General features: G+C 32.4%; 2 protein-coding genes across 2 annotated transcripts; one reads left to right on the forward strand and one right to left on the reverse strand.

Moving 5' to 3' along the window:
* Positions 1-10081: 10081 nt before the first annotated feature.
* On the reverse strand, positions 10082-15596 carry LOC107841542. The gene is made up of 3 exons (XM_016685430.1): positions 15410-15596; positions 14283-14845; positions 10082-10156 (listed from the first exon to the last, which is right to left on the reverse strand). Exons 1-3 carry the CDS (start codon positions 15594-15596, stop codon positions 10082-10084), a joined length of 825 nt encoding a protein of 274 aa, XP_016540916.1.
* Positions 15597-62833: 47237 nt separating this feature from the next.
* On the forward strand, positions 62834-63878 carry LOC107842109 (steroid 5-alpha-reductase DET2). Its single transcript, XM_016685888.2, has one exon. The coding sequence runs from the start codon at positions 62987-62989 to the stop codon at positions 63773-63775; it is 789 nt and encodes a 262-aa protein (XP_016541374.1). The 5' UTR covers positions 62834-62986; the 3' UTR covers positions 63776-63878.
* The last annotated feature ends 8211 nt before the right edge of the window (positions 63879-72089 follow it).

Genomic DNA, 72089 nt, shown 5'->3' on the forward strand with positions numbered 1-72089 from the left:
CTTTCATTTATTATTTGTATTTTCTGCATTGAAATATGTTTATAAAATTAGTATTACTTATTATTTTTTCACTTGTAAAATAAATATTATAGTCTTAAAAGCAGTCTTGGGATAGACTTGATGCTGTATGACTTAAAAGCCTCTTCCACTGGGAAAACCGTTTCTTGTGACCAAGACTTTTGCACTGCTATGTTTAATGCTCCCTACTCAGAGTTCAGGGTGGGCTTAGCCTGTGAATATCAGGTTACTTACGGCTATGGAAGCTCAACTTCTGGATACTTTGTAAAGGATTACATTCATTTTGATCAAGTCTCTAGGGATCTTCAAACCACATCCATCAATGGGTCCATAGCATTTGGGTAATTTTATCCTCATGATTTAAATCTATTTATGCTAATTGTTGCCAAATGAATTGATACTGGACTTAGATGACGACTACCATAAGGGAGTATATGTATTGAAATAACTTTTCTTTGGTTATCACTTTTTTACTTCAGCAAGTTCTAGTACCTTGTCTGAATGTCTTTGTTTTCCAAACAATGTTTTGAATCTGCTTGTGGTTAAAATAGTCTCTGTTGCAATTCATTGGGGCCATGTTGTATGGGGTGGAGTGTTGGCCAGTCAAGCACATTCACATCTAAAAATTGAAGGTGGCAGAAATGAGAATGTTGTGTTGGATGTGTGGGCTTACTAAAGGGGACAGAGTTAGGAATGAGATTATTCGGGATAAGGTGGGAGTGAATTCGGTGGAGGACAAAATGCGGGAAGGAAGGCTGAGATGGTTTGGGCATGTGATGAGGAGGGGCGCGGATGCCCCGGTTCGAAGGTGTGAGAGGCTAGCGTTGGATGGCTTCAGGAGGAAAAGAGGTAGGCCAAAGAAATACTGGAAGGAGGTGATTAGACATGACATGGAGCGGCTTCAGCTTACTGAGGACATGACCCTTGATAGGAAGGCGTGCAGGTCGAGGATTAGGGTAGAAGGCTAGTGTTACTGTGTGGGTTGTAGCTAGCAGTCAGGAGAGTTCTTGTGTAACCGGATTTAGTAATAATAGGACAATATACATAAGTGTCTTTGGTAAGTGAGTGTATGTCACTACTAGGTGGGTGTCCTATTTTCTATTGCTTAGTTCCTATTTTATTATTCCGTGTTGCTCTTATTTTGCGTATTTCATATTTCTATGATTTTATTCTATTATTTCCTATTATTTATTTCGGTTATGTCATCCATCCCCTTGTTTATTATCCTTTATCTTGAGCCGGGGTTCTATCGGAAACAACCTCTCTACTTCTTCGGAGATAGCGGTATGGACTGCGTATATCTTACCCTCCCCAAATCCCACGATGTGAGAATACACTGGGTTTATTGTTGTTGTTGTTGGTTGTTATTAATAAAACTAATTTTCTTATCATGCTAGTTTACTTCATAAAGATCATCATAGCTTATATACTTAATTAATATTTCTTACTTTTTTTTCTTAGAAGATAATGTTTGTGTTTTTATGAAATTTTTTTATATGATTTTTTTTAAAAATGAAAATATGATGATTTTAAAGAAGTTAAACAAAAAGAATAAAAAAATTGATGATAAAGGATAAAATAGAAATTTTAAAAAGTCAATTAGGATAAAAGAGGAATATGATTATTGTTCAAAGTTAAGGGGGGAGTTTGATTTTTAAGATAAAGTTGAGGAGGAAAAATGATTTTGACCCATGATAAAATAGATATCCACTGTATATGTTAATACATTCATAACAGGATTTCTTTTCTTCTCTACCTAAGATTTTAAGACCTAATAAAATAATGACACAATAAAGACTAAAAAATAAATTAATGAGGCTCTCTATTATAAAACAAATTTAAAATTTTGATTTAAAGTAATGTTATCACAATAAATTACAAAGCATTCTAATACATTTAAATTCTCATTTGTCAAAGAAAATGGGTTCATTAAGTACCATTAAAGATCCAGTGCTTTGCCAGTTTCTTGCATTTATTTGACGTTGCAAAAAGTATTAGGAAAGTTTCTTAGGGCATGATTGAAAAGGCACCCTAGTATTTTACGTTGCAAAAAGTATTAGGAAAGTTTCTTAGGGCATGATTGAAAAGGCACCCTAGTAGTTGAATTTGATGTAATTATATAATTTGGCATGTTTGGTTCGTTAGATAATTACTTGGTTAACAGGTAATTTGGTTTAATTGACAGTGGTTAATTATAATCACCAATTATCAGAGAGGAGTTGTGAATTGTTGATAATTGCATGATGTAATTACAAACTGATTATTTTTTTATTTATTTATTTTAATTTTTTTTATTATTATCCTAATATTTTGAAAAAATATATTTTTTATTTAAATTTCATTTCTTTACTTATCTATTTCCAACATTTACTTCTTGTGATTCCATGCAATTGTTTATGTTATTTATTGTTTATTTTTCATTAAGCATAATTGTGTTAGTATTTTAATTTTTAAGTTAAAATAAAATTCATTGTTGAATAAGATTGTAGACTTACATTTTTCTTTTCTTTTGAATTATATTTATATAGGTTATGTTGAAATTTGACATAAGAGTATCATGTTTTTTTGTTGATTTTGAACTTACGTTATATTTTCAGTTCCAATTTATTTGTTAATTCTCATTGTTTTAGTAGTTAGAATTGATAGATTAACTTTTTGTTAAATGTTTTAATAATTATATGACATTAATTATTGATATTACATGACATTAATAATTAATATTAATCTTTTTGTTAAATATGCATTTCATGATGTTCTTAAAAATAATGTATTTTAAGAATTCTATGATTAATTTAATTTAAATATACTAATTTAAAAATATATATTAATTATTTTTCATAATACATACATAGGCTAAATACATATATAAGCCCCTTAACTATTCGACTTTTTCTGCATAGATACCTCAATTAAACCATATACATATTGAACCTTTTACTTCTTCACAAAACGTGTCAATTGAGCTCAATCACTGACATGGCGCTGACATGTGTAATACACTCTCCTTTTAGGAGAGTGAGAAACCATAATTAATTAAAAAAATTAAACATAAAAAATTTCAACCAATAAAAAAAAACATTAAAGAAATTAAAAAAAATAATAAAAATAATCATCATCTTCTTTTCCATATCTTCTCTCCATTAATGGCTTCTTTAAAAATCATTCATACATAAGTTGAGTGAGAAACCATAATTAATTAACAAATTGAACATAAAAAAACCCAATCAATAAAAAAACACATTATAAAGAAATTAAAAAAAGAAAAGAAATAGTCATCATCTTCTTCTTCATATATTCTTCTCCATTAATGACTTCTTTAAAAATCATTCATATATAAATTAAGTGAGAAACCATAATTAATGGCTTCTCCATATCTTCTTCTGCATTAATAGCTTCTTTAAAAAAGACATTGAAGAAATTTAAAAAATAAAAAATAAACATCACCTTCTTCTCCATATCTTCTTCTCCATTAATAGGGGAGTTTTCCTTCTAGTAGGAGTACATATGTAACATTTAGAGATATGAAGAAAAAGAATAAGATACAATTTTTTTTTTACTTTCTATGTTCAATCGACGAAAGGAGGCGGGCTGTTTGGAAGAGAAGGGCTGCTGGGGGTGGGGTGTATTCGTTTATTTTTTTAATTTAAATTTAATTATATTAAAAAATTATTTTTAAAATTATTTTAAGTTAAAATAACACATGTCATTATTTGATTTGCCACTTTACCACGTCACTGGCGTGTGTATTACACACATTTTATAATTTTTACCACGTCAGCAAATTGGGCTCAATTGATACCTTTTGTGAATGAGTAAAGGGTTCAATAAGTACATGTCCTAATTGAGGTGCCTATACGGAAAAAGTCGAATAGTTGAGGGGCATGTATATGTATTCCATCTTTATTTAGAAATAAATTTTTTGGGAAACTTATTATTTCGAAGTACTATGCTTAAGTTTAGGTAATATATGTTGTTCAGAGTTTGCATTTTGGATTACTCAGTTGTGATTGAAATGTTCTTTTTGTGTAGATGATTAACAAAGATACTTGGTAGTCTGATATGATTGAGACGTTTTTAAAGTTTTAAAGTTATAGTTTTTTTTTATATGAATATATGTAAATCGAAATCAAATAAAGTATGGTTACCGAATTACCATACCATAAAATACCGAAATTGAATTTAAAAATACCGAATCATGCTGAACTAATTTGATATGGTAATGGTATTATTCTTTTAGATACCAAAAATTGAAGTTACCGTACCAAAGTTTAAAATATCGTACCATATCATACCCAGTGATGGAGTTAGACTTTTGGTTAAGCGTGTTCATATTTTTCCTTGGGCAAAGAACTGTTGCACCTGCCAAGGTTCGAACCCGGGTTGTTGATGCGGAAATGGACACTCTTGACCACTGGACTATGCTTCTCTAGCTTGTCAAGGGTGTGCAACAACATGTATATAATCATAAATATCTATATTTAACCTATATACTCGAAAAATTTTTCCGACGAAGGGTGTTCATCTGACCACCCTTCGTCGGCTGTGGCTCTGCCACTGACCATACCATGCCCACCCCTAGTGAATCCCGAAATAGCCCTTTACCCTAAGAGGTAGGGTTAAGGTGGACGTACACTTCATTCTTTTCGAGTTCCAGTTTTGTGTTATTGTTTGTCCTAAATAGACCAGGTAATTTTTTCTGTTACTTGATGCATGTGTGTTCTTTGGAATCAATGTTCAGTCAGTGTTTAAGTCAATTTAGTAAATTGATCTCTCTAGTGTTGGTTGCTGGTTTCTCTAAGATGTGGATCAGTGGATATACCCAGTGGTGTAGCAATGATGTCGGACTCTTCAAAAATAATGTCACACTCATGTTCGATACTCCAAATATAGACTATTTTTAAGGATCCGAGACGCATCCTTTGACATTTTCGAAGAGTCCGCTCCATCCTAGATGGAGCCATCTCATGCTAACGAATGAGGGGTGTCAATTTGCTGAAAATTACACTATTTAGTACAACAACAACAATATACCCAGTATATTACCACCAAGTGGGGTTTGAGGAGGGTAAGTGTATGTAGTGCATATCACTACCTCAAATGTGAGATAGAAAGGTTATTTCCAATAGACCCCGACTCAGAAAATTACACTATTTAGCTTGGTCAAAATTTTAGTTATATAGATAGAGAGTATATATCGACTCCCCTTATTTTTTTCGTGTTTAATTATTTATAATTTACACCCCTTAGTAAAATTTCGGTCTCTTCTACGGGATAAACCTGGTTGTTGGTTTAGTAGAAACAGATAAAACAATACTTAGGTTTTCACAGAGGTAATAGATATTATTATTTATTCATGTGCAAATCATTATAGCTCATGGCTGAAATTGAAGCTGTGGAAGAAGATAGCTACACTGAACTTCTGTAAATTGTTAGCATTGTAGCTTTTCTCTCCCTTAATTCTCCACTCATATAATTTTATTACAAGGAAGTATCAAATTCATCCTTAATTTGTCCGAAAAGCCGATATCTTGATTGCGTTTTAATTGTTCAAATCATGAACTTAGTTTTCTGACCCCTTGTTTGTCTTCCTTTTCTGCAGTAAATGCATTGGTGTACGCGCTGCAAGAATGGCGCATGAAATTGATGACATTGAATTCTCACTACAGATGCTGAACTTACAATAAAACAAGTATGAAGAAGATAAAAGCAGAGGAATGAAAAAAGTGGAGAAGAGTCGCAACATCACTCTTTCTAATTTTCAATAACGCATCATACTTGACATCCTAGTGAAGATCCCACCGCGATACATTCATAAGAATGCCATGCCGGTGTGCAAAGCATGGAAAGAAAATTTCTCTAGAACTTCTTTTATTGAGCAAAATTTCAAGGAATTGAAATCAGAGTTAGTGATACAGTCAGCAGGATCATGGCATATGAAAACGAAGTTGATAGATATTGGAGAAGACCTTGAATGTGAATCGCGTGAACTTGGACTAAGTAAAATACACAAGATTCATTCTAGCTGTGATGGATTTATATTGATGAATGAACCAGGGGACTACTACTATGGGAAGCTACGAGTGATAAATCCTGCAACAAAATTCTGCATCACTATCCCGGGATGCCCTTCACGTTGCTATCATAGAAATTATTGTAGTGCCGCACTTGCATTTGACTCTTCGACAAACCAGCATAAAGTAGTGCATATTTTTAAATACTATTATGGTTTCGAAATATTCAATCTGAGCAATGGTGATGAAAACTGGGAACGAGTTTCTGGTCCGTGGGAACATATACATGATCAGCCATTTGATGTTAATTTTCTCTGGAAGAATCTTGTGTCAATAAACGGAAGGATTCTGCATTGGTATGTTAATTCAGGTGAATATTTCATTTTGATGGATGTAAAAGAGGGCAAATTCAGTAGAACCTATCTTCCAGAACGCACTGAAGTGATTAATAAAACTAACAACCGCATTGGTGCGATTGGATGAATTTCTCTCTTTTATCACCTGTGATTCTGAGACAACAATGGATATTTGGATTTTGGAAGATTTTCACGGACAAGTTTGGTCCAAGAAACATACGATAGTGGCAGAATTGACAAATTATATATGTCCATCGAAATCAGCAAGACCGACCGAGAAAACAATGCCAGAACTTGGGAAACTTGTTGCTGTTGCTAGCGCGAGGAATGGTGAAGTATTGATTCTTAAGCATCAGAAGAACAGGAACTCTAAAGAATACATATATGACACAAAGAGTAGGGTAATGAAGATGTTCGGCATTAGCATAAAGCACTTAGAATCTTTTGTACCGCACAAGGACAGCCTCTTTTCTATGAAGAGGATCTCCTAGTGTCATGTATAGCCGATTCTGTTTGTCTTAGGTTTAAGGGGTAGTTGTTACTCCTCTTTTTTTAAGTGCTAGAGTTGGTACCTCGTCGACAGTTATGCATATTACATTTGAGTTACTTCTTTGATTTGCTGTTTTAAATTTTCTCCTTATGACAGTCAGTTTTTCATTATCTACCTTTAGTGGATCATTATTTGTTCTTGCTGTTAGATTTTCTCTTTGCTTCAACGTGACAACTGACAAATAAAGGGAAATGGATATAAAAATAAATGTTACAGGCATTGGTTTGGAAACAGAATTTGAAGAGAAGGGATGAAACTAGAAAGCTTTTACCAGTGTAAAAGCGTAGTTTTTTTTTTTTAAACCACTTGCTCAACCTTTTGATTCTCTCGGTGACCGAGTGTGGAAGTTATAACCTTATGAATGGAGGATGGAGGTGCCTTCATCTAAGCAGCCCCTCTTCTTTTCGTACCAGTTAAATGAAACTTTAAAAGGGAGGTGTATTTCAAATTTTCTAGTGAAAATTTGCCCTTGCTGGAAGAAGTTGTTTTTTTTAATCCGAATTTCTTATAAAAATAAACTGACCAAGTTCGGTTGTTTTTCAATTTGCGCCAATTTTTTTATTTTTTTTTTAAAAAACGTCCGAGCTCGGGCCTTTCTTCAATTGGTTTATGTAAAAAGATTGACTGAAGTTTTCAACCCCACACAAAAATAAACTGATCGAGCTTGGTTAATTACTCAGATTTTTTTTTCTTCTTTTGAAAAACTAAGATTAACCCATTGTGATAAGTTATACTAGAAAATATCTATATATTATTAATAGGAGAAAATAAAGCTTTCACATTAAGCCACTTGGCATCCTATGAATAAGCTATTTGGCAACTTAATAAAATAAGTATAGTTATGTTTGTTATTAGTTATTACAATTATATTTATTTAAAAATTAAATGTCAAAAAAATATTAAAACAAAGGTTGTAAATGTTTTAAAACAGAGGGAAAAACCTCTTCGTAATCCATATGGCATTTGTGCAATTTGCCGATTAGTCATTCTTCAGAACCCCGACCAAAAAGAAAAACATCCTTAATAAATTTGTAGGTTTTAAATTATCCCACAATTACAATAATTATCCACTATCGTCAGTTTTTTTTTAACTACATATTCCAAAAGTTAATACAGATTAAATCTCATATTAATTGCAGGAGAAAAACTGTTCATCTCAATCATTTCCACTCTGATAAATAACTTTGTTCCTTATCTCATACTTCTTCCGTCCCATTTTACCCGTTCCAAATTGGGATGACACAGCTATTAAGAAACAGCGATTAGTGATGTAACTTTACCGTTTTGCCCCTCTTAATTGTGTCTTGTTATTAGTTTCAATATTGATGGATGACTAATACCAAAACACCATTTATATTCTTAATGGTGTACTCTCAATGGTAATCCTCTTAAATAACATTTTTTAAGAATGCTAATAACAAGGACTAATCAATTACACTAAGGATATAATGGAAAAATTTTTTTTGTCTTGTCTTGATAAGTAAAAAAGGACAAGTAAAATGGAATATCAAATTAGGAAATTTGGGACGGATAAAATAGTACGAGGGAGTATCTAATAGAATGAAAGTTTCTCATCTTTGTTGCCTTCTTTCACATGAAAACACCAACCGTCAGACATTGTCAAACTCACTGCCAAAGATGGCATCATAGAAATTTCACTACAATTTTTACTATTGAAGGTTGGAGTTTACTACCTTGATCTAATTCTTCTACATATAAATTTCTATATTGTTGAAACTACCAAGGAAAATAGGCGAAAACATTATGTTTGCGGTCAACTATTACACAACTGAAGAACTTTAGTTTCTTAAGGAAGTAGGGAAACGAAAAAAATGCAGGTCAAGCTTATTGTTAGAGATGGGTTGTGAGATTCGAAACTGAATATTTCAGATATTATTTATTAGTTGTTTCATCATTAGTACTGCTATGTATTGTTTATTCTATGTTCTGTTTCTTTTAAGGTTGTCTTTGATGATTGTACTTTTAAAATGACTGACCGTGTTTGATTTTGTTCTAATGTACCATAAAGTCGAAAAGAAGTTCGCTGACTCTTCCATTGATTTGGAAGAATTTTTGGATACTAATCTATATAAGATTATCTGTCTGCTGCATTTATGTTTTATTTGGTATTCAATAGTGTTGATGTTTTAGTGTAATTGGCATAGGAAATGATTTGAATAATAGACGAAATCAAGTATCTGATGGACTATTGCATTACACACTACGGGGAGGTAGGTCAAGAAACAAATGTCTCAATTCATCAACATTAACTTTTTCCGTTTGGATTTACTTAAAGCTAATGGATTCTCATTTCCATTTTAAAAATATTCAAAAATAACCTACAAACATGTCTAACCTTTCACCTTATAGTTCCACCAAATAAAGATGAGGTTTACAAAAACTCATAAATGACACAAAAATATTGTTTAACAACGATCGGAGATTGACAATATGTTACCCTTTTTACTTGTGATTTCCCTTTTCATCTATTGATGTCTTTCTGCTAACAAAAATTGTGATCCATAAAACTTGAAGTGGATTGAAGTCTATCTATTGATGTATACCCGAAATAATCAAACATGAAAATTTTCTGTTTAACTACAATTGTATGCTAAAAATCTCTACTTATACATTATGAAAGTTTGCGGCCAAATGCTGATCTAATGGTAAAGAAGGGGATTTTTTTAATCCCTTTCGTCCAGAAATTAGTAGTCAATCGTTTAGAGTTGTATTATAATCTAAACAAATGGGTTTTTCGGAACAATCTTTTGACATGTAGATCAGTTTGTCGAGTTACAACAGTTAGCTTTGGATCCTCTGTTATTTTTCTTTTGTTTGAAAGTTTGTTGTACAACATTCCGAAGACTATTGAAATAAACCATAACCTATTGTTAACATATTTCATATTTAGCATTAGTTTGGAAGGACATAAAATCTCATAATGATAGCTTATCATTTCTACTCTCCTTTATAGGTTCATCGAGCATCTCGACTCAAGTCAGTTTACTCAAGAAGGAGTGTGACTTTTCAGTTTCTTTTGTCCATCTTTTCCTTTTTTTTCTAATATTTTCTTATGTGTCTACTTGTGTGAGGAAGTTGAGTTAGTTGGGAAAATTTTTGGCTTAACTGTTCATCTTTTTGAAAATCTAAAGGCATATAGAGACGTATCCTGCTCTACCATTGCTTCCACCTTCAAGTATCTTCAACTTAGCATTTTTGATCTGATAAACAACAAAATTTCTTTGGCGGGAGCTTAGAATCATAATAATGTGGTAAATAAATACACTTTAAATAAATTAGAATCTCTTTAATGTTTTACAATTTGCATTCTAATTGTAAGGTGTACATATTTTTCTTATTGTTTCTGCTTACATGTTGCCACATAAGATGACTAAACAACTGAATTCTGAAAATTTATTCTGTATATAAGGAAAAGAGGTGAAAAATTGAAACGATCAGAGGAAAAAAGATAAAATTTCTAGACATGACTTGTTAACAATGTTGGAAAAGAAGTAAATACAATATTGGAAAATATAAATGTAACGAGGATATTGTACCAAATAAAGAAACTTTTTGGATATGCAAGGTAAGACTACGTAAGATACATCATTGTGGTGGGGTCCTTCCCCAGATACCACGCATAGCGATAGTTTTAATGCACCGAGCTACCCCTTCTTTTAACAAAACTTTCTGGGAAAATGCACTTTATTTTTTTAATTATTAACTAGAGTCTCTTTACAGTGTTAGCCACTTATAATGATATAACAAGATGGTATAGAGTATTCCCAAAGAGTAGATTTTGAAAATTGAGGTAATGAATGGAAAATCAATTGCTAGACTTTTCGTTTGAATTTTATCTCCAAAATCTAATAATTTAGTCATAATTATATTGGTTTTCTTCATTGTATTGATCCTGAGATGTTGTATATGGTTAAAAAGACCTTAACTTAGACAAATAAAGTAGAAACTTTTTTATTTATCCAGTTGTCAGAATGGTTATGAAATATTACAAATGAAAAGAGTGGCACATGATAAGCGTGTTAAGATTATTCCATTAAATATAACATTGTATACTAGAACCATTATTTCTTGAATGTTGTCAGTTTAAGAAAACAATTATAGAATTTCATTAGAACATATTATTCGTAAGAAAACCACTTCAAATTTTAACTAATTCTTTTGAAATTCATTGTGCACTTGATTCCTCTCCGTTTATATGTACTTTTTGACTAAAGGCCAGAGATTTTTGTTGTTCAACTTCCCAATGGCTTTTATGAGTAACAAGTCAGGTGATCCTATCAATATTTTGCCTAAAAGTGAAAACTTTTACATAACACATCAGCTATAGGATTTTTTCAATTAAATGAAATAAGGATACGTGTACATTGCAGCCTGAGATTTCAACAATTGTTGACAAGGTTTGAGTTGTAAAATAGGGAGTTATGAAGTCTTCTAACTGTAAATATGTTCTTTCTCAAAGAATTATATTGTATCGACAAAAATTTTCATGATATGCATATGTATTTAATCATATGGTTAGGTTGCTATTGTAAATAAAGGTGGAGTGGTGGCATATGTCGATGGTGTTTATGTGTTTGTCCCATTTTGTAGATATCAATGGTTAACTATCAATTTCAATTTACAACTATATATTGAGTAAAGAGACACTTTGAATGATAAACCATCTTAGAAATAAGCTTCACAAACAATATTCAAAAATGGATATCTGCTATAGTTTCTTAATGTAATTATATCTTCCTTGGAGTTCGTTCGTTAGGTTTAAGTTCAAATTATTGTAGTAATTATTTACTGTTATAGATTTCTTGGTCTGATATAAGTTCTCTAATTAAGTTTCACTGTTCAGTTGTGCACGTTGGCTCCCATTGAAAAAGTTGTTGATTGATCTACTTTCACCTCCACCATCAATGCTGGCAGCTGTTGCAATTTTTACTATGCACCAGTAGAGGTATGTGTAATGAGTGAAATAAAACCTATGAGAAATATATGAGCTATTTTATATCATCTTTTTAAGTATAGTATACTTTTGATGAATATCAATTCATTTATATTCAGCTAATTATATTTGTATATCTCAAGAGAAAAAATATGTTCACCAAATTCGTACAACAACATAAAAGTTGGCATTGATTAATTTTTTTCTATGTTTTATGAGAATCTCTACACTTCTTACCATAACTATAACATGAAAAAAGAATAGGAATCTGATTTTATCATAGAATTATCTGATTCTGTATAGCTTTTTATATTTAACAAATTTGATTGTCAAAAAATGTTGTTTTGAAATTATCTAACCACACATAAAACCTGATTTTGAAAAATGATCCTCCGATTTTTTGATATTGAAATGAAACAACCAATTTACAAGATTAATGCCTGATTTTGAAGTTATTACTCACCATCTATATAGAGATAACAAATATTATTAGTGAATGCTATTGAAAAGATAAATATTTTAAACACTGTCCACGCATCGCGCAGGTACAAATACTAGTTTATACTAAAGGGTATATGAAAATAATGGTGGGTAGTGGGATGGGGTGTCGTGGGACTCGAGATGAGACGGAATATATTGAACCAGATATAGCAAGGACTTAATATATATTATTTTTTATTTTAATTTATGTGACACAAATAAAATTTAGATAATTAATTATATTTTAGATATGATTTTAGATTTTTTTAAGCTATTAGCTATTATAATTTATAATACTTTTTTGGCGTTATAAATTACTATTTTTTAAGCTACTAGTCAATTATATTTTTAAAATAATTTAAGCTTTTAATTATTGTTAGTAATAAAAATTTTTCTTCTATTCCAATTTAAGCGACACTGATATAATTTTGAGAGTTAACCAAATATTACAATTGAAGTAGTGAAACATACATATATTAAATGACTCATAATAACTAACTAGAAGTGATATAACAAAATTAATATACAAAAATACTTATAAAAAAATTTAAGTGGGCCTTATATAAGATGTTAAATTAATTTAAAACATCAAAAGTTAATTTATCATTTTATGTCTATTTTACTTTTTTTAATCAAATAGTTTTTTAATTTTTTTAATACTGTAATGACTTATAATAATTAATTATGGGTGATATAATAAAATTACGGTTGAAGCAAACATATCATAAATATCTACTTTACTTTTTTCATTAAATATTATTAATTTTCTAATAAATAAATGATATATAATAATTAGGAATGATATAATAAAATCACACAGCAAGTAGGCATGATAACCACTAGCTCCCGCTTAAGTTGGTTGCTCACTCGTTCTTCTATGTAGTAGTAAAGTAATATGAATGGTAAAATTTAACTTATAATTTAATGTAAAGGAAACTATTATTTGTTTCTATTATTTATTAATGAGAAAATGCACAAAATCTTCATTAAAGTTGTTTTAAATTTACCATAAACACTTAAATTTTATGGGGATTCTATGACCACTAATAATTTGAACCAATCTCTGATTGCCATGTATTAAAATCTATAAGTTACAAAATAAAAGAGAGAAAAAGACCATTTTTGAATAAATCATAATAAGAACTTTCTAAATCCTTCCCTACCCTACTTATTCCCTTTCCCCAATCATCTTCACCACAAGTTGGATGAAAATAGAAAAAAGTTAGAGAGTATTGAGAAAGAAGAGGTCATTGCTTGAATAGTGCTGCAGTTGTAAAAATCAGTTGCCATTATTCTAAGTTTACCCCAACTAATACTATATGGATTGAAAAAATAATGACGCAGACCATAGAAGTGGTTCTCTGTTGCCAGAAAACGTTTATGGATAGAAAAAATAATGAAGCAGATCATAGAGAAGTGGTTCTTTATCCGAATTTTTTTTTCATCGGATAAAATGGTGACGAGCATTGACTATCCCCTCAACATTTCTTTTCACTTTTCATAATTTTTTTATCATCTCCATCGGAAAAATCAAATGCCGAAGATGAAATCTACTACTAGTACAGTGAAGAAAGCATCTTTTTGTCGCCGAAATTTTTTTTTTTTTTGATAAAATAGTGGTTGACAGTGCTTATCTCTCTCTTCATATTTTTCAAAAATAAGAAGTCAACTTGTGACTCCATAGAAACATAGCAAAATATATTTTCCACATAGTGCAAGAAAATGATTTCTCATTTTAAGCTAGAATCACAAATACATTCGACGAGCTTCATCTCTTGAAATGTCTTTATAATAAACTCACTAGATACATCTTTAAATACTTTATTTTTTTTTTCTACATAAGGCACTATGCAATCATCTAAGAATTCATGGTTCATTCGATTCCGCAAGTCATTCTTGATATACTTCATTACCGAAAAAGCTTTTTCAACTGATGCAATGGTAACAGGTGGAATCAAAGCAAACTTCACTAAAAGGAATACAAGAAAATAGTTTAAATGCTTCTTTGTCTCAACTAACTTTCTGAAAAGTTCTCCAAGTCCACCCAAATGAGAGAATCTTTTATCAATATTACGAACATCAATAATGTAATTAACAAGTTGATTCTCAATAGCTCTCATTTTGAATTCATCGAAGTCATCAGGATATAATTCAGTCATTCTAACTATTTTTTTTATATCAAAACTAGAAAACAAATCGACTGGATTCAAGCAAACAACTTCATTAAGCAAATCGCTTGTCACTTCATTGAAACGGTCATTAAGTTCTTGCCAATCAATTATTTTATAGAAGACATTCACACGATAATGATACAAAGTAGTATAATCAACTACTTTACGCCTTGATCTTCCAAAATTAGCAAATGGTTCATCATAATTGGGTAATGGAATGTTATGCTTGACACAAAATGCATCCACCTTTTCTTTAAGTGAATCACATTCAATATTTTTCTTTAAGACGGGATCCCATTTATTATCTGTTAAAGATTGCAATCTTCTCTTTGTTATCTTTAATATCCTGCTCTTTTTTTTTGGAATGACACATTAAGATCATTTGTGATTCCTAGAATATCAGTCATCAAGCATAATAAGAATCTCAAACGTTTGATAACTTCTGAGAAATCCCGATGCACTAATTTTTCATCTAAAGTACTTACATTCTCAACAAGACTATCAAGTACATCAACAATAGAGGCAAGGTTACTGACAAAGTTTCCAAATAATTTGTAGTGAGATCCTCAACAAGTATCACCGGCTTTAATAAGACCAAGTTCTTGATTTAGGCCTCTACCCATTTCTAGTTCCCCCATATCTAATGCCTCTCTGAGTTTTTTGTTTAGACTCTCTAAATTCATCAACTCTTTTAAAAGAAGCTCCTAACAGATTCAAAATGTTTGAAATCAATAGTACAAATTCTTCCATCGGAATACACTTTTTAGAAACCGCAACAAAAGCCAGTTGAAGTTGATGAGTAAAACAATGAACAGAATGAACGACTCTACTTTCTTGTCTAATCAATGTTTTAAGCACACCTAACTCACCTTGAATATTACTTGCCTCATCATAACATTGCCCATGTACATAAGATAAAGTCAAAGAGTGATAAGCAAGTACATCCGCAATTACTTTCTTTAAAGACAATGCACTAGTATCTTTAACATGAACTAGTCCAATGAATGCCTCTATCACAAATCCCTTCTTATCAACATACTGTAAACAAATAGCCATTTGCTCTTTGTGTGACACATCTCTAGATTCATCAATCAATAGTGCAAAGTAATCACCATTTAAATCCTTTATTATGGACTTAATTGTTTCTATCTTACACGCAGTTACAATATTTTTTTGAATATCATGAGAAGTCATCTTATTATATTTTGAGCTTTTTCTAACACATAAGGTTTAAGCTCATCACATCTCTCTGCATACCAAGAAAGAATTTCAAGAAAATTACCTTTTTTTAATGACGATTCACTCTCATCATGACCGCGAAGTGCCAAACCTCGACTCAAGAGAAGTCTCACCACATCGATTGAAGAAATTAAACGAATTCGATATTCATGCTTACTTTTATCATTCAACTTGTAAAATACCGTCCGAATGAATTTTTTTTCCGCATTAAATCTTCACACTTTCTTTTGCATTGATAACGAATGCTATTTGATGGACCAATATGTGTAGCAAAGCCATCCTTCCTATGCCAATTCTTATATCCTTTAGTCAAAAATACATTTTCACTAGCTTGATGAACGCTTTCCCCTTGAAATAAATAACATGACAAACAATAAGCCGCATCTGCACTTATACTATATTCCAACCAATCGGGATATTCATCAAATTATGAAGAAATAAAATGCCATAGTATTCCAAGGTTGGCAAAGACGTTTTATAATGTATACCCTCCTTATCTCATCACGAATGTTTGCAGGATATTTTAGAATTGGCATTCTTTTAGTTGGATCAGACTTTAGACTATTTGCATTGAATTTTTGTCTCTGAGAAGGGTGAGATGGTATTTCTATTTGATCGATACTTTCATCTCGACGTAGTTGATTTTGATTTGGAGATACTGAACTTGTTCTTGGTACTTTACTGAAATATTTCTCCAAACTCGTCAAATCGCAACCTGATGTAACAGTCAAGTGCATCACACATTCACACTATTAGTAGATGATTCAATACCGAAAGAATTAGAAGCTAATGAATTATTGAACAATTGATAAAGTTTCACAAATAATGTTATCTGTTAAATCACCAATTTTGTGTTTAAGTGATCATTAGTTACGTACTAAGAAAGCTATTTTGCCCAAAGCAAAATAAAATTCACAAATTTTTTTAAAGGCATAAAACAACTTTCAAGGATAAAAATATTGCTTCAAAAAAATACTTTTTTACACTTCAAGTTTAAATCTTCAATGACTATGTTGAGAAAACTACAACAATAAGCCAATAAGTGATGGGGTAGGGCTGGGGCAGAAGGATTTTTTAAGATGAAAGAATTGAAAGCTTGAAGGAGACAAAGTGGGTTTCTTTTTAGTTTCTATAGAGGAGAATAAAAAAAAGTGTTGTTTTAATTGGGTTTTGTTTAGAAAAAGTCTATTTTTTTTATTTAATTTAATAATTCTACTATATAGAAAAGCTAGTTAAGAACGACTAAGGGCAATATCGTAATTTCACATCTAAATTTAAGATAATTTTTCTCTATTAACATTGTTTAGAAGTATCTAGAGTATTCATAACATTCTCTCTTAAACCTTTGCCTCCTCAAACTTTTCCATGGTGGTCAAATTAATTTTCTTAGTGACAAACCCCCGATTTACACTGAATAGACTTTCCACTGTAATTCGCTTTCAATCAACTTTTTTGGTTCTATTTCTTTTAACACAAGGTTATAATTTCAGGTTTGTTCATCTTTCAATTTTTGCCCAAATCTTCATTTTTCGGTCAGTTTTATTAGTACTTGTCTTTTGAATTTTTTAAGATTCCTAAGTTCATGATTGTTATCATTTCGTGTTTCAATATGTTCTTCACTCCACATAGATAAAGATGAAAGATAAGATGACGACATTGATTTTATTTGCTTTGAATTTTAAATTTTGAAAAGTATCACTTCAAATTCTGTTAAAGGGGATGAATTCATGAATGATTATATGTAGAATAGTTATGTTTTCGTGTGAATGTAAACTGATTTCTTATTTGTTGTTTCTATTGACCTTTTTTCCTTAATTAAAAAGTAAAAGAAGGAGTTGGAATTATTTACAAACATAAGCCGTAGTTTTTATGTAACTCAGTAATGGTGAGCATGACATAATGCATGTTGTGTCTTTAGTACTTACTTTTTCTAATTGTATTGATCAACTAAAAGAATAATTATTTTAATTGTAGCATCATACCTGATTATATTATTAATAGCCTTAATTTCATTAATAACCCCAGTTTTAGTTTTGCTTGGTTACAGATAAGTCAACGTTTAAACTGAGGGTTGTGCTTTCGTTAAGTATATGCATACATGACATATGAAAGGTTCCTGTTACTTGATCTCTTATTTTTCTATCAATTTCTATCTAATTTCAACTTTAAAATCCTTGAATATAACTTTAGTCTGACAAAACACTGATAATATAGAGTGCTTCTTTATATTACACGTGAGAGAACTGTCCCAAGTTGGCATTCCTGCAAACCTAGAGGTGGACTTATAAATTGTCACAACGTGAGTGGAAAATTAATAAGTTAATCATTCCTGCAAATCTAGGGTTAGACTTATAAAAGGTCACAACGTGAGTGAAAAATAAATAAGTAGTCAGAGTAGAAACTCCAAATACTTTCAGAGTGTTAGTTCTAGGCATATTGTTAAAAGCGACACTAAACATATCATGACCCGAAAACGAGGCTCATAATGACACTTGTCACAGCGTACCTTGATAAGTAAGCCTATCACCCAAACTGCTATAAAAAGAGGAAAAGACAGAAATATCCCAAGGTAAGGTTTCTAGAACGAAGACGAACCATATAAGTAATCATAACAATGCAAAAAGAATTTATCCAAAATACCAATCATGCCCAACTATGTACTAATACAATCCAAACCAGGTGTCAATAGTGTAAGAACTATGTACTAATACAATCCAAGAGTCAAATACATAAGAAAAATAACCATAAGGAAATAATATTTGTCTCCAAATACTAATAAAGACATAACTACTGTAGAAAGATAGAGGTGAACTTCGGACGCATGAATGTCCAATCGCTACCTTAGAAGCTCCAACAATCGCTTAAGTCAATCAAGCTGAGACAAAGTTAAAAGTAAACTTCTTTAAAAAAAAAGTGTAATTAAAAGGAAAAAAAGTACTTTTTAAGCCAAAAAAAATAAGTTGCTGGAGATGGGGATCGAACCTAGGCAGCTGGGGTGACGTGACTCTGCACACGCTTGACCGCTGGGTTGTTGCTGCCTTTCATGTGAAGGTTGTGCAGCCTTTTATATATATTCAATAAATATTATATTCAATATATATATTCGGAAAAAAAATTCGATGAAGTTTGTTCATCTGACCACGCTTGCTACAATGTAGCTACGCCCATGCTTCACATTCTTCGTCAATGGCTGACGATAGCGCTATAAAGACCATATTCATTTCCTCATTACTTCCATACCCAAAAATCCTCTATAATAAAAGAGGAGTATTTCCTCCAATTAATTTCTCAAGCATTGCTCCATTTTCACGATCGGTGAAATTTCTAATCATAAACTGCAGTAATAGCTCGAAGAATGATAAAACAGAGAATTTGAAGGACACATAATAGGTATGGTGAACGAAAGGGTAGCAAAACTTTTGAACATAAAAGAGAGCAAGATTTTGTTCGATGGAGATGACAAGAGAAAGAAAAGAACTTAATAAAAAATAAAAATTGAAAAAAAAGTTAAAAAATAGAAAGAAAAGGGGAAAAAGTAGAAAATAATTGGGATAAGAGACAAGTACCACGGTAAACTCTACTCGTAGTTGCTATGACATATCTAAATTTTATGATGGTCTCATTTTTTCTGTATTCTAGTGCTCCTTTTTGCTGACGTGGATGCTAAGTGGTAGAATATTTTTGTGCTTCTTTTGTGCTGATCTGATAGCCATGTCAAAACAAAGGAAACATAAAAATACAGAAAGGATAATTTTAGGGTGGTAACAGAATTTTCATAAAATTTAAGTGTGTCATAAAAATTTCGGAGAAAGTATGGGGGTATTTGTACCTTAATTTTAATAAATATGAAATATTATATTTTTTATTCATCTCTCTCACTCTCCTTGAGAGGGTGAACAACATTCACTATGCCAGATGACTATAAATGACATATTAATATCAATGTGAAATTGTTAAGGGGGAGGGGTCATAAGACCCCTGAAAAATTTAAGTTATTTTCTAAATTTGAGACAATTTTAATGGGTGGTTTATAATTTTTTTTTTCTTTATTAATTCTTGTCACCTTTATTGATATGAATCAGGTAGGGCCAAAGTCCCTGCTCAATATACGAAGACCTTTACATCTTGTTTGGTAGATACGTAAATGTGTATTACTTCACTTCCTTTGCTAAGATGGAATAAAACATCTCTTTGTTTTTCAACTTTGGAATCTAGAAAAATACCATCTCCATTTTTTTCAGCATAAAAAGGCCTGTGACCTCTCATAATAGTCTAGCAAGGGTTGTGAAGATTAGTTTTCTTTTGTGGATGTGGTAGTGACAGTGTTTAAACTTAGATTTCTTTTTCCTCCAACCTCTTCGTTACACCTTCCACTATGTGGACATTATGCATTGTCAGAGGTTGTGAGTCTGTTTTTACTATCTTTGCATCGACCCCATATTCCACCCCCAGCTCAAGCCCGATTAAGAGAGCCTGGCTTTCTACCATGTTGGAGTACATTTCATTATCCTAGTATGAAAATAAATTTGAAAATCTTCTAGAATAATTAAGTTGAGATGTGTATCCTCTATTTCTCAAGCATGTTTGATAATCGAAACCAAGATTGGAGTTGTATAAGTAAAATGTCAAAGAAAAAAATATAAAATATTCTTCTTACCACTCTTTTCTCAAATCATACAAAACCAAAAATGATGAAAAATCCAAACTTTTATATCATTAAACTGATATAAAATTCAATCTTAAAATAGATGGTCCTTCATACTTCTCCAATTCATTCAAATCGTAGATCTGTGTAATGACTCTCTAGGTCATTTTTCTTATTTCTATACTTTTTTTTGAGTTTAGAGCTTTACTATAGCTATCCTTGTTGGGTTCTATGCAATTTTGAAGATTGACAAAGTGACATAAAACATATAAGTCAAGCTAGTTCACAGATACACTATCTCAAAGAGCTAAATTTGTAGCTCACTAATGAATAAAGACAAGTGTGCAATAATCAAGAAACGGATGATGGCTACTTTTGAAAATAAAAAAAAAATAAACATGTGCTAAATTGAAGAGTTAGAGTTCGACTACAACACTAAAGAGGCAAGGAGTTTGATTTGAAGAAGGAGTTTCACTTGAAGTAGAACTCTAAACAAAGAGAGTTCTAGTTGATAAGACATTGTAATTGAAGAACAACTCTATGAAGAGTAGTGCTTAAATAGAAGATCAGTCGCTTAAAGTTACTTACACACTCATATAGCAAAAAGGCAATTGGCAGATCGACTTTGTAAGTGCTACTTGAATACCGAAGAAACACATTGAAGAACCTGGTCCTAGTGTAGTGTTTAGTTAAGAGTTTGAGCATTCATGTATTAGGATTTGTTCGTTGAGTTGTAATGTTGATCTAGTCTTAGTTTAAGTTGTGCTATAAAATGAATTACAAGTTGGGATAACTCGAAGAGTGGAACACATCAATTGGGAGGTTTGTGAGTTGTTAGGAATTAGAGTTTATAACTCCTTAGGTTATATATGTTTGTAATTTTTTGTTGAAAGGCTCATTGTGGTTTAGTGAAGTCGGGCTTAAATCCTATAGAGGTACAGGTCGTAGCTTTTTACACCTTTTGTGAATCGGGGATTTTCTACATAAAACAATTGCATTCTTTATTTACTACTCTTACCGCAAAACACATTAGGCAACAGATAAGTAACAATTAAGTTAAATATCTAAAATCTAGGTTGTGTAGAATATCAATTGACATCAACATGGGTTATCTTCCAAAGTCTAACCCTTAATATAAGATCATGATGAATTTTGCACCACCAATTGAGCACAATAAATGACAATCAACAACCCAACCTCCTCTTTTTTGTGGATCTTATTTCATATAGTAGAAGGCTCGAATGAAAAAATTCATTAATAGACGAGCATTATGAGTTGTGTGATGGAATCATTATAGGACCAACAATCTTTATGAAAATGTTAAAGAAGAGTAGGTTAAGAAAGTAATGAGTGACTTTACTCCAAATGATCTCATAACACTCAAGAAAAATGTGAAGGTCAAAAACATTTTTATTTGTGGTCTAGGTCCTAATGAGTACATTAGGATTTCAGATTTTACCATTGCAAGTAAATATGTGATGCACTATTTAATACTCATAAAGGGACCAGTCATGTAAGAAAGTTTAGGATAGCAATGCTATTAACTGAGTATGAAACATTCAAGATGAAGAAGAGTAAGTCAATGTAAGAATGAACACTAGACTCACATCTCTGGTCAATGAGTTATCATCATTAGGAAAGGTTCTCATCACCAAGGAGCAAGTTGATAAAGTCTTAAGAGTCCTTCCAAAAGCTAAATGAGATATGAAAGTCATTGCGATAAGAGAAGCCAAGTCTACCACCACTATGATACTTGATGAGTTGGTTAGTAATTTGAAAACTTATGAAATGAACATGTATGATCTTGAAAAGGAGAAAGTAAGTAAGGAAAAGTCACTTGCACTAAAAGCCTATGATAGTGAAGAATCTGACCTTAATGAAGAACAAGTGGCATTTCTAGCAAAAATTTTAAAATATTTTTCAAGAAAAGAAAGAGATATAACAAAAAAGAAAAAAGTAGTAAGAAATTATCCAATGATATATCCAAAGTTGGCTGCTATAAGTGTGATAAGACTAATTACATGATCAAGGAATATCTACTATGGTAAACTATGTAGAATGAAAAGGGACTAAAAAGAACTGAGAGAGAAGGAAAACTTAAAGAAAAAGGATATGTAAGAATTTCCATGAGGGTTGTGCTATATCTTGTTTCGGCAATGATCAATTGACAACAAGGAACCAAGTCCCTGGGTCTTCATGAATTCAGTCCAACTATCACTATTCTGCGTAGTTTGTCTATTGGTGTAATAAATTACGCAGGTGAGCTTGTGCCTATCAGGACACCTAGTTCAATCGTATTTCTACGCTGATCATTATTCAGTTATAAATAGAAAAGAATGCTCCTCAACTCACCAAATTTTGCAATTAGATTATTCAAAAAGAGAAATTGGCAAAAACTCAAATATTGCTCAAGTCTCAATCTTTTATGTGCTTAGAGAGTGTGTGTTCTTGAGTCAAGTCTTGGTCTATAATTAAATTACTTGTATTATAAGATTAATGCTTTTAGTGTGTTCTTAACAGTGCTTAGGTAGAGTTACCTGAGTTGATATTGGTTAGAGTTAATCAATATCGAGGTAATTTCTTGGCAGAATTGTCAAGGTAGGTTTGTCATAGAGTTGTTGCAAACCATTTGAGCCTAGAGTTAGGTTCCAATCACGCTTGTAATCAAGAGTTTGATTATAGTGGATTGTTGAGTGCTTGTGAGGGCAAGCCGTGGTTTTTTCTCCCTTAAGCAAAGAGTTTTTCACGTTAAATCTTTGTGTTCTTTAATTTTTTGTAAAGTGTTGTTTCTTTACTGCTTTACTGTTTGATTACCTGTGTCTGACCTTAAGAGACCTGGTCCTTCATAGTATGGTACAACCCCCCCCCCCATGTTTCAATAATTGGTATCAGAGAAAAAAATACTCTAAAAGGTTCATACCTAGAGTGATTTATTGATCATGGTTTCTCCACCTAATCTGGAAGAAGGGCAATCTACCACTAGACCACCCCACATTAATGGGCAGTACTATGGGTGGTGGAAAATCAAGATTTATGACTTCATTACGACTGAGGATAGTAAGCCGATGGACATAATACTTGATGGTCCTCATGTGCCTGTTAGAGAGCTCAAAGAAGGAGACATAACAAAGATGGTTGTCAAAAACATGAGAGAGTTTGATGATGAAGATCGAAAGAAAGTTGAGAAGAATTATAAGGCAAAGAAATTGTTCTGCTTATGAAAATGCTACAAAAATCTGAGATTGCCTGAAGACAGCTCATGAAGGAACAACTGATGTGAAGGATTCAAAAGTTTACATGCTAACTACACAGTATGAAACTTTTCTATGAAGGAGGGAGAGACAATTCAAGAAATACATATAAGATTCACTTCTATCACAAATGAGTTGCACTGCTTAGGAGAAGTGATTCCTTTGTATATGTAAGTGAGAAAAAATTTAGGTGTTATTCCTAAGTCCTGGAAAATCAAAGTGGATGCTATTACTAAGGTAAGAAACCTGAAGGCTCTCACTATGGATGAACTCATTAGTAATCTAAAGACTCATGAGCTCAAGAAGCAGCAAGGATAAGAGAAGAAGAAAGCCAAAAGGGAAAAATCTTTGGCATTGAAGGCTTCAAATCTGATTCAATTGAAGAAAACACTGATGTTGCCTATTTGACAAAAAGAATTGTTAGAGCTATGAAAAAAAGTAGCCAGTTTCAAAGTAGAGGAAGTAGCAGCAAGAAGGGAGGCAACATTAAAGTTAGTCACAAATGTAGAAGTCCCGAGCATTTCATTAAGAACTGTCCAATGCACAAAATAGATTACTAAGAATATCTCAAGACTGGAGGTGACAAAGGAAAGTACAGGAACTAGGTCTCTGTAAAATTAAGAAGAAAGGTTGTAGCCGATTTTGCAGTGAAGCAGGCCCTAGCAGTGTGGAGAAATTCCTTCAGTGAATCTGATGAAGCTGAAAAGGCTGAAGATGTGTCTATGCTAGCTGTGGATATTTAGAGGATTGTCTGTCTTTTGCAAGCACTAGTATTCTTCTAAAGTTTCTTTTGTTTATATTGGATTTGTGTTTTGCGAGTGTGGGTTTTCAGTAAATGAAAGTCAAGTTGATTTGCACATATAGTACTATATCAAAATATTGTTTACCTTTTGTTCTCGTTTAAGGAATTTTTATGCATATAACCCTTTTAAAGATTAATGAAATATTTTGGGACTATAACACCCTCCAACCTAAAAAAGTTGACCAGAAAATTCAGAATTTAGATAGAACACGTCTGATATTTTGCATTCAAATTCAGAAACTACAATACAATAATTTACCTAATTTAGTAGCACATTTTGTTTCACGATTTCAACAAAAATTCTACTAAATTCATGCAAACAATAACTTCTCACAATCCAAAATATGATGAATTGAATAATCATTTGTTCATGCATAATGAATTGAATAATCAATTGTCCATGCATACTTTCAAGAAGGACAATATTTACAGAAATTGTTCCTTAGGAAGGAAACTTAACTAATAAAGCCACCAACTTTCCGTACTTATGTATAGATATATGCTCTTAGGTTGACTTTTTCAAATCATTAAAGAAAGAAAAAGTTTTTTTTTCCAAATTTGCTTAATTAATACTCCCTCCATTTCGTTTTAATTGATCCTTATTGATTTGACACACACCTTAAGAAATGATTTAATAGAGACTTATTTTACTAAAATAACCCTATTAATTATGCATTAAAATATGAATTTGAGTAAATATACTTTGTTTAGTCATTTAATGTTGAGAGCAATATTGAAAGAACATAATAAAATTATCTTGATTTCATCAAAGGAACAACTAAATTGAAACAAATATTTTTAGTAAGAGGACCAACTAAAATGAAACGGAGGGAGTAGGATGAACATAGTTTTCTAGTATCACACTCCACTAAATTTGCCTAAAATTTAAGGACATTTATTGGAGTAGAAGATTTACTTACACAAACGTGAAAAAAATTTGAAATATTTTGGATAAGTGAGTACTAACTCTATCATATTACATGCTTATAACTATTCACATGCATGTGTTTACCGATAATTACGTAGTTACAAACATAGTCATTTATACGCATTCACAAAACATACACATTTTTGAAAGGGGACGTTTCAAAAGTAGCAAGAGTTTGGCTCAAAACCCATTGTCCGTAGCCACTCTTTACAATATTATCATTTATAACTGATGTATTCGATTCACATCCGCTGAATTTGCTTTTACTTAATCGTTTGTATTCTTATAAAACATAAATACATTAATTACATTTTATATTTTTTTTTTATTTTAAAAAAATATGACTACATCGAATACAATCCATGAATAATGACGAAAACATCATAACCGTGCATTGTATTTATATTTATCATCATTTTTTTTAATTTTATTCTTTTCTCTTTTATGATTTTTTTGCTTTTTGCTTTTTTTTCTTTTTTCTTTTTCGATTCTTTCTTTCATTTTTTGTATTTTTTTCCTTTTTTGTTTTTTTCTTCTTTTCTTTTATATTTTTTTCCTTTTTTGTTTCTTTCTTTTCATTCTTTTTCTTTTTTTTTTTTTCTTATCTTTTTTTTTTTTTTTTTTTTTTTTTTTTTTTTTTTTTTTTTTTTTTTTTTACCTTTTTTTCTCTCTTATATTTTTTGTATTTTAAAAAAATATGGCTATTCGAGTACGAGTCATGAATAATAATAAAAATATCATAATTGTTTATCGTACTGGTATTCACATCATTATTTATATTTTTATATTCGTTGATACAATTATATTTGTATTTGCATTTTATAGTTCACGCTTATTTTTGTATATATATATATTATAGTTTGCATTTATATTTGTATTTTATAGTTGGCACTTGTATTTGTATGTTATAGTTCACATTTGTATTTGTATTTTATACTTCGCACTTGTATTTGTGTTTCCTAGTTCGCACCATAATTTATATTTTATAACATTCACACTTGTATTTTAAAGAATTATTTTGTATTTTTATTTTATAATTGACTGAACATTGTATTTATATTTTGTGGTTTCATTTTATTTGTATTTATGTGTTATTTTTATCGATGCACTTGTATTTTTAAAGAACTATTTTGTATTTATATTTGTAAGTTGACCGCATATTTTATTTTTATTCACACCATCATTTATATTCTTGTATCCATTGATACAATTTTATTTATATTTCTATTTTAAAGTTTACACTTGTATTGGTATTTTTTAGTTCACATTTGTATTTGTATTTTACAGTTTGCACTTGTATTTGTATTTGTTAGTTCGCACCACCATTTATATTTTATACAATTCACACTTGTATTTTAAAGAATTATTTTGTATTTGTATTTTATAATTGACTGCATATTGTATTTGTATTTTGTGATTTTATTATTTTTGTATTTATATTTGTATTTGTATTTGTATTCTATTTTCATCGACGTATTTGTATTTTTAAAGAATTATTTTATATTTATATTTGTACGTTGATCGCATATTATATTGATTTGTAATTTCATTTGTTTGTATTTGAATTTGTAGTTGACAACATCATTTGTATCTTTAAACAATAGAAAAATTATTTTTCTTTCTATGAAGACTTATATTTACATTTATTGATACAATTTGCATTTTATTGATGCAAATTGAATAATAAAAATAATAAATTATACATATACAAATGTTACATTTGTATCAATGACACATGTTTATACAACTTGAACCATACACATACAAAAAGATGTTTCTTTATATATAAATATAAATGATAAATTTGAAATACGAAACTCAGTGATATATTTGCATTGAAAGACAAATTGCATATTTATATATTTTAGTCTCAACCAAATACAATTAATCAATATACTTATTTAAATACAAATACGAATGATAAATTATACATATTCATAGCTAAACTATTCAACCACAAATAATAAATATATTTAAAATATATAGTATGATACAAATAAATAAAATAAAAATTACAGAAACAAACGAACAAAATAAAAAATAAAAAAATTGAGACAAAATGACAAAAAAATAAAAAAAGAATGAAAAAAGAGTCAAAGAAAATACAAAAAAAGGACTGAAAAAAATAAAGGCAAAGATGAAAAAATAGAAACAAAATATATAAAAGGAGAAAAAATAAAAAGAAAATACAATTTAGGTTACAAATATGATTGTACTAGCATGTCAGGCTACAAACCATAATTAATGTAAACTATAGCAAGTGTTTAGGCTACAATACGTAATTATGGTAAAGTATAGTTGTAAGTGGTAATTACAGCCCGCTAGGGTCTATTACGGGTGGTTTTTCCTTTTTGAAAACTAAGATAATAAATTCTGCAATTATATCGCATCCTAACTGAAACATGCTGGGTTTTGGCCCTTAGAAAATTTCCTCAAATTTCCGTTTTTCAGACCCAATACGACTCATGGATACGAGTCGTATGTTGAGTACGAGTGGTATGATCCTGCCGTATGTTGACCAATGTTAGTTGGTGGAATGATTCTGGTCACTGGAATGGGTACGACTTAGGGGTATAAGTCGTAGGGCTTGGTAAGAGTCGTATCAAAGACTTGTATGGTGAGCAGTATTTGATCCTCCTGGTATTTCATTCTTCCAGGGATATGGGTCATGGGTATGGATAGTATGTTGCGGTTACGACTTGGTTGAATGAGTCGTATACTGTATAGTGTATGATCTAAGGGTGAGGCTTAGATACGAGTAGTGGGTACAACTCGTATTGGGTGGGTACAACTCGTATGGGTCAGTCGTATCATTGTGACGAGATTTTGTACAACTTAAGTAAGGATATTCTGGACATTTTTCTACTTACCCTAATTAGGACCTGTGACTTCTAATACACTTAGAAGGTTATTTACCCTATTATTCTATTGATTAACACTTACAAACTATTCCAAAATACTCCATAATTCTCTTAAGAGCTTTTGGGGAAAGAGAGCTAAGGTTTCAACTAAAGAATTGCTTTAGGGTTGTCTTGGTGATTTCCTTCTATTATCTTCATCGGTATAAGTCATGATTTGCTTCCCTCGTTTTGTAATTTCAACTTAAGGCATGATTTATATGATTGATTTCATGGTTTTACTATTTTATGATTATGTTTTTCAATTATTATTTGGGGGTTTTGTTATTAAAAGTTTGGTTATGGTTTCCTATGGTTTTAATTATTCTTTTATATGCATTCATGGTGATTTTGGACAATTGGATTGTAAGGTAATGGTTTAATGATCTTTGGAATTGGTATTGGTTATATTATGCCCCCAGTGTGTTTGATAAGATGCTTATAAAGGTATATTCATTGCATTAACTTCTTTTAATGGAACTCTTGCTTGTTTTTGGCTTATGTAATAAAGCTTTAAATAGTTTAAATGGTTTGAAAAGGCTAAAGACTAAATAGTTATGATTGTGTGGAACATGGAAGTATCCCAGGTAGTTTAATATGGTATATGTAAGGAAATTTGAAAGTCCCGTTAACCTATATAATTTGGCTATGGATATTACTTGTAAGTAAAGGGTGGTATGGCGATACCACTAATATTGGCCTTGGTTAGTAAAATGTTAAATGGATTAGTTGGTCATTTGGAAGTGATTTTAATTGGGCATTAATGGTGGGATGTGTAGCAAAGCCATGGAAGGTGGCGGTTTTGGGGGGACCAAAACTGGAAACTCGTATTTGTTGATATGAGAATTGGTCTTAATGGATCGTGTGCATGATGTCACACTATTGATGTATGTACTAGTCATCCCATGGGATACTTTTCTGATCGTGCAGCTACACGCATTGGGCTCTTTTAGCAGGGGTAGCTGAACCCATTTAGCCTGTGGGTGGTTTAGGACAGCCAAGCTACACAACCCAGGTAAAAGGTTTTAAACGCATGCTAAACTCGATTCTTTTTCCCAGTATGGTTATATATATATGGTTGATTGATTACATTGGATGGTTTTACTTGGTTTTATAACTGGCATTGTTTATCCTTATCCTAAGATTTATGCTAGCGGTTACTCGTTAACCTGTCTACTAGCGGCTGTATGCCCACTCTATGCAGGAACCGATCGTTCAACTTCTCCTACATAGTGATTGAATCGGGGATAGTATTTGGACTGAAGTGGTGAGCTTCCATCATTTTGGAAGACATCATTTCATGGTATGGATATTTGTAGACGTTTTGACTTTATTTTGGATATTCGTTTTGGCCATGGTTAGAGGCATATCTCAACCGAATTAATTTATTGTTTAGATAGAGGCTTTATGGTACATCTAGGGGTTGGTATGGGTAGGATTGGTTTTGGTGTTTGCCTTGGTATTGGCATTAGTGATGGGTCTTACACCCTTGGACGATATTGTTAGTTGTTCCATCGTATTGCATTTTGGGATTGATTATTATATTGTGTTTTGGTATTCTCTTTGGTTATGGCCTGGTTTATTGCCTTTGATTTGGCTTAGTATTGTTGTATGGTTGATTTGGTACGGGTGGACTCGATTGGGTCAGTCACGGTTGTGACCCTATCTTAGAGTCTTCATGAGATCATTTACGCTATCTTGTTAGATGATCGAAATTCAGCCCATCTAAGTTTGGATATAGGTAGTTGGGTTGGGTAACATGGGGAGGTCCCCGGTCTTGCATGGATTTGGGATGCCCATTACACCAAGGACTGGGGTCTGGTGGTGTCAAGTTGGTATCAGAGCCTAGGTTCATGGTCACTTGGGAGTCCACAAAGCCATGCTGAGTAGATTCTCTTTTAGCGATGTGAAATGAGGGATGTGAAATATGCCACACTCGTAAGAGAGAGGCTACAGGGCAATTAAAAATGTTTTACTTTCTTGGTATTCTATCTTTAAGATTGAGTTCTCAATCCTGGAATCTTTTCTACTTCTGTTTTGTTCGTCTTTCAAATTGTGCCTCTTAGATTTGTAACACAAGGAAATTCTTCCATCCCATCTGGGAATAATGCTGAAGGGGTACATCCTACGTTTGGAGTACATATTTGATCTCATGGTCCTATTTTTGATGGTGCTAGAGTTCCTTCTATTCCAGCTAGTTCTCCTCAGGTCCCTCAGGGAAAAGTGATGAACGCAAAATTTCGTCAGTCTATTCATGTTATTGCCCAACTGGTTTTTTCTTAGGCTGAGCAGAGTACGACTGGTGCTTTGTCTGCTGAGGCTACAAGGGTTGGTCATTTATAAAGATGGGTCCTTTAAATTTTACTGGAGTGAAGGTAGAGGAGGATCCACAAGGCTTCTTGGATAAGATGGAAAAGATCTTTTGGGTGATGCAGGCTACTGATGTAGAGGGGGTTAACCTTGCAGCTTATCAGACCAAGGATGTTTCTTATCAGTGGTATGAGGAGTAGGACAGGGATAGAGGTGATATAGAAGAGGAAGAGTTATGGGAGGCCTTTTTTAATGCCTTCTTGGATCGGTTCTTTTCTCAAAAGTTGAGAAAAGCTAAGATGAAGGAGTTTGTGAACCTCAGGCAGAGGACGATGCCAGTAAAGGAATATGCTTTGAAGTTCCATCAGCTATCAACATATACTCCTGACTTAGTGGCTGATATGAGGCCGAGAATAAGAAAGTTCACTTCTGGGTTGAATAGAGATTTAATTCTAGAAAGTAAGACTACCTTGCTGATTAAAGATATGAATATCTCAAGGTTGACTGTTCATATGCAACAGGTTGAGGATGAGAAAAGAAGGTAGACGAAGTTTGGGGATAGGCAGGGAAAGAGGAGTAGGTTTTCTAACCAGAGAGGTGCTCATTCTCAGGGTAGTAGAGATGGTGGAAAGTGGCATAAAAAGAAGAGGGGGAATTCTGGCTCCTTTTCTGCTAGTGCTTCTTACCATTCAAGAGACAGGCGTCATCAAAGTGGTGATAATTCTCGGGCATAGGTTGCCTAATATCAGGAGAGCAGAGGTCAGTCAGTTTCTTTGTGTCCTTCTTGTTAATTCTATAGTCGTCCTCATTAGGGTTATTGCAATAAAAAAAGGAAAAAATTCTTTAAGTATGGCCAGAAAGGCCATTGGCTTAGGGATTATCCGATCAATAAGGTTTCTACAGGGGCGAATAAGATTCATATGGCTTCATCTTCTGTTTCTGCACCTGGTGGTGTGGCATCTTTTTTTGTTTCTTCTCCTGGTTCTAGTATGGGTCAGAACATGTTGTATGCTTTGGCGTCCCAACAAGAATCTGAGGCATCACTTGATGTCGTTACTAGTAAGTTACAGATTTTCTACCGTGATGTATATTATTTACTTGATCCGAGGTCCACTTTTTCCTACGTGACTCCTTATGTGGTTGTACCTTTTAGTTTTGATCCTGAAGTGATTTTGAATTCTTTTTCTTTTTCTACCTTGGTAGGTGACTCGGTTATTGCTAAGAGAGTCTATAGGGAGTGTCTGGTATCTGTTGGTGGCAAGAAGACCTTGGTGGATCTGTTTGAGTTGGATATGGTAGATTTTGATGTAATTTTGAGTATGGATTGGTTGCATTCTTACTATGTAATTTTAGATTGTCGGACCCGTCGGGTTATCTTTAGGTTTCCTAGTGAGCTTGTTATAGAATAGGATGGTGTTTCTTTAGCTCCTAGAGGGAGGTTTATTTCTTATATTGGAGCTCGGAGGTTAATTTTCTAGGGTTGTCTTTATCTCTTAGTCTGGGTTAAAGATTCTAACTCGGATGGTTCTTCTTTGTCTTCGGTCCCTGTGGTTAATGAGTTTCCATAGGTCTTTCTGGATGATCTTCCTGGTGTTCCTCCAGATAGGGAAATAGAGTTTGGTATTGATTTACTTCTAGACACTCGCCTAATTTCTATTCCTCCGTATAGAATGGCTCTGGCTTAATTAAGGGAACTCAAGGAGCAACTTAAAGATCTTCTGGACAAGGGTTTATTCGTCCTAGTATTTCTCCATGGGGGGCACCAGTGTTGTTTGTGCACAAGAAGGATGGTTTCCTTCGGATGTGTATTGACTACATGCAGTTGAACAAGGTGACGATCAAGAACAAGTATCCTCTTCCTCAGATAGATGACTTGTTTGACCAGTTGCAAGGTGTTAAGTTCTTTTCTAAGATAGATTTTTCAGTATGGGTACCATCAGCTTAATATTAGGGAGGTGGATACCCCTAATACGACTTTTCGTACCCGGTATGAGAATTTTGAGTTCTTGGTAATGTCATTTGGGTTGACCAATGCTCCGACAACATTTATAAACTTGATGAACAGGGTGTTCAAGCAGTATTTGGATCTCTTCATCATTGTGCTTATTGATGATATTTTGGTTTATTCAAAGAGCGAGGTGGATCATGCTAATCACCTCTGTGTGGTATTGCAGACCTTAAAGGAACAACGGTTGTATGCCAAGTTCTCTAAGTTTGAGTTTTGGTTGAACGCTGTGACTTTCTTGGGTTATATAACTTCTAGTGAAGGGATCATTGTGGATCCGCAGAAGGTTGTTATGGTGAAGAGGTGTCCTAGGCCCACGACTCCATCCAATATTTGGAGCGTTTTGGGTTTAGCAAGGTATTATAGACAATTTGTGGAAAGCTTTTCTTCGATAGTTGCTCCTTTGACTAAGTTGACTCAGAAGAAGGTTAAATTTTCTTGGTTGGATGCTTGTGAAGGGAGTTTGAGAAGTTGAAGGATAAGTTAACTTTGTAGACACGTGATTTTGACCCTCCCTGAGTTTAATATATATATTTTTTGGTATTAAATATTTACATTTGGTCCTATAGTATTTTAACTCTTTTATTTTTTTAATAAACTTTTAGCTAAAATAAATAATTAAGTTACATTTTGGAATATTTTATTTTTATTTTTATTTTTAGAAAATAATAATAAAATTTAAATTCTAAAAATATATTTCTCTTTTAATTTTAATAAATAAGCTAGTAGTTTTAGTACTATTTTAATTATATTTATTTAAGGCTATTTATGAATTTTTATTATGTTTTCTTAAAATATAAAAAAAATTAATTTGTTATATTTATATTTATCATTTTATTATTTTATTTATTTATTCATTAGTTTTATTTATTATTATTATTAATAGCAAAAAATAAAAAATAAAATTTAAAATTTAAATTGCGCCCCTTATCTGAAGTAACTACTCTCCCCAATTTCCTTCCAAGACTCCTCCTATTAAAAGGCTCTTCAACCTCATAGAAAAGGAAACGTACATTCTATCTACTACACCTACACTGAATCAGAAAAACATCAGAACAGACAAGACAAAAAAAATAAAGAAAAGATCAGATACTAAAAAACAAATCCAAAAAAAAATAGACAAAAGAAAGAAAAGAAAAAAGTTGAAGTTGAAGTTCCTTTTGAAGTTTTCGGTGATGACGATTGAGTTTCTGTTTTAATTCATCGTCAGGTTTTATTTCAATTTTGTATTATTTATTGTATGAAATTTTTAGTGAATCAAATTATTATAAAATTTATTTTGATGATTGGTGATATGTGATTTATTCGATGTATTGAATTATGAAAAATAAATATAGTAATACATTGATATATACATGTATTCACTGTTAAAAATATAAAATACACTGCACAGTACCCTGCACACTCTATTTACACTATATTTTTCTCTTCACGAATACACATATTTTTTTGTGTGTTTCTTTCTTTCACATTACGCACACATGCACAAAAAGAGTAAAAACAGTGAAAATAGAGGAAAATTAGTCAGAAAAAATATTAAAGAATAATCGAAAAATAGTGAGAGTTTGATCGGTAGGTAATAAAACAATGAACGGAGGTGAGAAATAAAAAATATATCAGTAAAAAGAGGACAAAATAAAAAAGAGAACAAAAGCAAAGTGAAATCAGTAAAAAAAATGCTGATGAAAGAAAAGACAGACTTATTTTGTGTTGCAGGCGAAGTTTCACCGGAAATCATCATAATCATTATCTGTCCAAAGATCCTAAATATTCGACGATTACCAACCATTTAGCCGTCAAAACCCCCAGCCTCGGTCATATTTTTCGGCGAAACAGTCGCCCAAGTAATCCCTCTCGCCAGAGATCCGACAAAAATACGTCGAAAACCCCCTCTCCTCGTGCTCTCTCTCTCCCAGCGTCAGATCTGGTCGGAACCAACATCGCCGATAGATTGTGTGTCCATCTTCCCCTTTTTTTGCCGCCACCAACCACAAACGGCGGGCTTTAGCTGTCGGAACCCACCAACATCGCCGAAGCCGCTACCAAAAAGAGGTCGGACTCTATTTTATTATTTTTTAGGTAAAAATTATTGGAAAATCGGTCAAATATCACCGGTAAAACCATTTAACCAGCGAAGCCTAACCGGCGCCGCTTTCTTTCTTAAGTCAGTAAAAATATCGCGTAGATGATACTAGATCTGCACTGGTTTTGTCAAATTGCTGAAGTATTTTAAAATAGATTTTGTTTTAAAAGTAAATGTGCATAGTTATATAGATATTTACTTATTTTATTCTATTGTATTTTACGTATTTATTTTGTTTATTTATCTTTAACAATAAATGTAGATTTTTATTTGTTAAATTATTTAATTGCCTTAATTAAATATTATTCAGGAAAATTATTAAGATTAAGTAGCATTTTTGAAAAGATAAATTGTTATGAGTTTTTGTTTACAAAGAAGATAAATCAATATTTTAGCTTTAGGCAAATTTTAGGCACGTTTTAAAATATTTGTCTCAATTAAGAATGCGGCATATGCATCTTTTTGAGACATTTTAAATTCAAGGATAGAAAAATGCACCGTGACTTAAATGAATTTTCAATAATTTATTTAGCATAAGAGGTGTAGACAGACATTTTTGGTATAATTAAAATTGAGCGATTTTAGGCCGTAACATTATTTATTAAAATAAATTAAGTCAAGACAAGTTAATAAAAGCGACCGTGCTAGAACAACGAGACTCGAGGGGTGCCTCACACCTTCCCCTTGTCAACAGAATCCCTTACCGAGTCTTCTGTTTTCATTCACCAACAAAGAGTCATTTCCTTTTGATAGGGATTCAATAAGGTGACTTGGAACATCATAACTCAATTCCAAGTGACGACTCTGAAAATAAAAATGATTCAGTGGACTCTTGTACTATGTCCGTTTTGTAATGTGGATACTCCTACTTACATGTTTGTCATCTGGACCCTTGAACCCACTAAAAAATAACATTTTAAACACTTTTTTGGTGAGTGTAACACATTCTCTCCACGCCAGCTGCAATGTCATCTTCCACATCATTTTTATATATAAAAATTATTAAATATTAAAATAAATAAATAAAAAGAATAAATAAATAAATAAATAAAAAGAATACCCACTCTTTTTCTTCCTCTCTCTTCCCTCATTTCTTTCTTTTTGTTGTTCTTCATTCTCCATTTCTTCTTCTTCTTCTTTTTCATTCTTCTCTCTCCCCTTCTCCTTTTTTGATAGAAATTATGTGTTGGCTTTGCTAAAATTTGAGATACGTCATGATTTTTCCTTTTTCAATTATGGAGAAAGTGTTTAAAATAAAAATTTATCTATATTACAATTTCTATCAATTTAATACAATTTCTATCAATTTCTAACTCCACCACTTTTAATTTCTAACTCCAGTACTTTTTCTCTCTAATTTCTATCAATTTCTAACTCTAGCACTTTTTCTTTCTTATTACAATTTCTATCAATTTAATACAAAAATTGATTTACCGTTCAACAAATAAAAAATAAAAATTGGGGATTTGAGGGTTCAATTTGGAAGAAAGTTTTGTGCTGGATTTAGGGTATTGTTGTTGGTTTTGTCGGGGTAATGGAGCTTGTCTGTTGGGTTGTTCAGTGAGGTTGAAATCAGAGGTTGAAAATGAGGGTAGTGATGATGGGTTACAGTGATTAGTATTATTTTCTTATTTTTTTTCCTTTCTATTTTCTCTTACTACCTATCTTGCAATCTCTGTGTGTGTGGAGAGGAGTGTGCTTTGTGTTTTATGGAGAAGATAAAAATGATGGAGTTGCGGAAGTTGTGCAGTGATAGTGGATTTTCTTTTGTGCGTATATATGTGTTAATGGTGGTGGTGTTGCGTTAATGGTGGTGGTGTTGGGGACTCTAATGGCCATGACAGCCTTGGGGACAAGAAAGTTATGCAAAGATATGGAGACACAATTGCTGCTATGAACTAATGGCAACCAAGTTTGCCTTTATAAATTCATCTGTGTTGGAAAATTAATACCCAACCGAAATGATGTAATGTAGACTTACTGGTTCCAAGTAAGAGATGACCATGGATTCTTCCTTGAATTTTTAAAATTATTTTAATAAAAAATTGATCAAAAAATGACCCTCACTCGCACCTCAGGTGCATGCCTACACGCTCTTTATCCTAGTCAACCATTTTAATGCCACATAGGTCTGGTCAACGGTCAATGAGTTTAAAATGTTGCTTTTTAATTGGTTTAAGGGTCCAGATGACAAACATGTACGTAGAAGTATCCACATTACAAAACGGACATAGTACAAGGGTCCATTGAACCATTTTACCTAAAAATAATCCCTATTCAATACCGTCACTTTAATTGGAAAAGCCCTTTGACTCGATTTCTCGAGTGAAAAAAGGGGTGCGACAGCTCTGACGACTCCGCTGGGGACACTAACTAGAATTCGAGCTTTCGATATTGACTTTTACTTGTTTAAATTATTGTTTATATTGTGTTTGTTGGCTTAATGTACTATTTGTTGCTCATTTATAGTTTTGATATTGTTTAATTGTATTTATAAACTGTCTTCTCTTTTCCATCCCCTCTGAGTCTCTAAAATAGGATAGAAGGAATGCAACGTATGCATCCTACTTTTTTTTTTGAGATAGCCGGAGTGTCAAGGCACTTGGTGAAGGATTATAGTCACACATATTAAGCGGGGTTCGCATCGGTAATGAAGGCGAAGTAGCACTGTTACCGACAAGTTGTCCCTCCCCGACTCGGGTGTCCACTCGGGTAAGCCAATCTAGACACCTATCCCTATTAGGCTAAACTTAGAAGAACTGAAAACTTAGAATCTGGTTATCCCTATTAGGTTTCATTTTATTTGTATCATATGTATTTGACTTAGCGGGACTCGACACAGGGGTTGGGTCTGTCTAGGACAGGTGTCCCTTTATAATGACCAACATGTGCATCCTACGTGCTCTTTGACATTTATTTGGAAGGTCATTTGATTGTTGACAGGCTTTTAGGTGACTTGGTAAAATGCAGGAGAGTATATTGTCCTCAAATTTAATAAATCATTTTTGAAGAAATTAAAAATATACGCAGTCTTTTTTTTAAGATCTTCATGAACTACGAGGGTCTGATACGCACTCTTTAGTGGGATACGTAGGAAGTCCTTCTCAGGACACGACCCTATCTCTTAAAAAATTATTCATAGATTTATTGGGGAATATTTTGAAAATATGATTACTTTCATAATTATTTTTCTAATCCTCAAGTCCAATTTTTATATATCTTAATAGCCCTGAATTTTTAGAGATCATGAGGCTAAGTTTTTACAAAATAAATATATATATAAATCTTAACAGCCCTAAACCTTTAGGGGTCTTGAGTCTTAGTTTTGTAGGACATATATTTCAAGAACTACGCACACCTGATTCTCATTTTAGTGATATACGTAGACAGTCCTTCATGGATTCGGTGATTTTAAAGAAAGAAAAATATATATATTTGTGTTTCCTTCTAAACAAATAAAAAAAAGAGTTTTTGATCTGTATATAAAAATAAATTAATTTATTTTTAAAAATAAAAAATGTGTTTTTATCATTATCTTTAAATTCAATAATAATAATAATAATAATAATAATAATAATAAAAATCTTTCTCATTTCTCAAATTACCAGAAAAATGTGTTTCTTCATATCTCCAGCTTCGAGAACTACGCACACCTGATTCTCATCTTAGTGAGATACTTAGACAACCCTTCTGGGGTTCGGTGATCTTTCCTAAAAGAAGATAAAAGAAAAGAGTTTTTGGAAAAGTGTTACATTCTGACACCTTTGTTATTTCTTATATAGTTAGTTTAAGGTGGTTGGTTTATGGTATTTTGGTTGGTCCCCTATATTATACCAAATTCAGGAAAGAGAGTCATATCCAGTAAGAATATAAAGAGTGACATCATGGATTAGACAAAGAGTCAAAAAAAAAAAATGAGATTTTAAAGCAAGAGATTGTGATTTTGAGGCAACAAGTGATGGAAATGTATCGAGCTTAGGCCAGTGGGCTACCTCCTCCCCTATTTTCCACTATTGACCCTACAAATACCTTGAGTTTTTCACCAAAATTGCAAGGTCAGTTTTCTGCTGTTGTTTATGCGCCACAACATGCCTCAGAATCTACTCTAAGCCAAAAGAATCCTAATGATTGCATCACTCATTATCTAGCCCTTCAATACAAATCTACCACATTGATAGCACCACCTATAGTCTCTGTTTTTGTTGCTCAATCCTCCATTGAGGTTTTCAACTAGGATTTTCATCCGATAATTGTGCTTTCTCAATCTGGTAGTGAGTCGACGTTCAACACTCTTGATGATCTCTATTATACTCCTGAGCCCACATCTATGTTAATTGGGCCACCAAAATTTCTTACTAATAAATCCGACTTGGCAAAAGAGCAAGAGAAAATGATTAGGAAAATGAAGAGCACAAAAAAGGCTATGAAAAATTCTCAGGGAATTGCAAATTATGAAGATGTGGCATATAAAAACTGGGGCATGTCTTCAAGTGTTAACCTTCTCCCAAGCCTTGAGATATCGAAATTTAAGGAACATGATGGGTATGAGGATTCTGTAAAATATTTGGGACAAAAAAGAAAAATGTACCTATTGTCGTTACAAGGGAAAAACAGAGCTTAAGAGGTCCAACTCAGCAATATTGTCAGTCTCAATTCTGAGATTGCACATCAAATCCACATGCTCACCTGCAACAAGGTTCCTCTTTGCAAAATCCAAGATATTTCATTCCACTTCCTCAGTATCCTATGAACAATGCACAGTTGTATGCTCATCCATTTTTTTTATTCCCAATGGCATGCACCAGTTCTTCAAAATCATCCTCGACCCCACATATTTATCAAGGAACTTCTAAGTCTAAGTTTCAATTGAGGCCGGAGTTTGCAAAGAGGAGAAAGTCAAAGAATAATTTTACACCAATTGAGGAGTCGTATGCCAATTTATTCTAGAGATTGAGAAAGTTGGGCGTAATAACTCCTCTCCTTGAGTGTACTCCTGATCCACATTCAAGAAATTTTGATCCTCATGTACGATGCTGATATTCAGGTCACAATATTGAGGATTCTCGTGCTTTGAAAAGAGAAATACAAAGGATGATTCAAGAAAAATTAATTATAGTACAAAACATTGACGCTACGAGCGTCACACAGAATTCTTCACCAACATACAGTAATGCACAATACGTAAGAAACAATAAATCAAGCATGGGGATCCAGAATTTATTTGTTGAAAAAATATGTTGGACAGTGGTGGAAGCTCTAGTCATGTTGATATGCAAATCAGTGGCTAAGATGTCAAGCTCAACAATTGGGAAGTCACTCTTTCCTTACTTGAAAGGATTGTTGGTAGTTTATTTTATTTTTCTTTATATTTTTCAAATTATTTCAGGATTGTAGTTCAAAATCTATCTTGTTTTGTCTGTTTGTGATTTTCATTTAAACCTTTCTATCTTTTCTTTTAACGAAATGTGGTATCCTTGTTGTTTTGTATTGTTTTAAAGTTGTTTGTTTGTTTTCTTTACACAATACATTTTATGTTGATTTTAGTGTTATGACATGCCTGCAAAATTTTTAGCCGGATCTTAAAAACTAATTTAATCATGAAATATTGAATCAGAGAGCTAAAGTTAAAAAAAAGAGCAGCTGAGAAAATAGGTAGAGTGTTGAGGCATTTGGTAATCAAGTTGAAGCCTTCTTTAAAAATTAAGGCAATTATTTTGAGAATCACAAGAATAACTTGGTCATCAATTGAAAGACATGTCTCAATTAAGTCAAATAGTAGATACGAGATCCCTATTCAAGAGAAACAAAAAGATAATCAACTCTACGAAAGCATGAGTCATTTGATAGGAGGGATATAAAACAAAGGTGGAGTTGTAGGTTTGACAAGTGTAAAATAAAAGTGGCACACATGCTCAGTTGAAGTTAGTGTTGTTAAAGTGTCACACATGATCATCATCTCCCACTTTCATATTGTATGTTATGTACTTGCATTTTTAAGGATTGATATGACGAAGACATTTTATTCTGCTATCCAAACATTGTGTCATCCTTTCTTTACCTCATTTGAGCTTTAGTGTTATTTTTTTTCATACCCCTCTTTTGGAATCAAGATAGAGTCAGCAAAGTTAAAAAAAAGGTGTCGAAAGAAAAACTGGAGTCGGAAAAGTTTCAAAAAAAAAAGAGAAAAAAAGTGAAGAGAAATGTGGAAAAAAGAAAGAAAAGATAAAAAGAGTCAATAACAACTGGAAAAAGAGAAATCAGAATCAAGCAGAAGAACAAGTTATCTTTTTATGACAAGATACGTAGGCAGCCCTGCTCTGGGTTTGATCCAACCAAAAAAAATTCAAATTACCCAGAATGAAATGAAATTGGGGTAAAGTTTATTTCCTTATAAAGGTCAATTCCAAAAGTTGTATGTTTCACCAAATATTATATAAATTTTTAAGCCTCATGCCTCTCTTTCTTTCTAACTTTTTTCTAAAGCTAAGTTACAACCAAGGAAAGATCTTCAGATAGATCTTTGAGAATGTCAAGGCTAAACATGTTATGGGTGCATGATGTTTCGTATGTTGGGCATTATTTTCAAAACGAAAAAAATAAAAAAAAATGAGTAAAAATAAGTCTTATTGGCGACCCTTTTGGGCATCATAAGGAGACAGTGGGCTGAGAAAGAAATGAAAATGAGATAGGCGTTGGCAAATACCCATTGAAGTGCCACTAGCCGAAAAAGGATTGTGATCTAGAGGGAGCATATTCAATATTGATTCTATTTCAAACTCAATAAGTGGACAAGAGTTGTAATGATTAGTATGGGTAAATCAGGTTATTTAATTCAAAATACATGTCATGATTGCTGGAATCGGTTACCACACACCAAATAAGTTTTCTTCTGTTGTTTTGAAAAAAAGATGCCTATTGTTTATCCCTTTTCTTTTTATTTTTCTATTTTTGATTTTTTTGGTATCTTTGTCATCAAATAAAAATTATTGTCATTTTTCTAGTGTCTTTGAGTCGAGTCCGTGTCATAACAAGTGAGAAATGACCTCAAAACTGGCTACTAGCTTTTTCAATTGCACAAAGCAAAACAAAAAACCAACACATGAAAGAGACATGATCGTGAGCTGAAATAAGGCATGCAGAAAGTTTTGTCAACAAAAGAGTCTGGGCACTCATGAAAATACCAAGGTTCAAAGGTTTTATTTGAGAAACATGGCAAAGCAGAGATACTATGTTTGTTTTAGAGTCACTTCTAATAATCTAATTTTGGGTCAACGATGCAACAAGTCAATGACAGATGCTAATGATTAAAAGCAAGGTTAAATGTTATGAGGGAAAAAGTGATTTCCACTGAAGTTAAAGCCACAAACCGCCACCATGTTTTTGAACTCACAAGTTTTCTTTGATGAAACAGGAAACATGTTACCTTCAAATTAAGGACTTCAGAGCATAAATATCAAGGGCTACAATGCCTTATTTTTACAAATACAAGAAGCAATATTGCTGCAAAGGTTTGATAATCAAATTATGGTAAAAATTCATCATCCTATATCCTTTGGAGGCATACTTATTTGTGTAGGTATTTTAGTTTTCAATTGCTAGGTGATATATTTCTTAAATTATACGTTGATTCCTAGAAGATGTACCTTTTAGTCGAGTCATTCCCTATGATTCTATAAGACGTACTTTTTAGTCGAGTCATTCCCCTTGATTCCTATAAGACGTACCTTTTAGTCGAGTCATTCCCCTTGATTCCCATAAAACGTACTTTTTAGTTGAGTCACTTCCCTTGATTCCTATAAGACGTACCTTTTAGTCGATCCACTCCCCTTGATTCCTATAAGACGTACCTTTTAGTCGAGTCATTCATCTTGATTCCTATAAGACATACCTTTTAGTTGAGTCATTCCCCGTGATTCCTATAAGACTTACGTTTTAGTCGAGTCATTTCCCTTGATTCCTAGAAGATGTACTTCCTAGTCGAGTTATTCCTCTTGATTCTTAGAAAATGTACTTTCTAGTCGAATCATTCCAATTAACCCATAGAAGATGCATTTCTTTGTTTGGGTTTTTCAAGTAGTTGTGATGTGACTTTCACAAAAGTTCTCTGACAATAAACTGGGGCAAAAAATTTAATTCTTGTTGTTTGGAACTTTACTTTTCCAGAAAATGAAATATCTTTATAATAATCTTTGTTTGGGATAATTTTCTTTTTAGTTTGATGTAATTTCAGGAGACCGCCTAAAGAATAGGGTGAAGAAAAAGAAAGTTTAGGAGCCCGCCTGAAGAATAAGGTGAAGAAAAAGTAAGTCTAGGAGCCCGCCTAAAGAACAGGGTGAAGAAGAAGTAACAAGTGAGGAGCCCGCCTGAAGAACAGGGTGAAGGAAAGTAAGTCTAGGAGCCCTCCTGAAGAACAGGGTAAAGAGAAAGTAGGTCCAGGAGCCCACTAGAAGAACAGTGTGAAGAGAAAAGTAAGTCCAGGAGCCCGCCAGAAGAACAGGGTGAAAGGAAAAGAAAGTTCAGGAGCCTGCCTGAAGAATAGGGTGAAGAAAAACAAGTCCAGAAGCCCGCCTAGAGAACAGGATGAAGAAAAAGGAAGTCCACGAGCCCGCTTAAAGAATAGGGTGAAGAAAAAAGTAATTCCAGGAACCCACCTAAAAATAGGTGAATTTTCAAGTTCAAGTCATGAAGATTAAAATCAAGATTCTAAAGATTGCAATTTTCACTTGTAGTTTTCATTTTTGATTTTTATTAGTCATTTGAATATAAAAGGCAGAAGTCGTTAATCGAAAACTCAATGGAATCTCACTCGACGTTTAACTCATTCTCTCACCATGTTTATTTTGAACTACATGTGACATAATTCCCTTATAACCCGGGATATATAGGCGGTCCAAAACCAGGACTCGGTCACATCTTTTATTTTATTTTTCCATCTTCACTTTTAGAATAATCGAAGGGTAAAAAATCATCTCTTTGTCTACTTCTTTGTAAGAAAAATCTTCGAGATTTCAAACAAAGAGGGACATAATGTAGACACAGCTTTTGGACCTCCCCGAGTTTAATATATATATTTTTCGTTATTAAATATTTATATTTGGTCCGATATTATTTCAACTCTTTTATTTTTTTAATAAACTTTTAGTGAAAAATAAATAAATAAATAAAGTTACATTTTGGAATATTTTATTTATATTTAAAAAAATTAATAATAATAAAAATTTAAATTCAAAAAATATAATTTTCTTTTAATTTTAATAAATAAGCTAGTAGTTTTAATACTATTTTAATTATATTTATATAAGCCTATTTATGAATTTTTATTATGTTTTCTTAAAATATAAAAAAAATTAATTTGTTATATTTATATTTATTATTTTAATATTTTATTTATTTATTCATTATTTTTATTTATTATTTATTTTTATTTATTATTATTATTAATAGCAAAAAGTTAAAAAAAAAAAAATTAAATTTTAAATTGTCCCCCTTATCTGAAGTAACTAGAGAAAATTGAAGGAAAGGTGTCTTTTAAGTCTTGAATAAAGGATTGGTGACATTAACTAACTTAAAGGGTCAAACATCATTAGGAAACTTGATTAAGTTAATTGTGGACTTGATTAATATTTTTAAAACTTTCTAATCTTTTAAAAAATACAAATCAACCCAACTCGCACCCCTCTTCAATCCAAATCAACCAATATCTCTCTCTTGACAGCTTCCCTCAACTCTCTCCCAACCAATAGTTCTACAAAATTTCTCCCTTCAACCTCTGGCGATAAATAATTGGGCGATTTTCTTTTCAACTTTCGACCATCAATCGACGTGAAGACTTTTTCGGCGACAACAACTTCGAGCTCTTCATCGTCCTATTTCCTTTTTTACAGGTAAAAAATTATGAATAAACAGAGAAACTTAAGCCAATTACTCTTCTAGTATTGAAATGTGGACTGAATAAAACCCTATTTTCTAAAATTTCTTCTTTTTGTTGTTGTATTATTGATTCAAATTTATTGGTGATTTTTTGTCACAGTTAATGTTCTTAGTGTGTATGTGTGTGTGTGATGTATTGGTGTTACTGGGTTGATTTATTATTTTTCTTGGTAAAAATGTTGTTGCAACAGATGAAATATCTAATGTAACAGATGAAACATCTGATGTGACAGATGAATACATCGGATGCAACAGATGGAAACATCTGATGCAACAGATGAAAATCTGATGCAACTATGAAAATCTGATGCAACAGGTGAACAATCTAATAGATCATTCATCTGTTGCGATAGACAACTCTTCTGTTTGGAAAAATCTAAATAATATTGATCCAACAGATAACTGGTTAGTTATTTTTTTTATTCTTTCTAATGGTTTATTCTTTATTTTGCAACAGATTAGTGACAATTATTCTTTTCAATGATTTAATCATCCGTTGCAACAGGTCGGTTATATGTTGTAACAGATAACATACCTGGTGCAACAAATTAGTGATCTGTTTTTATGGTTTTCAACGGATTACTCATCCATTGCAACAGGTTGGTTATATGTTGCAATAGATAAACCAGCTGGTGCAATAGATTAGTAATTTATTTTTATTCTTTCTAAGGGTTTACTCATCCTTTACAATAGGTTGGTTAAATATTGCAATAGATAACATACCTGGTTTAACAGATTAATGATCTATTTTTATGGTTTTCAATGTATTACTCATCCATTGTAACGGGTCGATTATATGTTGCATCAGATAAAATACCAGGTGCAACAGATTAGTGATCTGTTTTTATAGTTCCCACGAATTACTCATCCGTTGCAACGGGTTGGTTATATGTTGCATCAGATAAAATACCAGGTGCAATAGATTAGTGAACTGTTTTTATAGTTCCCACGAATTACTCATCTGTTGCAACGGGTTGGTTATATGTTGCATCAGATAAAATACCAGGTGCAACAGATTAGTGATCAATTTTTATGGTTTCCACGAATTACTCATCCATTGCAACATGTCAGTTATATGTTGCAACAGATAACATACCTGGTGCAATAGATTAGTGGTCTGTTGGAACTGTTATATTACTGTTATACATTAATAAATTATAATCTATGTTATGTTCGTGTTAATTTAAGATAATATGGCTCCCAAAATAAAAGAAATTGAATCAAGTCCAAGTAAAGGAACAAGTACAGCAGCTCGGCTACATCCACCACTCTATGAGCTTGCTTTACAAGAATTATCTCAATCAAAAGCAGAAGATAATAAACACGAGGAGGAGGAATCTTTCAAAAGAGATGATCCAAACTCTAATATTTCTTCCGCCAAAGAGTTGATCAAAACCTTCAGCATTGATATTATCCGGTGAGAATGCAGTGTGATGGTGCCACAGATTTAACGGGTGATCTCATGATTAAGTCAGTCATGGAAAAATATTTCGACGCCTTCAAAAAAATACTTCGAGAATAAAAATTAGATTCTTATTTCAGGGAAAGCTGCTTTGGGAAATATCTTGATTTATCGGAGGACACAATGCTCGTTTCTAGATGAAAATGGTATATGATCTTCTCAAGCATAGGTTTATGTATGAAAACAAAGATAAGATGGATAAGGTGTGGATAAATTACTATGGATGACTATTTGTTTTGGTTGGAAAGAGTTTTCCATAGTTACTGGACCAAAATATTATCCTCCTTCTCCTTCTCAAGTTATACTCTGACCCAAAAAAAAGCACCCTGCACACCCAAAAAAGGCAAAGGCAAGTCGAGTGATCGTGATGACCTGGTGTCCATTGTTGGTCCAAGCTTTAAAAATAAAAATCTGATAGAAGTGTTGAAAGGTGAAGTACTTTCAAAGAAGCACAAGCAATCATTGTGCTTGGTTTGGTTTGTGCATAATGTTCATTGGGCGAGAGACATTAACAACAACATAAGCCTCGGTCTAATAAATCTCTACGAGGATCTTGAGTCATTTAACAGCTATCTTTGGGATTATGAAAGTTTCAAAATGACTGTCGAATATTTTTTGACTCCTTTAACACCAAAAACAGTCAACTTATATGGCTTTTCATGGGCCTTCATGATAAATATTTCTTTTATCATGATATGATTCATCCTTTTTTATTCAATAATGCTTTTGATTTATTGAAGTTATGTTATAGGCTTGGGCATTTGAAGCCATTCCTTATTTCAGACAACAAGTGAACTACCAGGAAGAAGTTTTCTGTCCAAGAATTCTGAGATGGTTGTCGAACAAAACCGATAAAAATGCAAAATTTCTTGATCTTTTCAATCCCTCCAAGGAAGCACTAAGTCCAATTCTAATCAAGTTTTTGTTTTAATTAATGATTAAATGATTTCATCATCATTCTTAATATATGTACCAATTTATTTTAGATTGTCCATCTATGGCTTGTTCCGACCAACTGAGAGTTGAAGATGCCATTTTTTCTTAATTTACGATTTGTGCAAACTTTATCAGACCCTAAGGTCATTGATGGAATAAAAATGAAATTGTTTGGAGCAACAACCATCACAAGAAAAATAATTTTGGAGGGTGGGGCTAACGGTTGTACTGATTTTTCTCCAGATTTTGCCACATCTAGCGAATGTTCTGCATGTTCTATGTGGCTTAAACTTAGGAATTAGTTATCCTTTTGTTATCTGAATTTGAATATGAATTGAAGTCTAGTTAGAATTTAACTATAAATATATGTTTTGAGTTATTAATAAAATAATTTCCTTTGATAATACAATTGTGATATTTTTTTCCTCTCCAAATCTTTCTCTGTTATTTCTTTAATTTCAAAGCTAAAACCAACAATTGGTATCTAGAGCTATTTTCTTGAGGGATCTGTGATTGAGATGAATTCTGAAAATAACTTTTTCCAATAGCTCCTCTTGTATTTGATGGTGAGAATTACCAACTTTAGGCAGTAAGAATGGAGACTTATCTTTAGGGTTTAGATCTTTGGGATTTCGTGGAGGAGAATTCTGATGTTCTTCCGATGCTCGATAATCCCACAATGGCCCAGATCAAAAGCCAAAAGAAAAAAAAAATTAGAAAATCAAAGGCAAAAGCAACTTTATTTCCTAGTGTGTCTCCAACAATTTTCATGAGAATTATAGCCCATAAATCAGAAAAAGAAATTTGGGATTATCTGAAGGAAGAATATACAGGAGATGAAAGAATACGAGGCATGAAGGTAGTGAATCTAACAAGAAAATTTGAAATGCAAAAAATGAAGAAATCTGACACCATCAAAGAGTACTCAGACCGACTTCTTGGCATTATTAACAAAGTAAGATTGCTTGGCACAAAATTTAAGGATTCAAGAATTGTTGAAAAACTCTTGTTACAGTGTCTGAAAGATACAAAGTATCAATTACTACCTTAGATAACACAAAAAATCTGTTAAAGATTACCTTGACAGAATTGTCAAATACATTGCAGGCACAAGAGAAAAAGAGTCTTATGAGGCAGGATGGTATGGTTGAAGTAGCTTTGGCAGCCAACCATAAGACTTAAAGCAAGGGTAATATGTAACACCTTGCATTCTTGAGCTAGAAATTAAACCATCATTTCTATGTTTGTAAACTCTAATCCCATGGTTTATATTTGAATACATGTTTCATGATCTTTATCCTAGTGTATGAAATTGTTTTGAGGTGAAAAATGTCATAGGAATCACTTAGAGCAAAGTTGAGCCAAGAGCCTTTGACTCGGCTAAATTTTGGTATTCGATTCTACAAGGATCAATTTTGAACATGTATAACTTTTTATATATGTGAAATTTTTCAGCTCAAGACCCACTAAATTGTAGATAATTAAATTAGCTTCCCAACTATACCAATTTCGCCTTAATACGATACCCGAGCAAAAAGTTATGATCATTTTTGTTAGAATCAGTAAGTTGTCGTGATAGCACCGCGACGCGGGATTAAGTTACTGCGTCTAGCTCCGCAACGCGGAGTAATGTTTTCCTGCATCTGTAAATACAAGCCCAAAGGGCGTTTTAGTCAATTCTCCTTGCCCTAAGAACCCAAGTGATGGATTAAAACACCAAAATGATATTATTTGCCCACTTTTCATAATCAAATCCATATGTAAACCCTTCCCTTCCCAAGAATAAAAATTCAAACCCTTTTTCCCTAAGAAATCCAAGAATTCAAGCTTTCAAGTTCAAGAATCTTCAAGAAAACATCAAGAACAGGGTTTCTCTCTCAAGTTCATCATTCAAGTCCCAAGATTCAAGCTTTCTTCCTCAAGAATTCAAGGGTTCAAGTTCCAATTTTAAGTTCTTCAAGAATTTGTTCAATTAAGGTATGCCGGTGTTCATCCATGAGTCCCTTTCACCCATGGATTCCAAAAACCTTACTTTGATTAAAAATATGAGTTTTCCCCTTTTATGAAGTTGCACATGTTCAAGATGAGTTTAAATCATATCTCTCCTTAATAATTTGATTCAATTCATGCCCAAGGATTATTTCATGAAAAGTTAGGTTATCTCATGCTTCAAGTTTAAATTTCTCATGTCATATTCAAGTGAATTTCATGTTAAACCCCCAATTTATGAATTTATCCATGTAATCATGTTGATTTCTCATGTTTAACACATTCCCATGTTCAAGTTCGTGTTTTTTACATGTTTTATAAAATGTCTATATTTTGGGTCTTTGAACCATGATCCCATACTATAGTTTTTAAACTTTGTTATCGTATTTTATGGCCATTCAGTGCTGGCGGGTTATGAACACCCGATACCTATGTGTTTATCATGATTTTCATTTTTCAAAGAACAAGTCAGTCAAACCATGATTTTAATATCATATTCAGAACACCATGATCATGTTGAGCATTATCAGTTTATGTGTAATAAATACCTCAGAATCCATATGCACTGTTATTTTCATAATACCATTGTTGACATTCAATTTTGATCCTCCCATTCGTCATTTTTCTCATTCAAGCGTCTGTTTTGTTCGCGAGGCCAAAATCGCTATTTTTACCTCTTTTTATCAAAATGTGATTCTAGATACTATTTACATTATTTAAGTATGATTATTATCATTATTATTAATTATTTTTATATTTATTATATAATGTTCTTCACTAGCAAAGTTTTGTTTCGTTATTCTTTTTATTTCTCATTTAGTTTAGTTTATAAGTATTGATCAAATATTTAAGAGTTATTATTCTTTTATTGAAAATTATTTTTTTTACTATAAATATAATGGTTGATTTAATAATTTAGTATTATTTTTTTCACATAGTAATTTAGTATTTATCCATTTTTTATATTATTTTTAAAAGAAATTTATTTAGTCAAAAACAATTTCAAATTCAAATTTTATCAAATCTTTTCATAAGTAGAAAGATCCTCCTCACTATCTTTCCTTTCTTGCTAAGAATACTTTATTCCCAGAATCCTTTCAAAATAATTTACCTATTTTATTTTACTTCCCTCATATCCACAAAATCTTCCTGTAAAATTAAAAAAAAAATTTATTAGAGAAAAACTATTACTTTCCCCAAAGATAGTCCTTCTTATCATTCTTTTACATGGAAAAAATATTACTTTCGATTGGTAAATCTCTTCCCAACGTCCCTTTCTTCTTTTCTTCCTACATATACATGGACTAAATTAAGGAAGAGAAAACACACAGACAAACAACCCCTCACGTTATTCTCACAGTCAACACACACAAACTCTCACTCACCGCACCAACCTTCATTGTTTTTAACCATCTCTAAAACCCTTTCTACAATTCAACGCTTACACCTTCCCCAAAAGTTTACATTAAAGAACTCCCGTAAGATAAAGAGTTCTACTACTTCCAATTCTTGAGAGGAAGACTAACATGGTTATGGTTAATTAATGTTGTGATTAATCAGATTTGGATACATAAAGGTACGTGTCGCTTTCATGCATAATGTCCCATACTTAATATTTTTACTCTATATTCATGTACGCAGGTTATATTTTAGCATATGCAGAGTCCACTAAAATTATGATTCCTGTTTTTATTCATTTACAAGTCATCATTTCTTGTGAATTTATTTGGGGGAATTTGTTTGTTGCCTTGTCTATGGATTTAAGCATATTATATAGGTTTTTGGGTTAATCACTTCTATAATCTTCACATTATGATACATTTTTTAGTACTAGTAAGGCATACAGATTTTTTTTTTTTTAATTTCAATATTGGCTTGTTAATCAACCCCTTAAGATTTTCACCATAACAAGTGTAAAATCAGTGCATGACATGGAAATTTTCAAGACCTGTCTTTACTTTTGAGTCAGCACTTCATTTGTTTTAGCTTACTTTTTATCACTTTGCTGCCTTTGTTCATGCTAAAACCTACAGGTTGATAATAAAAATTGTTAATCTTAGCACTGCATTGTTTACACTCAAATAATTAGCATGCTATCTTAGCCTAAAAAATTCAAATATTCTTGCTCATCTTTAGTTGTCTTTTCTTCTGTGCTTTCTTTTTACAAATTAATTATTTATTTTGAGGAAAGATTTAGGACTTACAAGGTCAAGTTTTTAAACTAAGGCAGTAATACTTATTCTACAACAGACTGACCGAGCCAGTCTTTCTTCTCCAGTTGTTATAGTTGAATTATTATTTCACTATATAAATATTTATTTACTATGTGAACAATTTTCTTTCTGTATGCTTACTTTGATCAACATATTTATAACTTCATTATTTTGATTAGTTAAATATTAATAACAGACATACTCTCACTCCCATTAAATATTTTTCTTACGTGCATGTACATCACCATGAAATGACATCATTTGGAGTTCAACCTTTGTAGAAAGGAGTCAATATAATGCATGAAGCAAGTTTAACTGGAAAAGTCTCCCCCAAGAAGGGATCAGGTACGTGTTGGGATATGATGACAAAGACAAGCTATAACAGACTTCTTGTATAAAGCATATACGTAGCTTTATTAAAACTAAAGCAAACTCGTTACTCCCGTCTTTTCTAATTTTATATGTCACCCTTTTAAAAGTCACAAAGACTTGACAACTTTTACTACTATACTATAGCAGTACACTTTTATACAATTTATGTATTATGCCTACTTATTTTTGCTTCACATAACTTCTTAATGCAAAAATATTTTATTTTTTTCTCTTTCGTCTTGTCTTAAGGCATTTAAGAGAGTCGATATAGAAATTGGAATAGAGGAAGTAACATCGCATTAGGACCGTTTCAGCCTTGTCACACTTGATCCCACTCGCATTTACTCTTATCTTTTTACTTTATTTATATGTTATTGAATTACTTATTTACTTTTATTAATCTCTTACATTAAGTCGTCACCAAAATTGAGGTGACACTCATATTCCTAACAAGTTTTGCATCATTTGTAGTCCATCATTACTTCGAAGTTAGATCAACTTATAGTTTATCACTTTCCAATTTTTGTCCTCACGCTGAAAGCAAAGGAACTCGCTAGAGTCCATAATCTGAGGAAGACAAAGAATAAGCAAATTATGATATTATTCATTTCTTATTTGCACATCGCAAAAGGTCAATCTCGTATCTCTTGTATTTTTTTTATTCTTTGTATGATATGTACCCTAGTTGAAGGTTTTATTTATTATTTTCATCACTTAGTTATTATTAAGTTAATAAATAAGTAACCTTTATTTTATCACATAGAATCCCCACATAAAATACGAATTCAGTCGGTAACCACATTTGTGGACCTCGAAAGGTTCCTAACACCTTTCTTTTGAGGTAATTTAAACCCTTACCCAAATTTCTGGTGAACTAGACTAAATATCAAAATAAGTTCGTAGTTAACCTAGAATGGTGCACTAATGCACCTTAATTCGTTAGGTATCAACTATTCACTCTCCTTAAAAATCCTAAAAAAGAGTAGTCACGTTGAATTTTGCTTTTTACGAGAAAAATGAGGTGCGACAACCATGACCTGAGCTTATCAGTTATCAATGTATGCAATAGTTAGTATTTCAGTGTCTTTCAATTGGGATTAACACTTAGCATCGAGTAAACGTAGGCATGACGTCTCCCCCGTCAGTTAGGCATGAGACGTTAGTAACAGTCCCTAAGTTCCAAACCTACGGCGCCACTATAGATTTTGAGGCGTCCCTCATCAGTTAATCATGACACCCTCGTCCTTTGGGACATCAGCTCAGCCTTGTGGATCCATATTGTCAGTAAGTGTTAGTACCCTTGGTAAGGTACCAGCACCCTGGCTAGCTCCCACAGCCTCAGTACAGTATTTAGTATATTTCAGTTCAGGTTTGCTTGACCAAGCATATAGATGTTCAGTTATTCAGTTATATAGAATTCAGTCTTTTAGATTACAGATTATCTCAGAAATATGTTTATGATTGGTCTTACATTCTCAGTTTTACATGTTCATGTTATTTTCACGTTAAGTACCCATGTATGATCCTTAGTTCAGTTTTATAGTTTATTCAATTTTACATGAGATTTACATATAGTAAATGTTTTACCGCTTCCCAGATTCAGTTCTACTTATTCTACAAAAATAAAGATTTAAGTAACTAAGTGTAGTGATTTACCAGCTTATCAGATTATTTTTGTTACTCGTGCTTTAAGAAACTTCAGCTTTCAGTTTATTTCAGTTTCTTGGTGAGTCTACTTGCAGTTAGCATGCATGTTTTAAGGTTATATATGAAATCAGTTTTACTTATTGCATTCACCTCCACTTACTCATTACATTCCAAAGTACTGATCCACATATATTTTTATGTGCTACATTATCTCATAATGTAGGTACCAGTTGTAGCCTACATACCATAATCAGAAAATTTACAGCTTCCAACCAGAAGGTGATGAGTTCTCCTTGTTCGAAAATCTCTAGTCAGTTATAATTCATGTACTTTAGTTTGAGTATTCATATGTATTGATTAGTGGTAGTTGGAGGCATCTCCCAGCTATCTATAGTTAGTATAGTAGAGGCTTCATAGACAATCAGTCAGAGTTGTTACATGTAATTCAAGTTTCTTTCTTCTATTTTATCATGTTGTAAAATGTATCAGTATTTCATTTATTCAAACTTTATAATGATTATGTTTTCGCTGAGTAAAATTTGGTTTATACCCAGTAATTCAGTTGCTCAAGCAGTATGTCAGATCATGGGTTAGCTTGAGATCACTTGTGGTTCTAAGCACTGTGTTACGACTAGGGGGTAGTCTTGGATCATGACATAATAATTCAAGGAAAAACTACCTACCTTGCCAGCACTGTGGTAAAATAGGTCATCCTCTATTTAAATGTTGAAATAGACCATATGCACAATGTAAGATCTGCAATCAACTTGGTCATGAAACTGTGATTTGCAAAAAAAATTCAAAAATATGAAGCAGATGCCCAAGTCACCAAAAAGGAAGAAAAAGATCACTTATTTGTGGAAACATAATCTTCAACCAAGAAATCTGAGTTTTGGGTGATTGACAGTGGTTGTACAAATTACATGACATATGACAAAACTCTTTTTAAAGAGTTTTTACATTTGACAAAATAAGAAAATCAGTATTGGAAATGGTGACTATATTTCTGTAGAAGTAAAAGGAAATGTTGCAATCAAAATAATTTTAGGTACAAAAATAATTTCAAATGTCTTTTTCTTGCCCGATATTGATAAAGTTTGTTAAGTGTTGGTCAAGTAATGGAATAAGGATTAAATTATTATTTGGAGATAAATATTATCGAATCTTTGATTGCACTGATCATGAGATTTTATAATTTGATATGAGAGACAAAAGTTTTTAATTTAATACAACAAAAGATGCACACAAGCCTCGTAAGACCAAAGATGAATCGACAGATTTATTCAAGAGGTCAAATTCAGTCGAGCCTGCAATCTACTATTTCTAATCCAAGGAGAAGTATTGAAGATATGTCTCAAAAATATACTAGAAGTAGATAATTATTATTAGTTTTAAATTATTAGAGTTCTATGTGGCTTAGACTTAGAAATTAGTTATCCCTTTGTTATTTGAATTTGAATTAAAGTCTAGTTAGAAATTTAGCTTGTTAGGAATTTTTGCCCTGATTTTCTTACCATATTTAAGTTTTATTTTCTTAGAAGGAAAATAAAAGTAATATCATAATTACTTTTGCTTTTCCTAAAAGGAAAATATAAAAAATTCCATATTTCGCTAACCTTCTTCTTGGAGGAACAATTTTGGACCTCTATGAATAGAAGACTTCTCTTCTCATACAATAACACATAACATCCATAATATAGTCATTAAAGAATTTTGTTTAGGAGAAGATTTTTTTCAATAGGCTTTATATTTTTTAATATTCATTTTTCATATGTATGTTGTTTGGCCAAATAATATCAATAATATGTCTTTTTAGTATACTTTTATTTTTCATTTGAATTATCGCTTCTATGGTTTGCAAACTATGACGCCCTCTCAATTTTGAAACCCAACAAGTGGTATCAAAACCTACAGTTCAGCGGTCCCATATTTTGGTGAAACGAGGTTGAAGACAAGTTCAAGATGGTTTCAAATCAAGATGAAACCAATTTGATGGTAATAAAGATTGTTGTCCAACTACGTATGGAGAAAAAGTTTTAATAATATTTTCAATAATTTTGCTGCTAATCCATCTATAAATCCAAAATAAATTTTCAACTCATGCTTACTTTAATGCATGGGCTCCAACTTTCAACTCTTGCATACTTTTAACGCTTGGGCTCCTTTCAACTTGTGTATATACTTTTAATGCATGAGCTCCACTTTTAACCTGTGCTCACTTTCAATGCACTAGGCTCTACCTTCAACCCTATTTACTTATAACACAGGGCTCCAATAATATCAATCCATGCTTTTAATTTTAACGCATAGGGATTCAATTTTCAACCCGTATCAACTTTTAATCATGGTAAGTAATAGTGGTATACGAGGATCATATGAAGAAGGAGGATAAAGATTATTTTGTTAGAAAATCAAGAAAAAAAAAGGAGATTTGTTAGGATTTTTGCTCTGATATTCTTACCATATTTAAGTTTTAATTTTCTATTGAAGGAAAATAAAGTATTACCATAATTACTTTTACTTTTTCTAAAAGAAAAAATATAAAACTCTTCCATATTTAGTAAACCTCTTTCTTGGAGAAAAGGTTTTGGGCGTCTATAAATAGAAGACCCCCTTCTTATACCATCACACAATAACATCCACAGTGTAGTCGCTTAATAGTCTTGTTTAGGGGAAGATTTTCTTCCAATAATTTTATGTTTTCTTTAATATTAGTTTTCATATGTAGGTTGTTTGTCCAAATAATATCAAGAATATGTCCTTTTAGTATACTTTTATTCGTCACCTGAATTATCGCCTCTATGGTTTGAAAACTATGAGCTTCCGCATTACGCCTTCTTAATTTTGAAACCCAACAGTTATTACATATGTATGCATACAAATAACTAGAAGTAGAGAGGCTACTTCTGATAGATCCTCGACTCAAGTAAAGGTGGAAAAAAATCTCACGGACATGACCTGATAATATAGATCAGTAATTATATCAAGAAAATCACCAGGCAGCACCAACAAAGAGGTATTCAAAACCTGTAACACATTTCTATAAGAACAAAATTTGATCGATATAAGCCACTCAAACCAACATGAGTACAAAGTTATAATATCCTTGAAGTCTGGCTAAATATTAGTATCATAAAAAAAGCAAGGTTAACACACTGAACTTACTAAAATAGAAAAACTAAAAGACCATTTTTTCCTCAAAATAAGAACAATTCCTTATTTTTAGATTCAACTCTACTCTCTTGAGATTAAGCAACATCATATAGAATGACGTCACTCCACTCGTTAATTCATCCAGCCAAAAATTTAACTGATTGGTGCAGTCGTGTGAGCGTGGAATGACAGATTCTTAGGTTAGAATAGCGAATGCATCCCTCTTCAAAATGGCACTAGATTTCTTAATCTTGATCCACTCTTAAATACAACCAACATGGTATACATACATGAACACATTCAATTTAGGCAAGTTCTTACCCATCGTGGTAGTCATCCTAAGACAAATATGGTTTTTGCGTTCAAACACATATGCAAGTGTATGGGATCGTACAAATAATATAGGATTTTTAAGTCAAGATGCCAAATCCGTAGGACTTGTCAATTAACTATTCACCAAATTAGACTAATGTTGATATTTATTCAATCAGTAAATTCCAAAAATCTATTTATGAACTAACAAATCAAAAAAATAAAAATAACTAATGAACAATTAACCAGAGAGCAGATTCTAATGTAATCAATATGATGAATCGAGCCAGAATTATAGATTTTCTAATAATCATATTGAGTAATCAATTTCATCGACTTGTTTGGTTATTTAGTTATTGATTTACGGGGTTAATTATATCATGGCATGCTCAGGCCTCTAATCATGTATCCAAATTGACCTCATAACTACATTATTGAGCAGGGATGTTGTAAGATCCCGCAAAATTTTAAGATCAAGTCAGTCTTTAAAGCTTGCTAAGGGGTCCCAGACTTAGAAAATTTTAGCTAAGTATTCAGACTTAGTGCTATTTTGGCGTTCATAAGTTGGCAAATCTATTTCACAACTCTTATGACCTTAAAGTATCGATCTTTAGATTGATTCATGATCAGGAATGTCAGTAGATGTTTTCGGACGAGGTTTAGATTTTTCAGACCTCGTTTGAACCATGTTTGGGAATCCAAAATAGTGAATCAATGCGATCTCGGCGCGGCACAACGGCTATTGCATCGATCAATATTTTTCTTGGCTCCCAGTGGCAATTCCCCGTGAACCAATGTGGACTCAACGTGGCACGTTGGCTATCGCGTCGATGCCAACGACGCGGCGTGTTGGTTTGTGCATCGATGGTTCAATTTTTAGTCATTAAAAAGTCGCATCTTTAGGGGTAATTGGTTCTTTTTCCCACGTCCTTCAGCCCCATAACACAAGATTTTGCCCTCAAATAGCAAATTATATTCATTCTTTCTCAAAGCACTCAAGAACAAAAATCCTAGGAGATTAAATTTCAAATTCAAGGCTTAAGATTCCACCATTAATCTTCAGCTGCTTTCTATAATTTGGATTTAAGTGTATTCATGATTATAATGTTGATTGGATTTCTATTCCATGATTAAGTACAAGATTTATGTAAAAACAACTATTATGTATGTAGTATCATGTGAATCCATGTTAAACCCCTAGAAATTGTGAAATTGAAAGTGAATCATGATGTCCTCTTATTATGTGCATATATTATGCTCACCAAGTGCTTGATGAATTGTTCATGTAAACTAATAAGGAAAAGAAATCATGTCATGCTAGCTTATGTGCAAGTTATACCATGCAAGTGTTTGATAAAATGTCTCTATAGATACATTATGAAAGATCATGTGATGCTTTACTTTTCATGCTATCGAATCCTTGGGGTATTTAATACCTAATAATTTATCTGTTTACCTAAATCTAGTGTCAGATACAGAATAATCTCAGTCATATCACGATCAGTAGTACTCTCAGTTAGTTATAGGACTCAGAAAAACTCAATAGACTCTGTATCAGTCCAGTCCAGTTTAGTATTCAGTTTAGACCTCAGTAAATTCAGTCAGTTAGCAAAATTCAGTAGTATTCCGTCAGTTAACGGAACTCAGTGAACTCAGTTCAGTTTAGTTAGACAGTATAATCAGTAACAGTCCAGTCAAGCCTCATATGAACTAGGAAATCAGCTCAGTGTTTATTCATATTGGAGTAGGATTCAGCACCGAGCGAGCCTAGGGATGGGGGCTCACCCATTAGCTAGGAATGGATCCCTAGAAGCAATCCCTAAGTTCCAGAACTACGCAGCTAGCGTAAGTTATGAGATGTCAACCATTAGAAAAGACTGACATACTCAGGGATCACCCGCTAGTTAGGACTGATATCAGGGATCACCCGCTAGACTAGGATTGACCCCATAGCCAGTTGTCTTTACCCGTGGCATAGTACTGACACCCTTCCAACTGGGGTTATGGGTTGGACCCTAATATATTCAGAAAGGGGTATGTCGATTAGATTATTACCTCTCATAGTCTCAGTTTCAGATTCAGTCTCAGTACAAAAATCAGTTTAATTTTACAGATTCAGGACTGTCATACACTGTCACTTATTTCAATACAAAACTCAGTATAGTTCCACAGAATCAAGACTGTCAGACACAGTCATTCAGTTATCAGTAATTCAGTATCAGTATACTCATATCAGTTAATCAGTATTCAGACTTACTATTTTATGTTATCACGATCTCAGTTATAGTTTACATATTCATACATGTACTCTCATTCAATTATATTCATGTCATTTAGTCAATATTGTTCATGGATATGAACCCATGTATTTCAGCCTACCTCACTTAGCATACCAGTACATTCAAAGTACTGAAGCATACCTTTCTTTTGCGCTATGATATTTTATATCATAGGTTCGGAAGTATGGGCTCCCAATCACCCCTAGCAGTTACAGATTTTCAGTAGTCATAGTTAGTGGTGAGTCCTCACAGTTCGAGGACATGATTATCATTTTCGTAGTTCAGTTTTATTTTAGTAGCCGAAGTTAGTTGGGGACTTGTCCCATCAACCCCACATTTCAGACAGTTTAGAGGCTTTTCAGACTAGAGTATTTTCAGACAGATGTTTCAGTTTTGGTATTGTTATACCGTATTCAGTTTTATTACAGTATTGAACTTTATGGCATGTTTTCCGCCTAATTTCTGCATATTACAGTATTATCATTCAGTTAATACAGCAGGTACCAGTTATGGGTTAACTTGTTGTTCTTCGAGATTATGAGTACCGTGTAGCATTCGGGGTACAGAATGGGGGCGTTACAGATGTGACGAACCAATTAGAACTCATTCATACTTCTTTATTTTCTTAACTAAGTGAGATGATCTAGGTATTACTATCATAACCGTAAATCAATTCTTTATGTTACTAAAGTAAAGATCTTACTTCCTATAATTTTTGTTATTTCCCCCAGTTCTCTTGGTCCCTTCACTTTGGGATTATTGATTTATCTTAATGGTAGCTAATCATTAAGATACTAAGCACAAAAATATATGAACAACTAATATGACAATCAAACAAATTGAATCAAGAGTCTACTACAACAATCATGAAGCTACCATAATCCTAAAGCGAAAAGTTTAACTCCACATAGACATGAAGCAATTACAATAAATCATTCAAAGAAAAATATATAAATAAATAAATAAGAAAAAAAAGGAAATCAATTTTTATCGACCTTCACAGTAGCTCTGCGCTCTTCCTAAGTTAAAAATTTTGTAAAAGTTATGCTTAAGGTGTATATATTGAGTATCGGAAGGTCTGAACTTTTAAAAACTAAATTCAAATTAGGCCAGGATAAATATCCATTGAGGTCACGCCATGCTTGCATCACAAGGCAGTGCTGCAAACGACAATTTCAGACTCAGTGAATAAAATATATTTACGCCACTCTCATTGGAAAGTGCACCACAACTTCTACTTTAATTATTTGTTGCCAGGTAACTTCTAATGCTTCAATTTCAAGTGAATTGAATTCTTATAGAAATATTAATGTTATATTTTGTTCAATCCATTAAGCTTCTGGTTTGACTTTTTTATTGTAACATCCCGCTTTTTTGAGCTAAGGTTTGAACCGTTTTTCCTACGTATATAGACTCAAATCCAATAATTTCTACTTAAAAATGTGAATAATGATTTGTTAGGGTGGGAACATCTTCAGATATGGATTGAAGTCTTAAATATCACCTAGTTCAAAGTAAAGTTGAGCACTTTCCTATCCATTTAATTTTGGTGTGCGATTTTTCTTGGGTTAATTTACAACGATCATTATCCCTAGAATATAAGGAGTTATGTTGCCTATTACATATCAAATTAAAGTCCTTTGAGTTTTATTTCTAGCGCAACTGGTCGTTCGTCAATCCGACTTCTGAATCAAAAGTTATGAGTGTTTTAGTGAGACACTGTCTCAGCTCCGCGTTGAGTCTGCGCCATGAACCTTGAGGTTCTATTTGGGTCCACGATGAAAACCCTCAAGTTTGCGATGGGTCTGCATCGCAAACCCTCTTTTGGACATCAAAAAGTGTTCTATTTTGATCTATTTTAAGGGCATTGGAGTCTTTTCACATCCCTAAACCATTCCCAACCCTTTATGGACGAATATAAGGTCTTAAAACACGTTATATCACCTCACAAAAATCCCTAATCATATTTCCTTAATCAAGAGAGGGGAAACTACCTAGGATTGAGGATGTTAAGCTTCAAGGGTCAATTTTTTCAACGTTCTCTTAGATTTCAAGGTATGTGGGACTATCCTAAATCTCATGGGCATAAGTTTACCGTTTTAACAAGTTTCAACTATGTATATGTATGTGTATGGAATGAGTTTTGAAAAACGTTGAAGAGCATGAATCATGAATCCCCGTTTTATGATGAAATTATATATTTACTATGGGGGATTTTCTATAAAATCGAGATTCTATTTATGTGCATACGTTAGGGATGTTGAAGAGTTTGAAGTGTTTGAAGAGTTTGAATTATGAACCCCTTTTTATGATAAGAATCTTGTATTTAATAATTGTTGTGGGTTCTCAAATAAATACGAAATATGTGCATGTGTTATGAATTTTGAAGTGGATTTGAGAGCATGAACTATAAACCCCCCTTTTTTATCATGAAATTTGTTTCTTGATTATTGTTGGAGGTTGTTTAATGAATGATGATAAACATGAGTGTTAAATGTCTTTTTATCAAATATGCATAGTTTTTTTAAATGCGTTCAAAGAAGTGTTGATTATTGATAAATGCCCTTTTGTGTTAAATGGAAGATTTGCATGTGATTTATGAAAGAATTGGCCACCATATGTTAGAGTCTTTAAAAGAGAGAGTGTTTTGCATAAATTTCATATGTTATTTGAAATAAGAACTCTCATGTGATTTTAAATCTTTTGGTGGCCATTAGCATGGTTTTGAATGAGAAGGGCTATGGATTTGATATGATATGATATGACTTACAAGTCTATGTATGACGATACCTATTATGAGTTGCCCTTGATATGAAAAGTAAAGGAATATTTTTAAGCGTGAAACATGGTTTTAAAGGACTAAAATTAGGCTTAAAGAGAGTTAGATGGTTACACGAAGAAGGCATTTGAGTGTAAGGGCTCATTGCTGGAAATCGAGTTTTGCCGATTCAGGAGACATGATTAGCAATGACCAATGTATACTTGCCCCCGTGCACTGGTATACTAGAATAGTATGTAGGACCCTTATCCTTGCGGCAAACTTGGATTAGGGGGCTTGACCATCGAGTTAAGGGCGGATTCCATATAACTCGTGGGATTTTGGAGATGTAGGGTGTAACTCAATAATAATAAACCAATAATATTTTTATCGATTCGATTTATTGGTCAGTTCGATTTTTGCACACCTACTGTGAGCTTTGTGAGATACAAAATACTTAATTTCAATTTATTTATCTTAATTATTCCAAATCTCACTTGTAGATTTCACTCGATATGTTATTGTACCGTAATTATTATTTCTTTCGTCATATATTAAAAAAATAAATAATAATAAATTTCTTGAAAAATAAATTGAGTGATATTCCCTCATTTTAAAATAGATCCTAGTTAATTTGCCACACTTCTAAAAAAAATATCTATTATAAATTTATTTGATCAAATTAATCTTATTAATAATGTTTTAAAAATATAATTTGAGTATATATACTTTCTTAATTATTTAATAATAGAGATAGTATTGGAAGAACATAATAATTTTTTTTTTAATTTCACGAATGAAAAAGTTAAATTGGAATAAACATTTTTAGAAAGAGGACCAACTAAAATGAAACAGAGAAAGGAAATGATAGTGTATAAAATAGGTAGAAAATGATATATTGTTTGAAATGACATCTATTTTTAGTATAAATGATATCTATTTTTAGTATAATGGACTATTCAGATAAGAAGTAGTAATATTTTCTTTAATCGTAATTATTTTAAATTATTTTTTATATATTAAATTATTAATTTTACTATAACATATAAAAAGGTTAATATAAATTTTACTTTTAAGAAATTAAAAGTTTATATTGAAAGTTACACCAAACACACGATTTTGTTTTTTAAATTGAGGAATATGAGAGGTGACAATTACCACTTAACCAACCAAAACACTAGATCCACTTTGATTCCAAATACAATTGGAAAAAAATCAACCAAATCATATTCATCATGTTTTCCGATCAAAATCTCTATCATTACAGTCTCCTTTCTCTCTTCCTAATCGGTCCCCCAACTTTCTTCGCCTGCTTATTCCTTACCGCCCCTTACGGTAAACACCTCCGCCCCGGTTGGGGCCCAACCATTGCACCACCCTTAGCTTGGTTCCTTATGGAGAGTCCCACTCTCTGGCTCACTCTACTTCTCTTCCCTCTCGGTAAAAATCGAAGCAATCCACTATCTCTTGTTCTCATCTCTCCGTACATTTTGCATTACACAAATCGTACGTTGATTTATCCGATTAAACTCTACTTGAATGCATGTCGCGGGAAAACGAATAATGGCAGTAGTGATTTTCCACTGATTGTTGCGCTTTTAGCGTTTGTGTTTAATCTATTGAACGCTTATGTACAAGTGAGATGGGTGTCACACTATGCTGATTGTTATAGTAATGACTGGTTTTGGTTTCGTTATGCATCTGGGTTGGCGGTTTTTGTCGGCGGCATGGCGGCGAATGTTTGGGCTGATAGGGTTTTACTGGGCTTAAAGAGCGAAGGGGTGGGGTATAAGGTGCCAAGAGGTGGGCTTTTTGAGTATGTGAGTTGTCCTAATTATTTGGGGGAGATAGTTGAATGGTTGGGCTGGGCTTTGATGACATGGTCTTGGGCTGGGCTTGGATTTTTCTTGTATACTTTTGCTAATTTAGTTCCTAGAGCTAGATTTAATCACGAATGGTATTTGAAGAAATTTGGCGAAGATTATCCTAGGAAAAGAAAAGCTGTTATTCCATTCGTATATTGAGTTCTTTTGAAGTTTATGTGATTTTGTAATGTAATAATGGGTTCTGTTGACGTTGTTATTTTTGGACTATATGTCTGACGTTAATGTACTTTGATATCTGATATTTGAGCCTTGTCTGGTCTTTAATTCAACTAGAGTGGAAAAAAAAAAAAAAGAAACTTGAGTAGAAGAAAATGATCGTACAAATATTTACATGTGTTATTGTTGTCTTGTGTTATTTTTCGTTAAGTTGCTGTGAAAAGGGTCGTACAATTAAAATAATGGGAAAAAGGTTCGATTTACCCCTTAATTTTAAAAAATTGATTAAATATATTCTTCGTGTTAAATTTATTTTTGTTGTCATATTTGAAGCTAAATTTATTTCTCTAATTTAGAAAATTGACTAAATATATTCTTCGTCATATTTGGGATTAAATTTATCCTCAATTTCATACTTTGGGATCATATTTATCCTCATTGTTTAGAAACTTTTCACTTGTACCCTTCCTCCAACAGAAAAATCCAATTCAATGTTAAATTAATTTTTTAAAATAACTCACACCCTAATTTAATTCGTCCGATTTAACCCACAAAAAATACACAAACAAATATATTCCTCTCTTATTTCTGTTGGTTGAATTTTCTCAATAAACAAAAATACTTCTCTTTCAACGTGCAACGTTGGTAGGTTGTTTACAAATGAACAATACAAAAAATGAAATGAGACAATGTAGAAGCATAGAATTAGAGAAAATATCTATTACAAACTCTAATCTTGTTCGATTATGTTCAAATTTTAAAATTTGATATGCAATTCTATATGCATCTAGAATCAGTGAATAAATTTTTTGAGTAAATGACATGATGAAAATTTTGTATAGATCTAAATTGTACATAAAGATATATGAGTGAAAAGATGTCATGGTTGCTACATAGGGAGACATCTTAACACAATCATCCAGAGAAATATCCGACGAGCCTAATCTATTGTATTTGATCGTCAAGTGTCATTTTTCATGAGCTCTGCATTGATACAGATCCATAAACCGAGAGGGATATATTTCTTTGTGTTTGCACTGACGCAGATCAATTTTTCTTGGGCTATGCATTGATAAATATCCAGTAGCTTAATCTCATAGAAAAAATTTAACCAACAGAACTGAAGGGGGTATATTTATTTGTGTTTTTTTTCGTGACTCGAGTCTGATCGAACGAATTAGATTAAGGTATATTTTATTTTTTAAAAATAGACATTTAACATTGATTTGAACTTTTTTATTACAAAAAAGTACATATGAAAAGTTTCTTAACAACAAGGTTAAGTTTCACCCTAAAATATGGCATCAAGGGTGAGTTTGCCCCCAAAGTATGACAAATGGTGTATTTAGCCAATTTTTCAAAGTATAGGGGTCAATTTAGCCCCAAAGTATGACAGCGAGGGTAAATTTAACCATAAAATATGATAAAAATATATTTAGCCAATTTTTTTATGTAATAGAAAGATAAATTTAACCATTTTTGTTAAAATAATATTTGTAATTATTTATAAAGTAACTCTTTCTTGTCAGGCTCTAATTTTGAAAATATGCGTATTTTATAATGCAAGTTCAACTGTTGGATAGACTGATATAGTAGACTCAAAAAGCCACCTACAGACTCTCTTTACATCTGTATTAGCGTAGCTGCTAGCACATAGTTAGCTGATGCTTATTTCCAGACATTGAACAATTGCTGATTTTGTTTTTACTGAAATAACATTTAATAGTTGAATAATGAGAGAATTACTCCTCTGGGTTTTAGTTTTTCACTTTTAAGTAGCCAATGTTTTGGAATAAGACTAATTTCTTCTCATTCATTCGATGTTAATCGAAGCCTCAGTTATCCTTAGAAAGTTCATGCAAACTGTTGTGTTTCTTAAAATTGTACTTTGTGTACTACAAAGAGTTATTAATAGCCTGCAATGACTGTGACGAATATTAAACTGCACTTAACCTTGTGATTTTAAATTAACCTTGTGATTTTAATTTGTAACCGTTGACGAGGATAGAAAAGATGAACAAGTTTCAAGCTTTCAGCAGCTGGATAGTTAGAGTTGGAGATGCAAGTGAAAAAAGGAAAAAAGCAAAACAAAGTGTTACCAGTAAAGGCTAAAGGTGTAGTTTACAGAAAATGTTGTTATAGGAGTTTAACATGTACAAATTTTAAACTCCATGATATTATATTGCCCAATGTTAATGTTTAGGTCTCTTGATCAGTTAACTATTTTTAGTAAAATCTGGGGAGAAGTTTTAATTACTCTCTAAATTAGTGAAACTTGCCACGCGAATTTAAAATAAATTAGTTAATTTTTTAGAAAACATCTTTTATGATTTTAGTTCTATTAGTTGACTGAATTCTATTTTTTGAGTTAATTGAGAAAAAACAATGTGAGCTTAACAGACATTATTTGATTCTAGTTCAAGTGTTTATTTAATAGATAGTATAACTTTTAATTGGGGATTTGAATGAAAATTTCAGACAAATTTAAAAAATTGTTTATGCGTTCAGCCTAAAATTTCAGGTTCGAGTCTTGAGTATGAGATCGCTTTTGATAGGGAGTATTTTATCTCCATAATAAAACTTTTCAACACAAATCAAGATTAATTATCTCCAATATGATTGTCGAACGCTGAATAGGATATAAAATAAATCAAAGAGACACTACTAGAAATGAGGGCTATGGGAATGCTTCTTTAGTGACGGTTCAAGAACCGTTGCTATAGATGACTTATAGCGACGGTTAAAACCGTCGCTTAAAGATGTCTAGTCTATTAGCACAAAAAACAATCAGAACCGTCACAATAGATGTATAACCGTCGCGAAAAGGTAGTCTATAGCGACGGTTTTAAGAACCGTCGCAAAAGACCATTTTTAGCCATAGTTATTTTATGACCAAAAATAATATTTCTTGGGAATTTTCCCTCCAACATATTGAGATACCCGTTTTTTTAATTATATTTATTAAAAAAATAAATTATTTCCATCTTTTGTCTTTAGGGTTAATTAGAAACCCCCAAATCATACCTGTTCTCCTCTCTTTACGATCGATATTATACTTCTTCTCATTTACATGCAATTCTTCTTCTTCTTCTCATCTACAATTCTTCACAAATTTGGGTCGGTTCAAGTGACAAATCGTTCACCCTCTTTATGTAATTTTTAATTCGATTTTGTTGAATTACTAATCGGTACATCGACAACTCTCTTGTTCAACCTCTCTCTTGTTCAACCTCGTATTTTCATACAACAGCCTCTTTATCAAGGTCAGCAAAGGTTAGTGTTCTTGGAATTAGATGAAAGTATTTAGGGTTTTAGTTCTTGGAATTCAAGCTCTTGTTGTTTATTTTCTTTAATCTGTATTCAAGACCTGTTTTGTGAAAATGTCACCATTCTTGAGGTTTGCTTTGTGATTTTCTGAATCTCAATCTTCTTCTTCTTCCCAATGCCTATTCTCCTTAATTTCTTCTCAAGTAGATTTTGCATTGGAATTCGTTTGAGGTTTTGGTGTAAATGTAGGTATTTAAAGAGAGTGAAATTGGGAATCAAATACGGTTTAGGTAAGGACTCTAATTCTATATTTGGTTTCCTAAATACTCTTTGTATATATGGACTTTACATAACTTGTCCCGTACTCCACTGCCTTAAACAATGAAGCTGCATTTCAAAATGAAAATGCCTTCTCCTATTTAGTTTATTTATTTATCACTTTCTCCTATTTATTTTTGACCACTGGAAAGAAGAGCTGAATTCAAGACCTGTTTTGTTTCAATTTCAATGTTAAACTGTTATTATTGTTGTTGTAGGAGCTCTTTTTTTGCTATAATCTAAGGATTTTTTTATAGTGGTTGAGCTAATATTTTTGAATGTGTATCTGCAAAGGGTACTAATTTGATTAGTTAATAGGAAAGGAGAGCTGAAACGTGTTCTATTTTACTGTTGGTTGATTTGATCCAGTGTATTAAAACTTGTTGAAGAACTGACTTGTACTTTTCTTGTTTGTCTTTCCTTAGAAATGTTGTGTGTGCGAATTTGGTCCGTGGTGCTAAAGACAAGAGGCTCAGGGTCAAGGAACCTTTTCAAATTCCCACAAAGGTTGCAAATATTACTAGGAAGTCTCCCTATCGAGAAGGTACTGGTTTTTTAATCAATTTTGAGATTATTTTTTACTGTATGATGATACGTTTAGGTTTAAGCATTTCTTTTTCTATTTAAATTTTTGGTGGTTTTTTGGTGCTTAATTTGTTCTTAGTCCCTTTTTTGAAGTTTAATATGATTGAATTGGTTAGTTGTACACACGTTTTTCCTGTTTAATGGCATTGTTGTGTCATATCCTTGACTCCTTTGCTTAATGTTTAGCATTGATTAGTTCTAAAGTGCCTGTTTAAATTTCCAACAAGGTTCCTCACATTATCACTGAAAAATTTCTTGTGGAGAAGGTCTAGTAGGTCTATTGCTTGTATCATTTCTTTGGGTGTGCGTTTATTTTGTGATTGTATGATTTTGGTTCAAATATTTGTTTACATGTTTTAATTGCTCCAGTATTTCCTTTGGCTTGGTTGGTTCTTGGTCCAAATTTATGAAAGGTTATCTGGTGTAGTTTCACTAGTGTTGTTTGTTCCAAAGGAACCTAGATGCTTTGATGAAAGTAGAGCATGATTAGTCAGAAGGACATTGTCTCCATTAAACATATTGACGGAGGTTGTTTGTGAATCCAAGTGACTTTGAGCTTCTTTGGTCTGGCTTATTTTAAGTTAAAATTACAATGACTAAAATTATTTAAACAATGGAAATTATCTTTATTTTCTTCTTTATTAAATATATATTATACAAATTATTTCACATACCTAATGATATTGTTTGTACGTTGATACTGACTTTATTCATGTTTTTTTTTCTTCAATATTTTAAATGCTTAGCATAGGATATTTAATGGATATTGGAGATAGAAGTTGGATGTATCTTTCAAGATCCGCCAATGAGTGTGAAAATGGAGTCAAGAATTTTCTCAATAAGGTATTTGAGCGAGCTTCTCTAGGAAATAAAATATTATGTCCTTGCAGATTGTGCTTTAATCGCTATTGGCATTATCGAGATGTGGTGGAGGATCACTTATTTGGTCATGGATTTTCTCCTAATTATACTCAATGGGTTTTCCATGGATAAGGAATTTCATCAATAAATATTCCACATCGAAGTCATGAAGGGCATGAAGGAGTAAGTCAGGGACTATTTGATGACAAACATAATGATATTGATAAACTACTTCATGATACTTTTAGAAATGTAGAAGATGATCAGAGGAATGAAGGGCATGGAGGAGTAAGACAGGGACTATCTAAAGATGTTAAGCATTTTTTTAAATTACTGGAGGAAGGAAAACAAGATTTATATCCCGGGTGTAAGAGTTTTTCTAAACTGAGTTTCACCATCCGGTTGTACTGGTTTAAATGTCTTCACGGGCTGAGTAATGTAGCTTTCTCAGACTTGCTGAACTTGATAAAAGAGGTTTTTCCATTTGCTCAGATTTTCGAGTCTTTCCACAAAGTAAGAAAGGTGATAAGAGATTTGGGTCTCAATTATGAAAAAATTCATGTATGCCCTAATGATTGCATGTTGTTCTGAATGACAATGTAAATCTCGATAATTGCGTTGTGTGTGGGTCTTCTAGATGGAAGAATATTCATGATGAGTTGACTAATAAGATCACTAAAGTTCCGGCAAAGGTCTTAAGGTACTTTCCTTTAAAACCTAGGCTTCAGAGGATATTCATGTGTTCTAAAAGATCTATAGCTATGAGATGGCGTGCTACTGAACGACCTAAAGATGGAAATTTAAGACATTCTACTGATGGGGAAGCTTGGCAATATTTTGATTCCATTTATCCTAACTTCGCAAAAGATATTCGTATTGTTAGATTGGGTCTTTCAAGTGATGGTTTCAATCCATTCAAAATAATGAGCATTTCTCATAGCACATGGCCGGTTATATTAATGAACTACAACTTATCACCGTGGATATTATGAAGCCGGAGTATATTATGTTATCAATGATTATTCCTGGTCCCTCATCTCCTGGAAATGATATTGATATATACTTACAACCACTAATTGCAGAGTTGAATGAACTATGGAAGGTGGGAGTGGAAATATTTGATGCTGAAACTAACCAAACATTTAATATGTGTGCAGCTTTATTGTGGACGGTTAGTGATTTTCCAGCACTAGCAATCTTTTTGGATGGAGCACCAAGGGAAGATGGGCATGCCCCACTTGTAATCATAATACTTGTTCCCAATATCTCAAACACAGTCGTAAGATGTGTTACTTGGGTCATCAAACTTTGTTGTCCTCTGATCATCCATATCAAAGAGATAAAAAAATTATTTAATGGTAAAGAGGAGCATAAAGCTATACCTACTCCCTTATCAGGAGAAGAAGTCCTTGAAGAAGTATGTAAATTGAATACTGTTTTTGGAAAGGGCAAAAAAAAAAAAGAGAAACAATGACGGTCCTTGAAAAAAAGATCCATATTTTTTGAATTATCGTATTGACCGCAAAATAAATTGCCACAAAACCTTGACCCGATGCACATAGAGAAGAATTTCTGTGATAGTTTGCTTGGTACTTTGTTGGATATTGTTAGAAAGTCCAAAGATCATGTAAATTTTTGGTATGACTTGCATGAGATAGGGATACGCAAAGAGCTTCAACCAATAAAAGATGATAATAGTAGAAAAGTTCATTTGGCTAAAGCTTGTTTCTCCATGAAATCGGATGAGAAAAGGTTGTTTTGCATTGTTTTTAAAGATGCCAAATTACCAAAAGGATTTGCCTCTAATATATCAAGTCGAGTGCAAATAGATGAGATGAAAGTATCGGGATACAAACATCATGATGCTCATTTCATAATGCATCACTTGCTCCAGGTTGCAGTTAGGAAATTGTTACCGAAGAATGCGTCTTTGGCATTGATTAGGTTTGGGAATTATTTTAGAGCCATATATAGTAAAGTTGTAAGAAGAAGTGATCTTGATAAAATGAAGGCTGAAATCATTGAAATTGAATGTGAGCTTGTAAAGATTTTTCCTCCAAGTTTTTTTGATATAATGACACATTTGCCTATCCATTTAGTAGATGAAATTAAGCTTGGGGGCCCGACTCATTTGCGTCATATGTATCCTATTGAAAGAAATTTTTGTAACTTCAAGAGATTTGTTCGCAATCGAAATACCCCTGAAGCATCAATAGTAGAAAGTTTTTTGGCTGAAGAATGTTTGAACTTTTGTTCGAGATACCTAGATGACAGGGTGAAGACAAAATTCAATAGGTATCCAACAGAGGATAATGAGGACATTCAAATAGAGGGAGCTAGTTTTCCACCTATATTTCCAAAGACAGTTCATCCAATTGGAAGTAAAAAGAAAATGAAAGGCAAGACTTTTGATCTGAATAATCATCAGTGGTTTGAAGCACATCGATATACTTTATTTAATATCGGAGATGAACAAGTAGAGACATTTATCAAGTAAGATAAAATAATTATTTGTATTTTAACTTCCTTTATATGATATCATTATTTGTTTAAATTTCATTGATCTACATCGTTATTGATTTAATTTGCAATACATGCTGGCAGGGAGCATAAGGATTTAGTTGATAATCATAATAGAGGAATGCATGGGTAAAATCACAGATTCATAGTCGAGAATTTGGTGATTGGTTTAAGAAAAAAGTTAAAAATGTTAAAGTGTCAAATCATTTAAGATGGCTAGCTATAGGGCATAATTTTGTGGCTAAAAGATATACTGGATATTTCATTAATGGATATAGATTCCATACAATGACACGGGACATCTTAGGCAAGACTCAAAATAGTGGAGTGACTTTGTCAGCAACAATAGCTAGTTTTGCTAGTGCTAGAGATTCAAATCTCGCTGATGGAATGGTTATCTATTATGGATTTATTGAAGATATCATCGAGATAGATTATTGGAGTTGATTTAGTGTTTTACTTTTTAGATGTGCTTGGTTTCATAATAAAGTAGATGAATACGGATTAATTCGCATAAATTTTAATAGAAAATGCAGCACAGATGACCTTTTTGTGCTAGCATCACAAGTGCATCAAGTCTTTTATGTGGAAGATCCAATTGAAAAAGGGATTTATTATGCAAGAAATAAAGTCCCTGTTGATTTGTATGATTTGGAGGAAGAAAGTTGTCCCAATATTGAAGAAATATTTTAGAGGGAGCCTAATGATTACATTGGTTCATCCGAAAGAGTAGTCGATGTTGATG

Source organism: Capsicum annuum, chromosome 9 (genome assembly GCF_002878395.1).
Source record: "Capsicum annuum cultivar UCD-10X-F1 chromosome 9, UCD10Xv1.1, whole genome shotgun sequence".
In the NCBI taxonomy this organism is placed as follows: domain Eukaryota; kingdom Viridiplantae; phylum Streptophyta; class Magnoliopsida; order Solanales; family Solanaceae; genus Capsicum; species Capsicum annuum.

What these genes read in the sequence shown, in the direction of transcription:
- LOC107841542 (XM_016685430.1), bottom strand. Translation starts at nt 15,596, where the DNA reads ATGGCTATTTGTTTACAGTATGTTGATAAGAAGGGATTTGTGATAGAG. An exon ending in TGAGGCAAGTAATATTCAAG is followed by an intron (nt 14,846 to 15,409) that starts GTGAGTTAGGTG and finishes AATCTTTAACAG; the next exon opens with ATAATAAATGGGATCCCGTC. An exon ending in CAGTTGAAAAAGCTTTTTCG is followed by an intron (nt 10,157 to 14,282) that starts GTAATGAAGTAT and finishes GTTGTTTATCAG; the next exon opens with ATCAAAAATGCTAAGTTGAA.
- LOC107842109 (XM_016685888.2), top strand. Translation starts at nt 62,987, where the DNA reads ATGTTTTCCGATCAAAATCTCTATCATTACAGTCTCCTTTCTCTCTTC.